Source organism: Ischnura elegans (assembly GCF_921293095.1).
Source record: "Ischnura elegans chromosome 13 unlocalized genomic scaffold, ioIscEleg1.1 SUPER_13_unloc_1, whole genome shotgun sequence".
Lineage (NCBI taxonomy): Eukaryota > Metazoa > Arthropoda > Insecta > Odonata > Coenagrionidae > Ischnura > Ischnura elegans.
The window spans coordinates 16,954,228-17,026,316 of NW_025791657.1; the positions used below are offsets into that span (position 1 = coordinate 16,954,228).

The 72,089-nt window shown below is 37.9% G+C and overlaps 2 protein-coding genes across 3 annotated transcripts; one reads left to right on the forward strand and one right to left on the reverse strand.

Moving 5' to 3' along the window:
• Positions 1–347: 347 nt before the first annotated feature.
• On the reverse strand, positions 348–20,707 carry LOC124172201 (zinc finger protein 271-like). The gene is made up of 7 exons (XM_046551622.1): positions 20,675–20,707; positions 12,707–12,874; positions 11,859–11,978; positions 11,085–11,216; positions 8,175–8,300; positions 5,793–5,856; positions 348–2,507 (listed from the first exon to the last, which is right to left on the reverse strand). Exons 2-7 carry the CDS (start codon positions 12,761–12,763, stop codon positions 451–453), a joined length of 2,556 nt encoding a protein of 851 aa, XP_046407578.1. The 5' UTR covers positions 12,764–12,874; positions 20,675–20,707; the 3' UTR covers positions 348–450.
• A 1,204-nt stretch (positions 20,708–21,911) lies between these two features.
• LOC124172208 lies at positions 21,912–36,908 on the forward strand. 2 transcript variants are annotated; one of them, XR_006868078.1, is made up of 4 exons: positions 21,912–22,334; positions 22,453–22,590; positions 30,149–30,352; positions 35,971–36,908. XR_006868078.1 is itself a non-coding variant. In XM_046551631.1 (3 exons), the coding sequence occupies exons 1-3, from the start codon at positions 22,146–22,148 to the stop codon at positions 36,067–36,069; spliced, it is 426 nt and encodes a 141-aa protein (XP_046407587.1). In that variant the 5' UTR covers positions 21,912–22,145; the 3' UTR covers positions 36,070–36,908. The 2 variants fall into 2 exon arrangements, 1 of the variants encoding a protein (XP_046407587.1); XM_046551631.1 differs by lacking the exon at positions 30,149–30,352.
• The last annotated feature ends 35,181 nt before the right edge of the window (positions 36,909–72,089 follow it).

Here is a 72,089-nt window from a genome sequence, read left to right on the forward strand (position 1 = left end):
TGCCTCCGGGCAAGCGGTGTGGCGGCGAGGCAGGACGTGCGGCCGCCACAAGTTCAGTCAATTTTATAATTTATTTAACTTGGTGGCTATAAAGTGGTAGTATTATTACTTTTCCGCTGTGTTACTGTACATTTTAAAATGGTTTGTGCGAGCTCATTTCCCTTAATATGCATTACAACGTAAATTATTTAATCGAGGTGATCAGCAGACGATATTTGGCCGCCATGTTTTTGTAGGGCGTAGGGTTGGTTCGGGTACCCTACATCAAGTAGGGCCCGTTTAGTTCCAAAAACGGCCATATGTAGGGCTTGATGTGGCGTATGTAGGGTGAGATCGGTTTATGTAGGGGCTGATGACGTATCCAGGGTCGGTTGGCCCTACAGTGTCGACTAAGAATACGGCCCTAAGTGCTTCTTATTCGAGAAAGACCTTTCACACTCGTGTCATGATTTAAGGCCCCTCTTCCGCATGCAAACGCATGTGACTATCGAGAGAACATCGCTTTGTGAAATGCTTGCAGCAAATGCTACAAGAATAAGGTTTCTCTCCCGCGTGTCTTTGAGTGTGTGAGGTGAGCTGACTTTTCCTAGCGAAGGACTTGCTGCACAGGTTGCAGATATACGGCTTCGTGCCGGTATGTGTCCGCAGGTGATTGTCGAGAGTACTCTTGTGAGTGAAACACTTGCCGCAAATGCTACAAGAATACGGTTTATCCCCCGTGTGCGTACGTACATGTCTAACTAAGCTACTCTTATCCGAGAAAGACTTTTCACACTCGTTGCATATAAAAGGCTCCTCTCCCGAGTGCTGTCGCATGTGACTGTTGAGATGACCCCTCCGAGTGAAACACTTGCGGCAAATGCTACAAGAATACGGTTTATCCCCCGTGTGCGTACGATAATGTCCAATTAAGTTGCTCTTTTTTGAGAAACACTTTTCACACTCGTTGCATGAAAAAGGCTTCTCTCCCGAGTGCGCACGTACATGTCTAACTAAGCAGCTCTTAATCGAGAAAGACTTTTCACACTGGTTGCATGTAAAAGGCTTCTCACCCGAGTGTTTTCGCGTGTGACTCTTGAGAGTACTCTTCCGAGTGAAAGATTTCTTGCAGATTCTGCACGAGTGGGGTTTTTCTCCCGTGTGAGTACGTACATGTCTTACTAAGTCGCTCTTATTCGAGAAAGACTTTTCACACTCGTAACAAGAAAACGGTTTCACTCCCGCGTGCGTGTATGCATGTCGAACTAAGTCGCTCTTATTCCAGAAAGACTTTTCACACTCGTTGCAAGAAAACGGTTTCTCTCCCGTGTGCCTACGTACATGGTTATTTAAGTCGTTCTTCTTCAAGAAAGACTTTTCACACTCGTTGCATGAAAAAGGTCTTTCTCCTGTGTGTCTACGTACGTGAGCGTCGAGATTTTCTTTTCTAGAGAAGGACTTGCTGCACACCTTACATATAAAAGGCTTCTCTCCCGTGTGTATTCGCGAGTGAATATTGAGATGACCTCTATGATTGAAAGACTTGCTGCAAGTGCTACAGGAATACGTTTTCCCTCCTGCGTGAGTAAGTTTGTGTGCGGTGAGGTCCCTTTTCTGAGTGAAGGACTCAGTGCACTCGCTGCATGAATACAGTCTCTCTTTCTTTCTCGGACCCACGTGATGGCGTTGATTTCTAATGCTAGATGACTTTGAAGATAAACTTTGTGAAGTTGATTTCTCTTCCAGAGTGAAACTTTTCGTCAATCGTCTTGTATTTGTCTCATCCCCTTTTCCTCCACTGGTTTCCTTGATGAGCACATTTCCTTTTGGCATAGGCTCTAGTCTTTTCCTCTCCCGCCCTCTTAAAGCCTTTGAGGTGGTAGGCTCGCAAGAACCGCTCTGTCCGCTTGATGGATGTGCTTCCGGAGACACATCTACGATTGATGATTCTGCTGCGGCATCAAAATTATGAGCAACAAAATGAATTTTCATGTGTTTCATTAGCTCCTTTTTATTGTTGAACACATGTCTGCAGTTGAAGCAATTATATGAATCTTCGTTTGAACTGTAATTGTTCCATGGATTTTCGATCAAGCAATTAAGTACCTCGCTGTTGCCTCCCATGATGGTCTCACAGCCACTTCTGTCATTTCTACTTATTCTGATAAACCTAAGGTTATGCGAGGTATTTGATGCATCACAACCACTTTTCTCCCCAACAACAGCCATTGCGGCTCCACCTCTGCTGCTTTTAAGTGATTCTATGTCTTTGGTATTACATTGTCTGTCATCAGGAATTGAGCAACTTGATATTCCATAAGGTTCAGAAGCACCACATTTTTCCAAGTTTTCATCTATCAGATTTTTCTCTATCTCTTCATGGGATGTTCCAGCCTTGGAATCAATCTGTGTCACCAAAGGTGTGGGACCAATGCATTCATCAATTGAATGATTCCTTAGATTTCCTTCTGCAAGCAGATATGAAGTTGATGTAGTTAGCTCGGGCATTTCTTCAGCAGCCGGGACCCCTAGAAGAAAATTTCAAATAGCAACTAACACAGTCAAACATAAAATTTAAGACTACAGCATCTTCTACTTAAAATCCATTGAATGGAGGGAAAAATGCACAAGTCGGGTGGAACAATAGCTGCCCAAGTTGGACTTGAACTTAGAGACTCGATATAAATGAATGGAGGGGAAAAGAACACAGCATAAAAATGACGAGGGCAACAGGGGTGTAGTAGAACAAAAAGACGAAATCATGGGTTAAAATGCAACGTATACAAATAATTAAGCACACACATACGCAACACACATATGACTTCCAATTGCAGAAAAAGAATAAAATTATACCCCTTTCAGAATTGGTCCTTTAAAAAGGAAAAAATATTTTTCTTTTAAATCGAATATTTAATGATTGGTGAATATGTTCTAAATTAAAAAGGTTCCTAACAATGCCAATCACAATAAATTTTGAGGTACTACAGATGAGTATCTAGAAAAATTTTGAATTTTTCCTGGATTTGTTTTCATAGAGGTAATTAAAAATTAAAAGATAAAAGCAATGAACAAACTGCCGAAAGAAACTCCCTTGAGTGAAATATACCCAACTGTCATGAGATGAGCAATCGTTTGGAGGGGCACTGGGGGCAGATATTCCAAGTATGGCACGCAAGCCTGAGCTCTTATTTGTGTTGGGATAGTAGCATTTCCACTCTTTTTCATTATATGCAGTTTAATCATTTCCCAAGCTATCTTCTGCAGAAAACCACTCCTGATAACTTGAGAAGATATTTAATGAACCTTTAAAATGCCAAGGGTAATGGAAGCAGAAATTTTCAATAATTAGTAAAAAAATGACCGACGGCTGCCATCTTGTATTAAGTACTGCAGTATAGTTTTTGCACAGAATTGGACGTCCACTACATCAACGTCAATTTTAGTTGTTATAGGATGTAAGCGTATCAGATTTATTTTGGCTTTCAGCATCAATGGCATAATCATAAGCCATTTTATAAAGAATAAGGAGTAATTTATTATTTTGGGTCAGTATGACATTATCGTCAATTCTTCTGGGAACTAAAGACAGATCAATTCCCTGCTTTGCTTTTGCAAGGGAAAATTTCTCTCCGAATTCATCTCTTATTTCTTTTTTTTGCACCAACGTAGGCCTATTCAGCAATTATTTTGCTAAGGGAACAATAGATTTTTCTTCCCTGCTGTTCATAATATACATTGATGAAAACTGCTCCCGCATTAGCAGTAAAATACGTTTATTTTCTGACGACCCTGTCATCTATTGCGAAATTAGTGATCACTCAGACTATGAAATTCTATCATTGTACTGAAACAACGTTCATTTCTGGAGCCTAGAGAGGGGACTCGAACTTAATCTGAGCAAATGCATGACGGTACATTTCTTGCTGAATTCGTACATCTATAACCATGTTTATGCAGTCAATGGTATTAACATAGAGGCAACATACGAAGTGAAGTACGTGGGAGTAACGATAACCTTGAGCCTGTTGTGGGGAACACACATAAGAAATATTTGTGGCATAGCCCTGAAGAGATTAGGATTTGTCAAGCGTATTGTGGGAAGATTTTCAGATGAGAAAGTAAAAGAAAGGTGCTATTTTGCACTCGTCCGACAGCACCTCGATAATCCAATGAGCGTATGGCAAAGACCCGGCAAAGAAAGTCTTAATCAGCGAACTGAAAAAAAATACCCACGAAGGCTGTGTGGTTCATCAAAAACCGCTACCTTTGTACAGAAAGCATTACCCAGATGTTATGTGAATTGGACTGGGAGCCACTGGAGACTCGAAGGCCACACGCTAGGCTTAGATTTCTTGAACAGTTGAGAATGGATTTCTTTAAAAGCGACACGAAGGACAAAATACTAGAGCCCCACTATATTTTCAGGTCATATAGAAGCGATAAATTAAAAGAGTTGTTTTGCGGAACGGGTAGATATTGGAATTCATTTTTCCCCCGAGCCATTAAGGACTTTAATAAATGATGGTCCTAATTCCCATAGAGCATATCCATTTTATGTAAGAACAGCGAAAGGCCTAACACCCCCTACCACACGCCTTTCAGGGAATTATGCAGATTGAATGTAGAATTATTTGATTGATATCAAGAATTCGGCTGTTTCTTAGCCATACTGATTTCGTTTCTGGAGCATACCTATAAATTTAATATTATGTCAACCATATTTTCTCCTCCAAGGAAGCTTCATGCCTAGTTGTCAGTAAAACCTAACAAAGCACTATTGCTAATCCCAAGGAAAAAAGGGTGAAATTGCTAATTTTCCCATGAATTCAAAATGGTCCAAAAGCAGAGCTAATTTTTGCCCTCATTTTACCAGTTCCATGTTTACATGTTCAATAAACCCTGAAATTTACTTTTCATACTCATTTCTAGCCATTTTTCATACCAAGTTCCATATATAATTTTCAGGATTCGCACCGCTATTCACCGGCATTTCTGGAAAAAAGGTGTGTGGTTACTACCAGTAAATTTTTTTTCTTTCAATAAACTAGTCTCCAAGCTTGGTTGAAGCAAGGCAGTATTCTTTTTATTAATTTGATATGACCCTTTAACTGTCAAAAATGCCAAATAGAGAAAATGAAGAAAAAATTCTTAGCCATTGGTCAGTTACATACCCAACAATTTAAGTGAAGCAAAAATATTTTGTTAGGGGAGACCATTAAAAACGATTCAGATGACTACGAAAAAGTAAGTAAATATAATAATTCTCCCCTATCCCATTACCACTTAAAATAAAGACAACAGGAAATATGTATGGATGACTAATTCAGGTTCTTCATCCTTCAGAATCAGTCACAATAAGGCCGATTTCAGAAGAGACCACTTTCCACATTCCTACATTCTCCGCATGGCACAAAGAAATCCAGAGTTTTCTCATCTGAAAGCGGTCTGAGTTTCACGACCAGTTGATGCTGTTGATGGTGCAGTGCCTGGCCGGATAGAAATGGGTGCAGCGGAAAACACGGTGTGATTTGACACATTTGAAGGCATCCCTACATACATTAGGTTTTATGAAAGCATGGCACTGCCCCATCTGAAAGTAGCCTAAGCCTTATCTGTATACAGCTACTTGTAGCCCTTGAAAGCACTCACCCCCTGCTTCCATTGCAGACTCATGGGCTACTGTCAAATTCTCAATAATTGCTCTAGTCACAGTAAAAGTTGGCTAAATAAAAGCATAAATAGTATATATATCCTCCACATTAACATCAATCCCCCCAAGTATAGAGTTATTTGCAACCCGTAAGAGTACTCACCAAATGCAGACTCATGGGCAGTAGTTGAACTCTCAAATGGGTCCTCATCCTCACTTAAAGTAGGCTGGAAGTAATCATCAAGATATTAATCATGCACAAAAAGAGATTCAGGTCTTTTTTTGAAAGGATTGATTTAAACTTTTTTATAAACCACATTACAACAAAATTTGGAATTCCTCACAAATTTTTCCTTACAAAGTAAAAATATTTTCAACACTTCAGGAAATTAAATATTATTCCATTTTTTTCAACATGTAAACGGTCTTTGATTTATGTTCCGCCTGCATTGTAATATTATCTTCATTAGATAACTCTGCAATGGATGTAATTTAGCTCATGAGATACCATATGATAATTAAGGTTTCTTTCGCAACGCATGAACCGAATGAACGTAATGCAAACTAGGCATCTGTGTGAAAAAATGGGATAAAATCTGATGCTGCTATATTGCAGAAAAAGATTTCCACACAGAAAACTAAATTCTTCAGTGAAAATCATGGAAATAATGATGAAGAGCAGGCTTTTGTACAACTTTATAAAGTGAAAAGTAGAAACAAATTATTAAAAAAGTGCTGCATGCTAATGTGGAACCTAGGACCTCCAGATAGTAGCCAAACACCATAACCACCACACTACCACTGCTACTTGAAAGGAGACCATTTCTAGGGGAACATATTAGGTAAATAAATATTGAACTGCATTCCACTTTTAAAACCATTGATTATATAACCCAATATGGGAGGATATTTGTGGACAGCTCCCTATGAACTACAACACTACAGAGTTTGATTGAAATGTGAGACCTGATTTTCTTAATGAGCTATGAATTATCAGTCCTAGGATTTCATGTTGTAAAAAAAGTCTTCATGAGGCATGATTTATTGGTAGCAGCATATTTTATTGTAAAATAAATATCATATTGATACTTGCATTATCGGTACCAAGATTTATAAATAAAAAATAAATAAAAAAAGATATGAGGCAAGAAATCTACAACAATTAAACACAAAATAAAGAGGAAAAAATGACTTACTTTGAGATAAGAATATGTACTCTTTTCAGTTATAAGTAACTTTGAATCAAGTAGGTAAGACTGCCTGTAAATACTCGTATGTAAGCCGAACTAACAAGGGGAGACCACGAACCTTGCTACGACTTTTTCAATGCCGTATTTTTTATGGCCTTCGGAATGGTAAACACATCTCTGAAATTGCAGTGGTTCTGTTGTATGGGCCTTAGTTTGGCTGCAATTAATTAATTTTCATGCAGTTCACAAGCTGCCTATAGTTCCATGATATCGCAATACTCAGCAGACAGGTCAGGTGGGGTAGTGGTAGTGTTTCAGGCTACCACACAGGGGACCTGGGCTTCATCATGGCTATGTATTTTGTTGTCTCCATTGTGATCATACATCGCCACCTTTTTCAATAATTTTAATAGGGGTGTTAACCTCAAACGAAATTATCCATTTAAGTAGATGCTAACGGTGAGCTTTGGTTGATAATAGGGTGGTTTCCTATTATTTTTTTATTGCCTATATCAGAAGATTATTACTCCTGGAGTACGTATTTCACGCTTTTAGATTTTTAAATGACGATATCTATTTTTCGCGATTAAATGAAAAGTGAAAATTTTCAAGCGCGCAAAAACGCGACGGGTAAGGAAATCTCTCCGTGTGACGTATTTCTAGTTCCCCCTCCCGTCTTGTGAGGTGACCTTGATCGAGGCTCTGAGCGCTGATACGACGCAGGCTGCTACAGGGTAGCTGAGTGCCATTCTGACTGGTAGCGCTTGGCTTAAAAAAGGTTTATTAATACCTTATTAAACGGAGAAAACTTTCCGACCTTAGCCAGTTTTAATAGGTGATTATTAAGACATGTTTCCCTGAGCTCTGCGCCTCATGCATGCATTGGTAATCTCAGACGATGTATAACTCCTATCTTCTCCTATAGAAACTAGGTCCCTGTGACGTCACGTGGAGTGGCATCGCATGGGCGCCAAATTGGCCCTTTTCAAATGAGGATAAAAATGGACCATTGCCATTCGTCTAAACCGGTATTTCTAAAACGAAATAATTTGTATATTATGAATACAGTAATGGTGGGTAACAAATCGCAATCAATGCCTTTTGGTTTCTTTGATGAAGGAAACTACCCTATTCATATTGGTGAAAAAATTTCTGCAATAGGTGCTTCACATTTTCTTTTGTACTCCGTTGAAATTTGTACGCTTTTGAAACGGTACTTATTTGAGTAATTGGTAACTTTGAATCAAATGGGTTACCTTTAAAGCTGTGTAAAAATCAAAATGTTCTGGCATTTTCCATGACTAACATTTTTTACCCACTATCTCCTTCAACAATTAATTAAATTCCATACATACCTGGGCATTCTCCTCAGGAGATGGTTCCTCCTTTGCCCCGACCAGCATCCAGTCCCGGTCTGCCACCATGGCTCCTGTGCCCTGAGCTTCCACCTTTTCACCTTGGGAGGCAGTTAAGGCATTGGGCTGCAACATAAACCCCATTCATCATCATTAATGCTTGAGATACAGAAAGATAAAAAAACTTTTGAGAATTCCTCACACCAATAAAATTAAAGTTAGTTTCAAATGGATATATTCTTCATACTTCCCTGCAAGCTGCCTCAAGGTAATCAATGTTAGGAATTCATAATATTTATAATTATTTTGTTTAAATTACCACTTTTACCATTTGTCAACTTTCCCGGTTCCACCACTGAGGTAATTGTCTGCAGTCATAACACAGCTACAAGGGAAGTGTCACATAACCGAGATATATTTGGTTAAACTATGGTACTGACCCTTTTCTAGGTTATGAAATAAAAACCAATGTAAGTATATATTTTAACTTGCAGTTTTCAAGAAAACACCATGTCTATTTGAAAGAACCAAATTTCCAATTTCAAAGTACAGCTTTTCTCCCTCTCAAACCACCGAAAAATTCCTATCCCTACTCTTAAGTGGTGTTTTCTTGAGGAATTTTTACATCCAGGGACTACATAAATTGGGAATGCAATTTTAGTAGAACATCATTAAATTCCAGGAAATAACTGAACCATTTGCAACTTATTTTCTCAAAAGGTATAAGACAGTGCTTTCAAACACGTGAAGTTGTTTCAGGTGGAAAAGGAAAATATCTATGATAAAATATAAAAAACAAATGATAACTTCACCACTTTAAATTATAAATACACTACTTACCATGGCTTCAATACTATGCAATTTTCATGTTTCATAACCTTACAAACAAACTTATATGCTAAGCTACACAAAGCAGAGTAACCAGTTCATTGATAAGCCACAGAAAGTCTAGCAACCAGTGATGGATGAAGCAAGAAAGAAATAGACCTTGGAATAGTAAGGGCACAGGGATCATTCTACAAAAAAGCATCTACTCTACATCTGATCTACTCACAGCTGAGAATTCAAATACAGAGGTAAGGAAACAATGCATCAGATTCTAAGTATGGAACATATTTATAAATGGTGGCTTCAAAATTTACAGCTACAGAACAGTAAAGAGATAATAATGAGTTTAAACTTCCACGCAATATTGCTTTGATGATCTCCATTTTCAAAGCTATTGACCTGTTTTGATTTCTCTTCTAGGTTAATGGTTTTTCTTGATAAATTCTTGATTTTTCTACCTGCATTCCTATTTTTTACCATTGTTCTCTTGGTTTTCCCTCTGTACGGCTCTATCAAAATCACCTACTGCAGCACTGTATTCCTGTGACAAAGAGGGCATACGACTGCAGGAAGGGAATGAAGCCATTGTGTTTGAGACTCTAAAGCAGACCCTTTATGTGTTCGTATGCCACCACACCATTTCTCCCGTGTGAAAACTGATGACCTCAAAGGCTTTAGCATAGACCCTCTACCTGGAAGTCAATCGCCTGAAAACCTATGATGGCAAAAATTACGTCTCATACCATATTGCTTAAAAAAACTCATTTCCACTATCTCCACACATAATTAATGATCCAAATTAACTATTGTCATTCTGTTAAGGAGACGAGATAAATTACTTCGGTAGGCCGACTATCTAGACCCAATGTCAAGTAATGCTTTTGGCCATTGCACAGCAATGGATTTCGATTAATATGTAAACAAAGAAGATTTGAGGAAAGCAATAAAATGCGTAAAATGATAGCACTTTTGTGTGTACTGAGCGCAAGTTCATGTGTTGTCATGAGAGCGATTAAGTTTTATGATTAGGCTAGACTGCATTACCATGTTTCCCCGACGAACGAATTTGCGCAACATCGAAATCGCACTATACGAGGCATGAGTGTATGACCATCAAAACCAAAAATTTCCTATGGCAGTGGCAAAATACCAATTGCAGTACCAGTAGAACATGAAAAATTCATTTCCCTCATACTTTTTTGGACACATGACGCACAAAAAAATTGAAAGAAAATGGTGGCGTGGGGAAAAAGCAGACTTTGTGCAACCTGCATCGTGTGTCTATCCCATTGTGCAGTTGACGGGAAGGAAAAAAAACGGAAGCTGCACAGGGTGATTTTGAGTTTTACATGGTCAGCATTGAAAGTGTTAACATCACAAACAATTGATATCTTTTGGCAGTCGACTAGCATTGCCTATGCCCAACACTCAATTCAAAAATGGTAAAGAAGGTCTAAAATATCCATCATCCCCACAGTAAATTCCTCTTCACTTTCATCACAAAATCCAAATCTGAAACAATTTGATCCCTGTGAACATCAATGTCTCATAAGGAATGCGAGTTATTTAGTTGAATCTAGCTAGCAGCTACATCATGATGTCACGGTCAATCTGTTTCACTGTACCCAAGTCAATATTACTCAGTTTAACTCTCAATTCCTAACATCCCCCTTCCACTCCATGGTAAACGGAAGTGAAACTGTGTTTGTATGATCACATAACAAATGACTGCTTAGTGCCGAGATGACAGAGAGATTACTTGCTCAGTGAGCAAAGTTGAGCGGTCAATTTGGTAAAATACACCAAATCTGTTCATTACATTTAACTTTAATTATTCAAACATGAAAGCTCTTCTGTAGTAGTTCATGATTGAACAGGCGAGGCAAAATGCAGTATGTTTCTGCTGAGAGGTGTAAATAAATGATGCATAAAGGAATGACATTGTGTCGTGTAAAAGAAGACCATATGCATGAAAAGATAAGCAGATGTTAGACCATAATTGTGGGCTGTATAAAACCAATTTTAGTTTTGTTAAATTATGATGGTGATACAGTACAAAATAAAGTTCACTAACAGTATTACCTGATCAGAAGAGTCTTGATGTACCAGTTTGCTTGAGACACCATCAGAGCAATCATTCAGTACATGTCCTTCCTCATCATCACTAATCTGATCTTCTTTAAAAGAAGAGCACTTGTACGTTACTGGATCACTCTATTGGAAAGAGGGACAACGATGGATACCCATTTTAATCAATTTGTATACAAATAAAAAGTGATCATTAACAAAGCTTGAATTACATGGTCTCTGTAGAAAGTAAATTATTCCTGATGAATGATTCTGGTCTCTTTGTAGAAAACAGATTGACTTAATGAACCATTGTGATTCCACGAATAAAGTCCTTATTGCTTCCCATATTATCTAATGAAATCATTAGTAGGATGAAGGAACGGGAACATTTTAAGAATAAATAGCTCTTAAAATTATTGACTTCCCGCATCATTACAATTAATTTCTAAAAAAGAAGCTAAGCTAAGAGCACTGCTTTCTAAAAATATTGATAAAAATCTGTGAATAAGCAAATTGTTAATATTACATCAATAGTGGAAAGATTTCAAGACTATGAACAACAGCAGCAGAAAATTGAGTCAGAGAAAATATAAATCAAAGAAACAACTTGAGTGAGGCATGACCTGATATCAGGTCATGCCGCACGGTTTCAGCCCTCTAAGGGACGGCCGATAAGGGATGCGAGGCAAAATGCAGTTTCTGCTGAGAGGTGTAAATAAATAATCCATTAAGGAATGACATTGTGCTGTAGAAAAAGAGAAGAACACAAGGCAAGAGTATACTCACCAGGTATTCAGTGGCCAATGCGTCTGAGGCATCACTTGAAATTCCAGCTGGCTGTGAGGTGTTGATAACAGGAGAGTTCCCTTCACTGAGAGGGTCTTCACTCTCATCTTTCACACAAAACTAGGAGGGAACAATGAGCGTCACTCAATAAAAGCAAAACAACAATTACCTCATTCGATAATTAAAACTCCTCTTTTGATTGAGACCACTCCAGCTGGCCAAAATACACATGAGATTCTTGCGACTCACAGATCAAACTCCAGCATATAAACGCTCAACTAGGGAGGGGAGAGCTACGCCACCAACATCAAATGGTTAGAATGAGAGTATTGGCCACTTACAGTAAGGGCACCACAGTGGGAACGATACATCGAGGTTCCACTGTACATTGAATTGTCTTCATCATTTCTTCACCCAGGCTTACAAAAAGGATCCACAATAGTTTATGCTGGTTCCTCAGTTGAAGCAATGGAGGATGATGGCTTGAACAAATAGAGGGCAATCATGAGACACAGCCTTGTAATAGCCACCACTAATGGCTTGAACAGAGATTTGACAAGGGTATCCAAAATTACACTCCACGGGATAAGAGACATTTCTGTCAACAGATTATCAATGCTGTATAACTGCTATTGACTACCATGAAAAAATATTTGTGTGGTTCCACTTCCTGCCTCATGTGTCACTACTAGAAAGAACAACATCCGAAGGTTCCTTTATGCCAGTGACTTCCCACAAAAATACTAAAATTTATAACACATAAACCCCCATTCCTCATACAACCGAGAAATTTGTAAAACTGAAGGTGATTAGACTCAGTTTTCACAGTGAATGAGATTATAACTTACCAACTTATCCTCCCTGGGCGATAAGCAGTCTGGCACAGGAATGTATACTTCAGTCATTTGGGCTGAGCATGCGAACTCTGAAGTGTTTTCAATGACATCTTGAATGCAGTCCTTAGTCTCCAAACCCGGCTCCGACTCCTCATCATCTGCCCCTCCTCCTTCAAAACTCTGCAGAAAAAATAATGGATAAACCTTTATCTCTTTAAAAACACATATATGGAATACTCAAAGCATTACGGAAAAAAATGTTACACGTATTGCCTCTGCTATTGTATAAAAATGGCATGGTCTCTGCATGCCTGTTAATCAAATACTGAAAAGCTACAGCGCAAACTAAAAAAAATTACCAGGAAGATCCCTGATATTCCAGGTTCACACAGTGTCTTTCCTAAATATTTTAGGGACAATGGAAGCTGCCCCTTCACAGCAAAATACACAACAGAGAATGGAGATTATTCAGATGTATCATTTTTCCGTTTTTTTTCAAATCATGAGAAATCAAAAGAGAGACTGAAAATTCAATATTTTGCAGTTAAGAAAATGAATTGATCAAGTTTCTTATTCTTGCACTCACTTTACTTCTGCAATTATCATTTTTGTAGTAGTAGCCGTTAAAAGGCCAAAATCACTATTCAACCTTTTCTCAACAGTAGAATCATGGAAAAAATAAGTGGAGTATGTTTTCAATGTATTTGTCATGCTCTCTTACCTCTTGCTAATACTTAAATATAAACTCTGGAAGAGAATACAGGGTGTAATATTTATGCAGAAAGAAAACAGGCCTCAAAATCATCTACTCTTCCAAAACTATTTCATGAAACGGTTTTTTTAAATTACCCTGTTATTATATCCTTAAAAAATGGGAGACCATTCACACAGCAATTATGTATTATGCTCGAAACAAAGTTTCTACTGCCTGTTAATAGATGGCTATAGCACTGACTGTTGGTCAATTTTGAACTACCAGAATAATCATGACTCAACCTTAGACATTAGGTAAACAAACTGCTCAACAACCATGATGAATGCGTCATGGCATTAGATACTTAGTGTTGAGAGAAGAGCACCATAAAGTTAACTGAGATGCTGCTATAACAGAAACACTGTTACACAATTGGTATCATTGCTTCAAAGACAATCTTTTCAATGATGACAACTGTCTATACGAAGAAAGGCCAAAAACCTCCAGAGAAAATCAATTGGAGGCATTTCTCTATGAGGATCAATGCCATACTCAAGAAGAGACTGCTTTGTATTTGGAGTTGCTCACAAAGCCATTTCCAAGTGATTGTGTGCATTGGGAATTTAGTGTCGAGCAAGGAAATTGTGTTTCCAACGATTCAACAGTAATTCCACAGCATGAAATGCTCAACCTCACATTACAAGCCAAGAACAATGTACTATCGTTTTCAAAAGTATGTAGACACCCACGAGCCCCACTTAACTGATGTGGTAGGGTCGGTAAAAACTTGGAAGGTTGGCACATGAGGTAGCCTGTATCTCTCACCAGTACGCCAGCAATAGCCGACGAGGACGGACGCGGGGGCGACCGGGCTAGCGAGACAGGAGTCAAACTACTGGCTCAATTGCCCTAGCGGATAGAATGCACTGAGGAAACTCTCGTCCACGCACAGGTTCGGTTGTAGGATTGTTTTCTTGCGGGCACCGTGGCGAGGATTTCCTCTCTTCAGATTCATATTTGGACTCACCGTGAACACGGAATGCGTATGTGGCTCCGTAGTGAGTAGGATTACTTTACGCGCATTTGTTGCACTGAAACTATGGGGGTGGGATTCTAATCTGAGCAAATTGTAACATTTTTTTTCATTTTGTGAATGATCAATTGATAACATAAACATAATAGATTTAGTTGACTCGAGAAAAAAATTAACACCGAATTTTTTTAGTGACTAATTTTTTAAAATTAACGACCCAATCTGCGTTAACGCTTTCATTTCTGAGAAGATTTATTCAAACAATGAAAATAAGCAGGGGAAGTGGCTAAGGTTTTATTTTATCCTTGCGACTGTCAAATATCCGTTGAGGAAATGGATGATATCCAGTCGGTCATAAATATATAATTATTTATTGTTGTCCGATCGTTGTGGTCTGGTCAGGTTGTTTGGTCGGCTATCTCCGAGGCCTCCGAGGTTATAGGGCCCCCACAACGCTCGCGTCTATCTCGAAGTGTATATGAAAGGTGTAATAAAAAACTCAGATTTCTTTAAATTATTTATAACAGTTATTGAATTCTACACTCTGATTATTTGCTTTACTTAAAGCATAATCAGCTTACAAAGTTTGCACAAAGAATTACTTAAATGAAGATTTTAGAAGATAAAAGAGAACCTTATGCTTTTTGAAAGGGTTATTTGAAAGTTATCTCGGAGGGTTTCTAGATTTCAGTTCGGTTTAAAGGTAGAAATATACTAAATAGATAATAGAACCATCATACCTAGCTAAGTTTTTAATTTATTTAATTCTCATTTTTCTTAGTATTTTTATTTATGAAATCGCTACCTTTTATTAACTTTAATCTAAATTTTAAGAGCCAAAATAGCGCCAAAATATATTTCTGGGCATGCGATTTCCCAAAATTTTCCGTTGGAGAACCCCCGAATCATGGGCACCAGCCGAGGTCACACAATCACCCCAGACCGATCCTTCGTCCGATTATTTAGGGTGAAAGATTTCATGTACCAATTTACTTCCACATAATCCTTGGAGATATTTGTAGTTCGCACTCCCATTGGAAGCAAAGGGTTGGTGCTTTTAATTACACAACTTCCCACACAGTTGAACAAAGATTTTGTCTTGGAGACGTCACGACGTCTCCAGGCCGTTGGATGATCCGAGACGTATTTTTGTGCTGATTCGGAATCAGGGCTTAGATTATTTCCATCACGTCTAGTTTCATTAGGACAGCTGAATGTATGTTTTTACTTTTACAAAAGTAGTAATTTCTTTTATTTATATATTATAATAGCAATAACAGGTAAAAATCAAAATTTCCTGTCATAGCGTATTGTCCTACGATGACATGCCTTCCTATCCCAACAAAACATCTAATTAAACTTGCAATAACCTATCGTTTTTTTCGATGCAATGCAATATCAGCTTCCAAAAAAGTATGTGACTGTCGTCACGTAAAGACGTGTATTCATCTGCAGACGGTTTGAGAATCTTGTTGCTCACAGGAAATGTCAGCTTATTACATTGTAATCGTTGTGAAGTGTCTCAGCTTTCATCGTGGGGTCAATCCATTTCAAATCACCGAGGCAATGTTGGTCAACATTTTTAAATATCCTGATTTTTTATCATTGGTTCACTACAAGTAGACAATCACAAAACACCATTTGAAAAAAATTTACAAGCCATTTGGAGTCTTCTGTGATATGTAGCAGATATGTAAGGCTTCTCACTGGTTGGACTGATGGAAAATGTCATATGAATTTTTCGGTCCTCATGATTCGGCGCGAAGATAAGGATCATATTTCTGACTACTATTTTTGTGAAACAGAAACTAAGGGAATAGCACCGAAGTCAAAACACACAGTAAAATATCCAAACAACCTAGGGTCAGCCCCACACGTGAAAAATTTACCAGTGGTGGAACCACACAAAATTATAATGATAGCGAATATTCAGAAAGTATGTGAGAATGATGGATTCGAAAACTCGAAAGACCCAATTCTCTGGCCAGTATATCTGATAGACCTCATTTTATGACGCAAGAGGATTTAAGTGATCTATTGCGCAAATTAAATTTGTATAAAAAGCACAGTGAAATCTTAAGATCACAATTAAAGGGTTGGAATATGCTGGATCCAAATACAAAAATTTCTATGAATCGATCTCTCAATGACGAATTTAAATAATTTTTTCTCATGAAAACAATCTTAACTTCTGCAATGATGTTCTCTCTGAAACTTGCTGAAATTTATACTCTTAGTTTTGAATACAATACAGATGATTAGGATTTGTTCATTGATTCTTTTAACGTCAGTTAAAAAGGCTGTTTTTTTAACATAATGGAATTGAACTCCCCTCGAAAGCATTAGCTCATGGAACTGACATGAAATAACCTTATAAAAACAGTGATTTAAAGTGAACAAAATTACATGAAATAAATTTTTCACTACGCAAAATTTGTGGAAAAATGAAAGGAGCTGCATTTTTACTAGGCTTACAGCTTGACTACACGAAATATTATTGCTTCTTCTGCGATTGGGAAGGCAGAGACAGAAAAAATCATTACTTGAAAACAGATTGGCTGTAACGTAAGCACTCGTTCCTGGCTTCAAAAATGTTCTTTTTCAACTTATTTACGATCCAAAAAATGTCATTTTGCCACGTCTAAGTATTAAATTAGGGCTTTTTAAAAACTGTATAAAAGATATCTGCAAATATTGTGAAGGTTTTACTTATTTGAAACAAATCAAATCAATGAAAAACAAAAAAAGGATTTTTTTTATTGGCCACACGTTTTTTAAAGAAGCACTGAAGGATTAGGAATTTTGACAGCGAGAGTTCAACAAAAACAGCTCTTAGAAGGCATTAAAAATGCAGTTGAAGGTTTACTAGGAAATAGAATGGCTAAATAATATCGCGATCTGGTGGTTTATGTAATAAAACTGCACAAAAAATGGGCTGCTCTACGTATTCAAAACAAATCACTTCATTGGCACACACCTGGACTTTTTTCCTACAAACCATGGCACCGTTAGTGATCAACAAGATAAGTATTTCCACCACAATATTTTACTGATGCACAAACGACACCAAGAAAAGTCCAGCAACATGTAATCTGATTACTGGTGGACACTGAAAAGGGATTCGTCAGAAGCTAAATATGGGAGAAAATTCCGAGTAAGTGCCTATTTTTCACATTATTTAAATTCACAATTTATTTACTTAAACGGACTTGAAAGACCGAATCAGTTGTCGTAAAAAAAACCTTGACATGATATAAAACATCTGCGCCCAGATTCGGAATCAGCCCGAAAAATACCAGGGGATCAGCCAAAAACATAGATAGGACAGAAAAAATTATTTCTTGGTTGATCAGTGTTATCGATTGAGTTGCAAACACCATGATCTAGGGCTATTATTTTGATTTTCACAACTAGTGTATCTGGCTACTAATTGAGTATTGTCGATTATATGAATAGAGATTTTTATCAATGGATATTTGACAGTCGCAAGGATAAAATAAAACCTTAGCCACTTCCCCTGCTTATTTCCATTGTTTGAATAAATCTTCTCAGAAATGAAAGCGTTAACGCAGATTGGGTCGTTAATTTTAAAAAATTAGTCGCTAAAAAAATTCGGTGTTAATTTTTTTCTCGAGTCAACTAAATCTATTATGTTTATGTTATCAATTGATCATTCACAAAATGAAAAAAAATGTTACAATTTGCTCAGATTAGAATCCCACCCCCATAGTTTCAGTGCAACAAATGCACGTAAAGTAATCCTACTCACTACGGAGCCACATACGCATTCCGTGTTCACGGTGAGTCCAAATATGAATCTGAAGAGAGGAAATCCTCGCCATGGTGCCCGCAAGAAAACAATCCTACAACCGAACCTGTGCGTGGATGAGAGTTTCCTCAGTGCATTCTATCCGCTAGGGCAATTGAGCCAGTAGTTTGACTCCTGTCTCGCTAGCCCGGTCGCCCCCGCGTCCGTCCTCGTCGGCTATTGCTGGCGTACTGGTGAGAGATACAGGCTACCTCATGTGCCAACCTTCCAAGTTTTTACCGACCCTACCACATCAGTTAAGTGGGGCTCGTGGGTGTCTACATACTTTTGAAAACGATAGTACATTAAAACCTAGCTGGAAACAGTGCAAAGGCTGAATGCACCCACCAAATTCCCCAGACATTGAATCATCTAATTATTATTTGTTGCATTCAATAATACATGGTCTGGCAGATCAGCAGTTGCACTCATATGAATACATTGAAAAATGGCTTCATTCATGCATAACCTCAAAAGATGAACACTTAAACCATTCCCGTGTTCAAGCTCTGCCACAATGATGGGGAAAAACTCAAGATAGCAATGGACAACAATCTTCCTTTCACACCTCTCCCATAAGATATTCTAATAGCTACATTTCCATCATAGGGTGGGCAGAGCCTTATTAATTAACCACAATTATAAATTATTAATCACATCATCCATTAAAATACAAAATAAATACACATCACGAAGTAAATCTTTAACTCTACAGTTAGGTGAAAAAGTTTATCACCACAGTTACCTGCATAAACTCAAAGGTACTCCAAAAAAATCAGCCAAAAACATTAATTACTCCTTATGAACTAAGATACTATTTCTGTCAACACACTCCACACTCATTGAGCAAAATTGATCCACAAATTAAAACAGCATCCCATTCCAAATATCACACAATTAATACACAAAACGTTATCAAAACAAATACAAAAAAAGGTTTCAAGAGAAAAGACCTCAAAATAGATTGTACGAATTAAGCTACTCTGAGGATGAATTAATAGTCTTTATTTACGTCGATAGCCCCAAAAAAATAAGAATGCAATAACCTTGCCAGGCATGCATATCATAAAAAGAATTATCACAGATTTTCCCTGCACATAAAATCATTAAAGGTTACATGGGAATTCCACTGGGTCAGGTTCTCCAACTCTATTTTACAATCAGCCGAAGTTTCGATGTACGAGCTGTCCCTCGTCATCAGTGCACCAGGACAACTCATCGAAATAGAAAAGTCGGCCATGATGGAGTAGGAGAATCTGGCCTGGCGTAACTCCTGACTAAGCTTCTACATGCCATATCCTTTTCAAATATTTTGAAGACTGTTATGAAGGATAAACATCTCAGTACCTAAAAAATATATATCCTAACACAGGTAACCTTTGAACTTATTTATGCTAAGGTCATATTTAAACTTGCTAACCACAAAATTTGTAGAAAACTTTCAAATTTTACAATGTATTTTTAGAAAGAAAATAGTTTATCTAATTGATTGTGTAAAAACCTGTTTTTATAAGTACAAAAGCAAATAATTTTAATTAAGGCATTAACAGAAATGGTTCTAGTCAAATATGCTGTGATTTAAATAATCAAAGTTGATGCAAATATAAAAATTATATTCCAATATTGGAAAAAAGTTAACTAAATAAAAATAAACTTAACAAATACAGAAAAGATATACCACATCCATGTTCCTAATTTGCTTTCTAATTTTACATTTTTGATGAAAATGTTTTCTGTGTTAATTTTTCCGCACTTAAATTAATTTCTAATACTTTGCCAGCCTTGTCTTCATTGTAACCACCATCTATTCATACAAGAAGACTTGAAAATAAACAATCAATTTCCGAAACTTCGCAAAGATATTTTTAGTTATACATAACCATAGCCTCATGAGGTCATAGTTAAAGGTAAGGAAGAGGCTCCGAGCTAAAGAAAGATAATACGTTTGCGTGCACATGTGACTTTATTTGACAACGCATTGACAAACCAATTTCTGGGTCTCTGACACTTCAATCTTTAGCAGCAATTCGTCAGGGATTTTTTGTTCACTTTAACATGCTCCGATTACCTAATCAAATACTTAAAAAGGTAGCGTGGTATAGCACGGTGGGTAGACTGCCTTTTTGAGTTCATAAATATTGAATTTGAATGCCATACCTTCCTAGTAGTTTAGCACACACTTAATTTTACCAGAAGACAAAATGTCTTCAATCGTCGCAATTGTAACACCAACTGCAACATTAATAGGACCTTCCCAAGGATTGACGGATAGGGAAAAACCATTTACGAGAAATTGGACTTGTTACACTTTTTCGTAAACCGTTTCGCAAAATGCATCTTTGTTGATTCCTACTGCTGTCGACATAAACCAAAGAGTTTCACCTCTAACTCTGCAATACTTTTACTACACCAGTCTTCAAATAAGAAATTACGATAAGTACTCACCCTGAAGCAACTACTCGGCAAACTTTTTCTCAGAATGGCGTTTGATTCTAAACAAATATTTTTGAAAACACTGAATTCCGTAAGTTTCTTCAAACACAGTGAACACATGGTAGTGGGCAGGCCATCTCCCACAGCAACCTGAGATGTTAATAAACAAGTTACATATCAATAGAGTTTGGAATTAAAACATAAAATGTAGTAAGCACCATTGTAAAGAAAATCGATAAAATTTAATGTGCCACTTACTTGTAAACCAACTAAATCATGTAGGGCATCCTTCACAGTTATTTTGCATGCTACATTCGAAGAGAATATGCTGTAATAACAATCATGCTTCTCCCTACAAAGTCTGCAAAGGTCTATTTCTGGATTCCTATCTGAAGATTCCGTGAAAATCCCGATGGTGCGACTCATGTTTTCGATTCAAAATCTCATTCACTCTTTGAATCAGGTTTATCATTAAAGAAATCATCTACTCAGCATTGACATAGATCACAAAATCTAACAAGGAAACTACATTCACTAAGATGATGAGTTAAATGAAATACATTACAATTCTCAAAGAAAGGAACACAAAATCCAACACATGATGAATCGATGGAAAGATATATGACGACTCAATAGCATGGATTGAGAAAATTTTCAACAATTTATGACACGACTGTAAATTCTTCGGACAAACATCCACGATAAGATTAATCCATAACTTTTACTTGTTATTATATGACTATAGAATCAACCTCAGTATAGAACCCAAGTTTTCTAGTTGCCATTTTATCCGCCAACAGCACACCTATAGAGCAGGCCAAACATCGGTGTGTGTGAAGAGTAATTTATTTCTATTTAAAAAAAAATAAAGGACCATTTCATTTAAATTTCATCAAATTTTCGATTGATTTTAGTGCAAAAATGTTTGGTTAAAAGTTATTCAATCACCTGGCAATAAACGAAATTTAAAGCCCAACTTCGTCGTCCACAAGGTCACGTTACATCTACAGTCTTTAAAGAAATGAGAATTTATGAGAAAGAGTTCCAAATTCTCTAATGCAGCATTACAAATTTTTAAAATATGTATTATTCAAATAATGCAATAAACCATAATGATTCATCACATATTGTTGGAAATATTTGATTTTTCGATTTTAGGCCTTTTGCATGCGCAATCCTCTAGCGGTGACACACGCAAATGAAGTCCGGTATGTAAACTAAACCTTGTTACCTTGGTCAGTTAGGAGTTAGGGCGTCAATGAGCGTTGAGTCCGTGTAAAATATTTGCTGTCTTTTCTGTCGAAATGCGATTTATTTTTGAGGCACAATGTAAATGTGAGCTTTTTATGCACCTTTCCTTGATTATTTTGAAGTTTTTGCGTTGGCGTAAGTCATAGAAATGAACATAATGTATTAGAAATTTGTAAATAACTGAGTGCTGTGTGCATCGTTTGTTTGAGGAGTGAACTGGTTTAGAGATAGAATGAGTTATTGCTGTGAAAATATGAGTATTACCACTGGGAATTTCTCTGAGTCTTCAGAAAGGAATTTCGAGGGTACTCTGTGCAGACTTTGCATGAAGGAAAATGATTATTATAACAACATATTCTTTTCAATTGCTGGAAGCCAGATAACTGTAAAGGGTGCCTTAGGCGATTTTGTTGACTTACAAGTAAGTGAGGGTTTACATTTTACTGATCTCCTTAGTTATTGTTTTATTCCGTTTTATGGGCATGTTTTCTACAGCAAGTCTGAAATCTCTCGCGGATATGTTTTCATTCCTTTCGTAGGTTGCTGTTGGAGATGGCCTGCATGCCACTATATGTACACTGTGCTTGAAAAAGCTCGTCGAAGTCAACGATTTCAGAAATATTTGTCATGAATCGGACGCAGAACTGACTAAATTTTCGTGTAGAAATTACCTGAGGGTGAGTGCATCTTATTTTATTTCATTGGAAGCCTCGTGTAACTTTCAAATAATGTGAAATCATTCACGTAACCAGATATTAACTTGTTCGTGTTAACTTAACGTGTAGCCCGGCCTTAATAGTTAAAAGTTCATATGGACTGGAATGAAATTTTTGTCAAATGTTTGTACTGGTGGTATCAACAGATTATAGCAATAACTTGAAAATGTAATTAATCGTGTATTTGATGAATCACTTGCCAAGGCGGGCGATGTATTTGTTTGCACGGTACACGTACGGGTTAATGTCTAAATGTATGAACGCGAGAGTGAACGCCATAATGCACTGTGTGACCACCCAACTTGTGCGAATGCATGCACAGAAAATAGAACTTATTCTAATTCGGTTCGTGCATTCGCACATATACCGTTCCGGTCCACAAAAATCATTCAAGAAAACGTACATCAACTCATACCTTTTAATGCATCGTGGAAACAGGCCTAAATGCTTAGTGACTGCATCAATGTATTACATGAAAAATCAACTGAAAAGCACTAATTATTAGAGATCAAAACTTAATGAAGCATTAAATTTGTTAGTTAACAATATTGAATGTTATGAAAGGACCCCGCCAATGATCGACGGAGCAGTGAGAAAAGTCCAATTTCCCACATTGTGTTTCCGAATCCTGACGAGGCATTAATTAACTCGCACTTGCTACCTCAATGGTGACGACCGAAGTCGCTTTTTATTTTGGTATAACAAGTGTTTACGATTCATTCAGTCATAAAAGTGAATAATTTGAATTTACCAATGACCAACTCATAACACATATCAATGAACGTGATGAATTTTGTGGAATATGTTTTCCATGTATTTCTTTTGCTTTTTACCTCCTCTTTGTTTTACAACAGAATAATTCAGCTGCAAAAAATATCCAATGAGGCATTTCAACAAATCCATATAAGTATTTTAAAACAAGTTTAGATAGTTGATTTGTGGCTATTTACTTAGTGCACTATTCATTACCATGTTACAATATTATATACGTATGCATTTTTTATATTTGTTTCGTAATTGATTGATTTGATAACTTTATTATTTGTTTAAATTACATCTGTCAGATGTTAGTAAAAAAATATATGCGCTCGCATAAAAAAATGTTTGTTCACATAATTTTTTGTTTAATAGTATTTCGTGTACATAATATTGGTGCTGTCAAAAATGAAAGTGTGGTATACATTTATTGCTAGGGAAAATGGGCTCATTCCCATAGGTGTGTTATTTCTAAGAGATATTTTGCTGTGAAATACTATTTTTTATGTATTTAGATGTTTTTCCCATGCAGGAGTCCTCATAATTCTCGCAGAGGATATTAAACTCTGTAGTGCTTTTTAAATCAGTAGAGGTCGTTTCCTTACCGTTCTTGCTTAAAGGTCTGTTTACTCCATGCATTTACCTGTATCAGTTATTATCTAAATATGTGAACCCATGAATGTAAACAAAAATGCACCGTGTAACCACACAACTTGTGTGAATGCATGAATAGACAATAGATCCTGTTCTGATATGGTCAACGCATATGTACACATTCCATCCTGGTCTGCTAAAGTCGTTCATGCATTCACTCAATAACTTGTGTATGTTAATGTATGGTGTAAACAGGTGTTAATAATATGAGGTGATGATCTTGATTCTCGTGATATATTTTTTTGTCTTCTTTTATGGAAACGCTTATTATTTGTACATATAAGTTTTTTTTTGTAATTAGACTCATGGATTAGAGAATGGGATGTGTTTAATTTTATTGATCCATTTTGTTTAATTAATTTTGAGTACATGGAAAATTGTTAGCTTTTTTATTTGGTTTACACTCAAAGTTAAGGTTATTTCTAGAATCATATTTGCGCCCATTTTTAAAGTTTATTTACTGATGGGATGTTTTTTTTTTTATAGATCAATTTTATTTAATGAAAAAAATAGTTGTTGGTGTACAGATTGCAATGAACTACTTGAACAGGATAGTCTTCTTTTCTAGTATATTTTGCAATTTTATTTTAATGGCTGTCTTCGTGGGCAGTTTTTAGTATAAGTGGTGAACGACTTTGCTGAAGGAACAATTTGTGATAGTTTATGTAGCAATCACTAAGTCCAAGAGGTACTTCATGGCTTGCACTTGGCCACATTTCATATATGGTCTTTTAGTATGAAAAACAGTAAAAAATCTCATTAATGTCGAATGAAAAAAGTTTTAAAATATCCATGTTTAAAATAATGCAATGAACCTCAATAATATTTCACTCATCGTTAGATATACCTCATTTTTTTAAGGTAAGCCTGTTGCATGCGTAAACCTCTAGTGGTGCAATACGCAAATGAAGTCTGGTATCTAAACTAATTCTTGCTAGCCTGGTCAGTTATGAGCTAGGCCGTCAATGAGCATGGAGTTCGTGCAAAATATTTGCTGTCTTTTCTGTTGATATTCGATTTATTTTTGAGGTCATATGTTAATGTGAAATTTTTATGTCTGTTTTCTTAATTATTCTCAATTTTTTTGCGTTGGTGTACGTCATAGAAATGAACGTAATGTATTAGAAATTTGTAAATCACTGAGTGCTTTGAGATTTGTTTGTGGAGTGAGCTGGTTTACAGGTTGAATGAGTTATTGCAGTGAAAAACATAAGTATTACCATTGGGAATTTCTCCTAGTCTTTACAAAGGAATTGGGTGCTCTCCTAAAATTAAAAAGCTAATTTTTTTTCAAGTTTAGATGAGTTAGCTAAAGTTATTCATGTATGCAAAATAATAATATATTTGCTTATAAAATGTATATGCAATATAAATAATTCATGATTCTCAATATTCTTGTTGCTGGAGATCTTCTAAGTTCCCAACAATTACCAAATTCTTTCATGCTACAAAAATGCCCTGTGACATCAGCGAGTAAGCAGACTCACTCCATGACAATAACAAAACATTAACAATGATAACAAAGACCTACGACGATAATGATACATAACTTGAAGGGTGTGTCAAAAACAGTGGTTAATAGTTTAAAGTTTTTACGGTGCTTGTATTGTGCAATGGTTGACTCCGACTTTGTAAATACGCATCCTGGGAACATTCTGATGGTAGATTAATTCATGGCCACTTATTTCTTCTCCAGTAATGAAGTTTTCTTTGTGTGGAGTTGAGAAGCTGCGAAATTGAAATGCAACATAAACTAAATCAATAATCTCATTCACTAGTAATCTAAAGCTTGGTTTGTGTCTCATGTAACTACTGTCATTTACTCATTGTTTTTAATGTGTACTTGGTGCAATTTGAAATATGTGATGTTAACGTTTGAATGTTTGCACTGTTGAGGCTAAGGTGACACCAGAACATTAAGTGAGAGCAATAAGCTTATACTGTGTAAATCTCCGTGGATGAGGAGGATGAGGAAGTAATAAGTGCTATTTGTCAAGATGGTGCTGCATCTTCCAGTTTGCATACATTCTTTAAACCTGTCAATTATTCAGGATAAATATTTCACATGACTGATGTTGGAATTAAGATATTAAAAAATAAATTGTATTGAGAGATGCATAGGTTTTACTAAAACTGGGACAAATAGTCTACTGGCACCACATAAACCTATTGTTTACTGGCCTCTGATGTCACGCTCAGCCAACCCGGCGTTACTCGCGGGAGATTCTGAATTGAGGTTACTCGAGTGGGGTGCTCCTGACACCACATAGAACATTAAAAAAATGGGTTAGACAATAATTTATTTGAAAAAATTCCTAGGATTAATGTATTTTTAAGTAAAGCATCATTGAATCTACAATGGGTCATCCCATAAAAGAATAAACAATTTAATTATTGTTATTATCATTGCCCAAATGCAGTACAATAAATATGAACAAATGGAATTAGATTTTATAGTGATGGAATCTAATTACTTATTATGATTTAAATCAATTTTTACTTGCAGTTTTAATGTGAAGGGAGAGCGTCATCCTCACGGCAGAGGTGACTCACAATTGCCCAGAAAAAAGATGCTCGATTATAGTGTTGACATGTCTGAAACAATGACCATTGTGACTCGGTGTTCCATCTGAGAAATTTTGTTCACACTTCTAATACGTACCTGATAATGCTTGAATTATCCTGAGACTATACTTGGGGGTGGTGTTCTCCCCTAAATTTATAGCCTAATCCTCATCTGTCTCCTACAAAAATTACTTCCTCAGAATCTTCAATATGCACTGTGAATAATGTTATCATGGCATTAGCACGGTAGTCCTTTTCTACTGCGTGCTCACTCATATTTCCGTAACTTGTCAAAGTTTCGTAATCTAGGTTCCTAATGAAGATAAACACATATTGATATTTTTACACTTTATTTTCCTCATCACTGATCCTTAGAATTTTTCTTACAGTCCTTGGAAATACAAATCATATTACTCATGCACATCCAGTTATTGCACGAGCAACACAACAATTTTGTTTTAATGTCTTTATTCTGCAGACAAATGATACATCTACCACTTATTTCTTTTCTTTTCTCCATAGCACTTTCACGTGTTGATAAATCAGCAAATAAGCTGTCTTTCTTTTCAGCTCATTTGAGATCATTTTATTTCTGATCTTCTCCTTATAAGTGACTACCAACTCCCTCAAAATTTTTCGCAGTAATTTTGATCTATACATCTTGCTTCCTAGATTTATGTTATTGTACAGACTGTCCCAACGGTGGTGCGTCATTTTTGACCTCTAATTTTAGTAACTCCCACTCCAGCAAATATTTGTGAAAATTGGCATACTTGTGGGGAAAGGTCCTATGTTTTGCGGAATGCAAGCAAAATTTTAGAATTTTGACCTTACAATGTGGGCCAAAACCAAAATTATGAATTTGCCTTATGGGGTTTAAATGTTTAAAATAATCTAGATAGGAAATAGTCTAAATTTCATTGATCTGAATGTCAATTCTTAGGTTTTCAGGCACGAGGAAACCGAAAATAACACTTTCGTTCATGAAAATTCAACTGTTGACCCGGTAAGGTCACAGTCAAGGACATAAGGGTGCTTTAGTCATTTTTGCAGTTCATTTATCAGTATTGTTGATATTTTGGCCTTAGGAGGTCACAATGGGGGTCAAGGGTCTTAGAGGTAAACGTCGGGCCATCGTGACAACCAGCATGTCGAACCATGGGTTTTTAAGGATTCTTACGACAGTTTTGGAGTTCATTTATCAGTATTGTTAATTTTTTGACCTCCATAGGTCATAATGGGAGTCAAAGATCATGAAGCCATGCTTTGATATATCAACGAAACTAATGTCCCCACCCAAAGGGTGACCTAGTGAGTGAATAGTGCCCATTTTGTTAAGTCGTTACCCTCCTGAGGTCATAAGGTGGCCAACATTCGCTGAGGTTTGCACAAAAATATCCAGGGAATTAATCCGCTAGCCGGAAGGTTTTCAAGGATGCCCCAAGACAATGGAGCGGTGAACACCATGCTAAATTAAAGGTTTAAAATGTGTTCTAAAGGGTGGTGCCGTTCCCATTTCAATGTTACTAAATTAGTGATTAAGAAAGGGATGTTGGGTTGAGTTGAGCCAATTTCAAACTTAACTGTGCATTAAATTGAAAGTAAAAATTTGGTTTATATTAATGAGAAAGTCAGTCATATTTATAAATAATAATATAAATAAATATAGAGTACCCATTATTCAATTTGCCCTCCCTCCCGTGCCAGGCACAATGTAATTCACTTGACAAATGATCCAGTAAAAACGTCCTCGAGCATAATTGGGGTAATAAACTCTGCACATCTTATTATCTCTTTTTCTGTTCTACAACATTATTAAATGTTTTTTATACCCTAGCTGCTTTAAAAATCCCCATAGAAAGAAATCGCATGGAGTGAGGTTGGGGTTTCTTTCACTCAACTTCTGTCCCCATGGACACCAGCCGATTTCCAAACTTCTCTTACAGCCCATTGAGGACGTGACTGCCTTAGACCTGTGTGCAGGAGCTCCATCCTGCTGCAACCACACTTCCTCAGCATTTCCAAAGTTTTCATGCTCCATATCCCGGGAAAGGCTTTCCTCCAGCATAGCCTGATAGGTGTGTCCTCACATTCCTTTCGAAAAAGTATGGCCTAAAAGGATGGCTAGCTGTAATGGCCGTGAACAACATTACACCATTTTTGTTTAACCACCGCTCACGCCATGCCTCGGGATTACTTGTCGCTCAATATCGTGCATGGGTGAAGACACAGCACCATTTTAAAAAGATATTGCTTTGTCCGAAAGAATGAGCTGAAACATAAAAGCAGTGAATGAATTTCATTTTTAATTTGGATATATCATACTAGTTGATATAATATTATCAAAAGACAGTAAGAGCAAAGAAAAATAACATAAAACAACAGAATGAATAAGAGACTAACCTGAAATGTGATCAAAGGGTTTTCATTAAGCTTGTCAATCATCCAGTTGCTGAAATGGTTTCGATAGCCATTCCTTCACGAAGCTCCTGCACCATTTTCATTTTACAAGGCCTCTAGTTTAGAATTTTAAAGGGTGTTGTAACACAGATCTGGAAATGTGCAATGAAAGTGCACGATGGTGGATGGATCTTGATGGCTGAAGACTGAAGCCACAGCTGTGTTTCTGTGCTTTGATAACATTGTTGGGTGTCCTTTACAATTCCTCATCTTAAGATGTTCCATGATGAAGCAATTTCCCTTCCTGAATTCGTTGTATAACCTGTTGTCCTCTGTTCTTATAAGGCAAACGCCAATGCTCAAAGAAAATTTTACGAATCGTTTTGATAACTGACTTTCCGTTTAATATGTAAGTCTCGATTATATCCACCCTGATTGCGGGAGTAGGGGTCTTCATGGTGGTTCTTTCCACTATGACTAACGACGAACTAATGCCAAAGAAACATGCAGCTGAAGAGTTTCCCAAATGGGTAACATCGTTGCTGAGGTAAGGGTGCCTGCATGAAAATACTTGAAAAATTCATCAAACAGTTTTTGAGACACAATAAGGTCAATGTGTAACTTCGTAATTTATGTAGGGTAACCTTATGATATGTGGACTGCAACATACCTTGGAACAACTTTTAAAGTCTTTTCTCTGTCATGGAAGTTTTCCTGATATTCCTGTGAAAGATTCTGTGACATTTGACCCCTACCTATTCATCAGAGGTCAAAAACTAACAAGAGGGATATGTTTATTGCTCCACTGTCTTGGGCATCCTTAAAAAACTTCTCGAGTGATATCTGACTTATTTCAAATTGAAGTGAGTTGTGTCCTTGTTTATTTCTATAATGCATTTAGAATCATGGTAATTGTTGAGGTGTAATTGTTAGACAGAATGAGAGATATTGTCGCTGTGGGGCCCTAAACTTAAAGGAATTTTTTCTTGTACTTCAGCCCTAATCAAGCCATACTTTGACTATCGATTGATTTTCATGACTCGGCATTGTTGTTCAACGATCGCAATTTCGACTGAGGAGAATTTGAAGAAATGATTTCATTGGAGCTATTATTAGTATGAAAAATTTCCCTCTTGATTTGTAGGTTGTGCAGTCAGATGGCTTCCCGAGATGCGTCTGTTCTGTCTGTCTGGACATGCTGAGGTGAAACAGTATCTATGAGGACTACTGTGTTTTCAGAATCCCCAGTGTCCTGAGTAACGCTGCACCTTCCAGCTATAGTTATGATTGGAGGGTAAAGGCCACAGAAAAACAGCTGCTTGATGCTGGAGTTGAGCAAGATCCTCTGGTCAGTGAGTTATTGATTAAGGCAAACTCCATGTTGAAGGTGGCTTACTTAACTCTTTGCCAAAGAAAAATGTTTTCCATTCTACACATAGCATTAGAATATTTTTAATCTCTCTCTACTGAGGTGTAATTTAGAGAGAAGTGCACTTCTCTTGTGTTTGCTTCCCTCTGATTTGGGACTCAACTCAATGGGGTGCCGGGCTATTACCCCAGGCACTGTAGTAGACCCTCTAGGCCATGAGTCCACCATCAAATTATTACTTGGCACTATTTTTAATAGAAATATTATTTACGACTCACAATAATTTATACTTATGTTAAAATAACTTACATGTTCTATTCCCTGTAGAATTTGAAAGATTGGGTTAGGGAAATTTGGTTACTGTGCGATAATAACAAAGTGCGCAAAAAACAATCTCTTGCCAAGGAATTGAAAAAGGACTTCCAGTGTCCAGACGGAAGAAGGTCCTAAGGGTATTAGCATATTAAAAGTGGCTTTGGTATTCAGTGTCCGGGCAAGAGCACAGTTGGGGTGGGCCTTCCGGAATTTTGCAAACCATAGGTGATGTCATAACAGATATCACTTTTCATTGCTGCGTTTACATTCATGGCATCTGTTGCATATGTTAATTTTTAGTTGATATATGGCCGGTGATTGTTTTATTGTTGGCTTATTAACACTGAATTTGACGACATTGAGACCGCGAAAACCTGAAAAAAAACATGAAAACCTGGAAAAAACTGTGAATTTCATTATGTAGCCAGAGTGGCAACCCTATAATCTCCTTTAAATCACAGGTCGAAAGTCATAGTTTTTGCATTTAATTTGTCTAAAGTATGCATTCATTGATGCGAATCAATCCAGAAAATAAAGTAATATTAAAGAAAGAAAAAAAACTGTATTCAAAATGAAATAAAGGAAAGGTGTTATTGAATCAACAAAAGAAAGATAATTACTGTATATTTTTGTAATGTTTGATTCTCCATTTTGACAAAAGTTGTTATTCAATTAATTTTATAAGTTTCATTCCCATGCAAACTACACTACAGACATCAACAGCATATATGCGCAAAGTCACTTTTATGTTAACTTTTAGTCTGACTGGTTTAGGTGAGAATGGACTCGCCACTACAGTTTTTATGTCATGCCTGCCTGCAGCGTGGTCATTTAGTGAGATGGGAAGACTTGTTACCTTTGACCTGAAGACAAATGCAGGATGGGCGTTGAAATTTTGGTCAATTAAAAATGAGAAACACGCTGGTGAACCCAGAATTAGGCAGTCATCACAAAAATTATTTTCACCACTTTGGGCAAAATATAACGTGTTAGCACATGTAAGAGGCACAACTTTTTTCCCAGAAATTTCATCCAAAAATGGGAGTGCGTCTCTTGCACAAACTTCCTACCTTCCCCCTCCCCTTCACCGGTCGCAAGCCCAAGGGGAACTGAGTGGCCTTGGTTTTCAATGTGTATCGGTCACCTGAAACCCTAGTTCAAAAACAAGCGGCAGGCAGGGGAGTTTCTCCCTTAGTGACATATTTTTAAAATGCTCCTGTTTGCTTTTCTTACTCCTTAGCATAGCACCATCATGTCCGTACCTCAGAGGTATGCATGGAAAAGTTTGCACTGGGTTTTTTTCTCTGGAGGGCACACTTAATTTACTGCCACCAGTGGGCATCCTGCAGCATTTTTACTGCAAATGGTAATCACATATCAAACGCAACGAGAAACATGGGGAAACACATAGTTTTGAAGGACAATACCTGGTTAATAGTCAACATCTGCCTTGCCAAGTAATGTCCATTATGCTAAAGCCCGTATGACACTTCCCAATTTATTGGCCAATCCATTGGATATTGGATTGTGGACCCACTGACACACACCAATTTCTAGCCCAATCTCCGTTTCACAATATTGGGCACAATTTCTTGGCCAATCTAGATTTTAGAACGGGTTCTATTTTCTCGAGGCCAATCTCCAATCAGAACTCAGTCTTGTCGACTCCTAGTGGCCAAATCTAGAAGCTCGTTGCAAAACATTTCACCTCGGAATTTTAATATCATATATAAAAACTTTAGAAGCATAGCAATTCATGGAATAGCTCAAATAATTAAAATGTTCTTTGAGAGAACATAAATTCACAAACATCAACTGTCTAAAGTGGGTAATTCGGAAATAACATTTCGGATATTTAATGAATAAAAACGTCGTGATTCTCCTCGATTGCGTCTATGTTTTGTTTAAATTACAATTATTAAACTATTTTTCATGATTTGAGCGCTAAAGTTTCGGGTGAAAGTCCCAATTGATGACACAATCTCTGTTTATTCGATGAACATATTCCAGCCAAAACGAGCCGCTGCATTATCTTGGCCCACCCATGAGATCACAATATTTCCTATCTCTCATCATTCAAGGAACTCACCCGAATGAAATTTCGAGCAATTCGAAAATATCTTTGCAGCCCCTCGAAATAGTTATTAAATTTACAATTATTATGCCATCTCCCATTCTGTAGCTCATTGGCAATCAATCTGCGTCTTGAGATGCTCTTTCGTCATTTTGAGTTATGTGGCGTTCTCTAGTGGGGTATTAGAACACTATAACGGCCAATATTGGTGTAAATATTGGTACGTGTCATACGATGCCTAAAGCCCAATATTTTAACCAATATTGCGCGCCGATATATTGGCCAATAAATTGGCAAGTGTCATACGGGCTTAAGGCCCTGATTTTTCAAAAATCATCGTCAGGTGCTATTATGAGGATGATTACAACTGAAAATTATATTGGTGTAAACAGCTGCAGTTTAAAATATTTGAGCTAGTGTGTACATTGTTGGACTAAATGGTGGATAGAAGAAATCAGAAATGCTTTTAAGTGAAGAGCACTGAAGGAGGTGTTGAGGGGAAGGAGCACGCTCTGTCTTTCAAGCAATGAGGCTACGAGCAAAGGAGCAACAAGTCCGATCTTGCATGTTACATGGTTGCCTTCAAAGTCAAGGGGCAAAAGATGTGATATAAGCAGTTTGCGTTACCTGAAGTTTCCAGTCTGTATTGTCTTGTTTGAATGCACTCATGCTACGCTTGTTTCTTCTGAAATGGTTCTGTTTAGACTAAGTTGAATATTAGTAGCCTTGTTGTAACTATAAATCTTGGGGTCAATAGATTAGAGAAAACTTAAATGATGTCAAATATGTGTCACGTTAGGTCTCATTCTTTTTTGATCCACATGCATGTCATACAATCATAAAATTGCTGAAAGCTAGGGAGTTATCTTCGAGCTAAGTAAGTGAGTCACATAGGATTTGGCCTCCAGAAACTGGGTGAATTGAACCTGGTAGACCAAAAGAGGTCAGTTGGTGAGTTGGTGTAGGGATGACACACGTTTCCATTGCCCCCTGTAACTTGATCTTTTCCTTTGAGGCAAGTGATTTATGGTCTCTGGGGTCTCGGAAAGGAAAAAAACTACAGAGGCATTGGCTGATGGAGGGGTGGGAGTGGATTTGTGAAATCTACGATGTGGTTATTGTACTATGGTGCTTAGATTCCCCTCATTGTTGTTCAATCTCTTGGAAAGGTTCATGCTATGTGCCTGTCGTGTTTTGCCTTAAAATTTTCCGTGGCTGTAATTCTATTGCAATACTCCTACGACAGCTTTTAATCAGTATTGTTCATGAGTAGGTTAGCGAGCGAGGACTCGCAAAAGCTGAATTAATATGATGATAGCAGATATTCCATACATAAATATATGGGATTTCTGCTATCAAATGTAAGAGTTAATTCTTCTGCTTACTTAAAAGCTCGGTAGTTTTTGTGTTTTAAGTCATGTGTGTGCACGAAACATGAGTATTACATGATCGTGTGTTTATTTGTATAGGAACAGATATTTAAAAAATTGATCATCGTTACAAAATAGATTTATTTTTAGTTAAAGTGGCAATTCATATGCCTTTATGAGAGAAACCATGCATGATATATTAATGCATGAGCTCCAAAAAGGAGCTTCTTTGGGGTACGCTATTGCACAATTTATTCACATCATATCAACTTACCCTGATCCCCTGTATGAGTTATTTGATATGATTTTGGCATTAATTGAAATACGTGGCAGTTCTGCATGTCTGGTGGGGAATGTTTTGTTCAGAACTATGTATGTAATGTATGCATGCATGTATGCATGCTAAGTATGTATGCATGTAATAAAAAAATTAAAAATTTTAAAAGTGAGAAATAATATTTTTTTAATTTTAGCACAGCAAATATATCGTTGAATGATATGCTGATAGTGAGTGCTATCATAAGAAGCATGTTGCATCATATATCAATGCATGGGCTCTCTAAGGAGGTTCATTGGAGAACACTTATATAGCCTACCTACCCATTTCAGCAATTTTTTACTCAGAAATGTGGAGTTCTGTTGTCATGTGGAGGAGTGGAGGATTTTCCTTCAATCTTTGATTTCAGGTTTCTATGTTATCATGAATGTTAATGGGAAAAGTATTTTTTAGGGGAATGGGGCCTTTTTAGAAAGGGTCTTGAGTTATGGTGACATTAGAGCATCCATGCTTGGGGATCCTGCCAGTTGGTGAAACTGAAGGGATCGGCAAGCATGGGTTCATTCAAATTGGATTTTTAAATATAATGCACTCATGTTCAAAAGCCTCAAGTGGTAAATCCACGTCCTTATTTTCAACGTTAATGTTTACGTGTTGTGTGTGTAAGCTACTAAAAAATTTTATCAAATGTATTACATTTTTGTTGAATTTTATGCATTTGTTTGTTCATGACTGGTTGATGATTCATAGTATTGTTTCTCACTGAAGTGAGGATAGTCTCTTTTTATATTTCTGTTTTAACTCATCAATAATGTATGCATGGTAGTACCGTACTACATAAAAATTGAATTTCTGTGAATGTCAGCACTTTTCATTCTCCATCCTGCAGCTACCGTAATTCCACCAACCATCTTGTAGATGCAATGATTCTCTCAGCAATGGTTTCTTATTCTAAGAGGGTCTTTTTTTGCAAGTCAGCGTTTTTATCTGTTAATTTGATGCATATCCTTCAGCACTACACGGTGCTTTAGAGATTTACTTTGGTTTATAGCTTTTTGGCAGCTGCGTTGGTGTACCAGGGCTTTGGTCATATGTAGTTAGTTCTCGTTTGCTGAAATGCTTCGCAGATGTACTCGTGTTAGTACATATATGGTATATACTGAAGTGGTGTTGTTGCATTGGAATTTGACCTATGTAACCTCTGGTATAATCTCTACCCTCAGTGGGCCTGAACATTCTCTTGTTCATCCTCTTCCCTTCCTACTGCTCCCATTAATAAGAGGCTGCAAAATGCTGTAACATCTCTAGGCAATGGCTAGAAGTGGTTAGTGGTGATGTAGTCTCATCAGCGCCAACTGTGGAATTACCTCTAGGGTCTTAACTTCTTAGAACTGTGGTATACCCACATTATAAGAATATTAAATTTCCTAAAATGCCTAATTGGTATTATTATCTTAATCATTATTTCCAATACATATAATTTTATGAGACAGTTTTTAAGTTTATCCAGATTGTTTGTCCAATTATTGTCATGTAGGTATTCTTTACTTGACTGTTCCAGATGGATTTCTTAAGATATGTAAAAGACAGAGCAGAGGCGAACTTGGAACACAGGAAATCTCTTCCCTCTGTCTATCCAAACAACATATGGAAACACTGAAGAGAGCCATGCCTTCCAGAGGCTCAACTCAAGGCTTTGAAGTGATGTATGGATGTTAACCCAGAAGTACTAAAGCATGAGGCATTCATCTTAATCCAGGCACAGCAGAGGCTGGATTTAATGGCAAGAATGCAGTCCTGATCTGCCTGCATACAACTAAGCATCAAGAGGTGTGAAACCCATGGTGTCCACCTATGTATTTCACTGTTTAAGTATCTTACTTCACAAATCTCACCTCAAATAGGAATAGGAATAAGAAAGCAATAATGAAATAGCTGTTGAAGGAAATAAAGCGGCCAGAATTTGAACTATTTTACCCAAATCACTAAAAAAATGTGAAACAACCATTTGTAAATGTTGCTGACAAAATTTCGATTGATTGTGACAAATAAATATTAATCTCTCCTTTGTTTCTGCTCATGCAAAAGAATCTTATTAGCCTTAAATTGCTTGTACCTTATATGCAATACTTATATGTATGTCAACTATTTAATTGTACTGGATTACTTCAACCAAAGTAACTGTCTGTAAGTATTACCACAGACATTTCCAGGTATACAGTTAAGAATTTTATTGATTTGTAAAATCACATTTAAATTAGGTTGTTAATGTCATCATTTCATCATCTTCGATTGTGAAAGTGTATATTCTCTATACTTGCACCACAGTGGGCCATCGAATCAGTTTCCTTAAAACGTTAATTTTTGTTCAATCTACATATACTGGAATACCTTTACTTATACATTGCAGTCACACTTCTTCTCCTAACTTTGGAAGAAAATATATGCATTTCATGTGCAACATTGCTTTCAGTTGTAATATAAATTTTGGTGGTGAATTAGCAACTTGATTTTATTCTTTTTTTTCGGAGTTTCACAATCAGATGTAGGCTGCTTGTACATTATTCGGGAAAAAACATCAGAATTACTCTTCAGGGTAACAAGAATTTTATGGTAGCTGTTTAGGAAAGCATTCCCTGCGGAGAGGGGATTCGAGAATACCTCCGCAGTATCCCTGCTTGTCGTAAGAGGCGACTAAAAGGGTTGGAATCACAATAACTATGAAAGTTATTGTTCCTTAGTAATAAAAATTGGAATTAATAATAATTTATTCCATCCTGGAGTCGTAACAAGGATATGATTGACAGGTCATATTAAAACTACCAGAAGTTATTCTCCACACTGTGAAAATACTTAGACTATAGGAATGACCTTAGCTGGCATTTAAATTCAGACATTGTTGGAGTGGTTTTAGATGCACTGAAAGGGCATTGCAGAATTTAATACACAACTCTGGGACCCTCCTAGAAGAGATTTCACCATTTTGTGGGAGATATAGATCAGTTACCTGTCTAGTATTATGTTCATGGTAGCACATGCTTTTCACAAACAAAGATAAATTTTCCCTTGTAAAAACCCATGCACATAAAATGTAAATACATGGTACAGTAAGCAATTCTAACTTTTTAAAAAGGGGTCGCCTATGGCTCCTGAACTTATCATTATGCATAGATCTTAATGTCTCCTTTTGAATTTTAAAAGTAAAAAAATTTGAAACGGATCATAGGCAAGAAAACAGGAAATACAAAAAAAAACAGTCAACTATTCAACTCACTGCTAACACATGCAGTGTAGAACTGAATTACAATATGAAGATATAGATAGTATACACTTGAGTAAGCCAGGTCCTCCCGTGTCCTAAGCACCCCACATTTTTTGTGGTGGCTCATGAGGAAGGAAATAAATTTAAAATCCAATTTTTAGCCCTAAATGTTGCATTTTGTCATGGCATGAATGTACAATCTATTATTCAAAATTATTTGCTAAAGTTAAGTGTTCCTGTATGTCTTTCACATGAATTAATTGGCTTACACATCAATATCGCCATCCTGATATCCAACCACAAAAGTTAAGAAATGTCTACAATTTCAATCCATTGTTATTCAATTACAGAAGTCTTTCGGCAAGTTAAATAAAAACAGATTGCTCTCTGTACCTTCTAGGTGCCTGATAGCAGTAGTTTGGTCTGCTTTATGAGATGAAGGTGTGGGCAATTGCAAAACCTGAACATCTTGGTATCACGTGGGAAAGCTCAAGGAAATAGCATTTTTTACATTATGAAATTAAATATCATCACTCTCGAGGAAATAAAACCAAGAATCACAGATGAATATCTATATCGTAACAGTTATTTTAAATTTTTGTTGCTATCGCCTAGATCTGAGAAAAATCACTTTCTCTGTCCCACACCTCACTGTCTTTGCTGCAGTGCAGTTCATTTGTAATGCAACATTTTGAAGCCTTATCAATGCCATCACTGATTCAGAATTCATCGTGGGCAGTAGTAAGATATTATAGTGATGAAGGTGAATATTCTTGGTTCAAGTGGAGTGCTGGTGGTGGTTGAACTTTGTGGAGGAAATATGCATTACTTAGGCGTAGCATTGCGTGACACAAATGAGTTAAATGATTGGATCCAGTGCTTTGAAGATGCGTCTTCTAGGCTGTCTGGTGGATGCTGTAGCAATGTTTGAACTACTATTACAACTTAGTGGCACAGCAACAGAATATACCATGTAATGGTTGAATTACTAATTAAATAGCTATTGGGTTTACACTGCCTCTCCTACCCTCCTATAGGAACATCAGTTTTTTACACTGCTCTAAACTGTGACAAAACATTTTGGTATTCAGTATCCCCCTTTGTGAAAAAAATTTGACATTTGATTGCGAATAAGCAAACATGATGAGAGCACAATAGACTTAGTTGTGATTGTGGCAAGTTCTTGGCCATTCAATTAGGGAAGCATTCCCTGGAAATGGGGGACTAGAAAGTCCAACAAGTATCCCTGCTTGTCGTAGAAGGCGACTAAAAGGGTGACGGTGAAACAAAGAGATGGCCAGCTTGATGTCTTTCTCTGAGGCATCTTTATACAGTTGGTTACTATGTATAGCCTCTGCAATGAATGTACTGTAATGTTAGCAATCACCCTTATTTTTTGTGTATCATACACTTAAAACTGGTGTTTATGCTAAATATACTTTAAAAATTTTCATAAAGACAGGCAAGAGGCTGTTTAAAATTATATAAATACATGAAAAGAAGACTATTGACACTTAGGCTTACTCAGCTACAAAATAAAAAATGCAGGGAAGTAGGCAGTATTACTGACTGACTGAATAGAACGCATTGTTTTTCATGTAGCGCATTGGTGCCACCATGGTTACAATATTGTGATTTGGAACGCGGTTTACAGAAAAAATTCTTGACCGTGGCCTTAAGATGGGAATGCCTAATGATTTATTAATATGAAATGTGAAAAATAAGTCCCGAAAATAATAAATAACAGTCAAGATGCTTTTTGGCCTGTTCAAGAGTGAGAAATACGCACATTACGTACCAACAGAAGGGCTTAACAAAAAAGTAAAAAATGTTACCTTACCACCACTAAGGTAGAGTTTCACTCTTACATGCAAACTCCACACACAGGGCGATATAATAAACCGTGTTAACATTCTTTTTGTTACATCTGCAAGATGATTTCCCCCAACACGACTAAAATAAGTTACCTGTGTTGGGTTCGTTTTTGTAAAAAGCAACAAGAGCTAGAGAAAACATTTAATTCTCCATTACCAAGTTATAACGACCGCTCACGCCACACGTCTGCTCACCATGACGGCCAGTACACGAGAAAGTGCTAGAGCTCCTTCAAATCTCACAGTCCACTGGAAACAAAAGACTATCGAAAAAAACCATCATGGCGGACAGCGTATGGGTGGCAATACAAATCAAAACAACACAAATTATACATAACATCTTGCAAAGCCATAAATCAACAATTACACATGTACTCATTCTGATGATCAAATGATTGATCACCTTTACTCTTCCTACTATCACCTTTCTCAGCCGCAGTTTTGGCATCTGAAAGTAAAAATCCTCATGAAAAGGGCTTTCATGCTGGAAACAGATACTATCTAACATCAAAGAATCACTCACAACATATTGACCCTGAAATAGATTGATACAAATCAGTGTGCTCATTATCGTTAGTTTTCCCCTGTCCAGGTCTTTCCTCAGGGCAGTCATCTGAAAATTTAAGAGACTGTTTTAGCAAGAAAACAGTCAACCTGACACGAAGAGAGAATTTAACAGGCTTCATATTAGTAATATGAATTTCCTTATGGAACCTAAAACCTCCAGTGATTTCCTTGATTAGCCAGGTAAAATATTTGTTATGTAACTGAGCTGGAACAGGGGTGGAGCTAAAGGTCTGTAGCTGGTCTGGAACTGGGAAGAAATGAAACATTGCTCCAGACCAGTTTGGTCTGCAATTGGTCTGGACAACGGGTGGGTAAACTGGTCTGGACCCAGGTCTGTAACTGGTCTGTACTGCTCTGCAACTGGTCTGTTCTCAGGGGTGGTCTGGAACTAATCTGTTCTAGAGACTAGTTGGTTTATACTACTTAACCTGAGACTCAGGATAACTATAAGATCAGTTAATCTCTTTGATCTGACTGGTTCAGTTCAGCTAGTAATGAAAAGGGAACAGCCTAAACTAATAAATCTGAGAAGCATACCGAAGGTATTTCCCAGCTAGCCAAATATGACAGAGATAAAGGCATACTGGATAGCAGTAATCTTCAATTGTTACAATAGCAATCGTACATAACCAATTTAATACATTGTACATTTTGAAAAGCGAAGATACATCTCTATGGATGTCTTCAGCAGTAAGGGGCAAGAAAGTTGAGTAAAATCTCCCAGTCACCCAATCGTCCAGGAAATTCAAAATAGACTACTTTCCCTTGCTCGGAAAAAAGTGAAAATCCGTTTTCTGTGGGTTCCTGGACATGTGGGTATTGCTGGAATTGAGAAGGCCGACTCGGCCGCGAAGGCAGCCAGCGAGGACGACGTTGCTGATTCTGTGCTGGTACCATATGAAGATTTGAAGGCGACCACAAAAAAGATAGCCTTAGAAAAGTGGAAAGAGACTTGGCGCTCTCTTACCGGAAATAAACTGCGCGCAATCAAGCCGGTAATTTCAGCGTGGCCCACGTCTGTCAGGAGGAATCGCAGGGAGGAGGTCGCAATCGCACGATTGAGAATTGGGCACTGCGCTCTGACCCACTCGTACCTCTTCACCGAAGAGAGAATTCCACCCCTATGTGATGTTTGCGACTCTCCTATTACTGTGAGACATCTCCTGACTGAATGTGAGAAATACCGCTCTGTGCGCCATCGGCTGAACATCGGAGGAGACCTAGGGCACATCCTAGGAGACGACCCTGATAGTGTCAGCCGAGCGATAAAGTTTTTAATAGAGACCGGGCTAATTAACAGTGTTTAAATTCCAATCTTTTTATAATTTGATAACCCCTTTTATTTCAAAACTTTTATGAATGTTTAAATGTTTTTTTAATGCATCTTTAAAAATTTTTGTTTTTATAGATTGTCTGTAGTGCAAATGACCTTAGTTGTCGAGGCACCCTAAACACAAATACTACCCTACTAAAGTTGACTAATTCTTACTACAATCAAAAGCTCAGTGTTGATGTATCTCCAGATTATACCAGTATTAGTGCAAATGGAATTCAGAATTTAACAAATGTCAACTCGATCGTAAGATATTCATTGTACTCACACATGGCAACTGCATTTCAGCTGTGAACTCCCATCTAAGTTCTAAGTTGATAAAACATGTTAGCATATGACTTTTGACAAACAATCAATAACATATCCCCTGCAATGGGAATATTTTGGATTCGTATGGAGGTGGATGATTTTAATGCAATAAAATAAATCCATACAGGCTATTTAACATTTATTGATGTACTCAAAACATTCTCTAGTGCTAGTAACACAGTTATCATGTATTGTAGTAGAGAAAACGTCTAATGTACATCGCCATCAATCCTGGAAAATGAGAATTGTAACATTTAATAACCAGCTAAGTAATAAGTATGTACTTATAGAAACTTAAAATTGTTCCACATATTCTCTAATATGGCTATTCAATTTCAAGAAAAACACTTCATGCACGAATGAATTTATAGTGAGACTAATACTTTAATGCCATGAAAAACTGTTAACAATGTGGTTTGTAACGCGAGAACACTAACTTGAAATATTTCAACTTAATCGATCTGAATTAATTGTATTTTAAATATATAAGTTAAGCCAAAGATCAACCTAAATTGTAATCACAGTGAGAACGTAGTAATAAATAATCTTATATAGTAGAAGAAGTAGTTCATTAATTGCATTAGTCCTAAAAATTGTTGATACTCAAGTTCGGTGATTTACTATCGATCGTAAAAATATGTTCCATGTACTTACATTGAAATAGTCAGCGCAGCAGAGATGGGTTGATGCTGACAAGGCATCTTCTTTAAATCTCTACGTGCTGCAAGGAGCCACTTTTTCCGCAAACCCGGTGAATAAAAACTTTATCCGGCGTTGATTTCATTGTAATAGTATGCACTTGGCATGAATCAGTACTTTTTTCGATTCCTTTTTGGAGGTTTTAACTTTGAAAAACGTTATATTTTCCTCATCCATACGTTCTTAAACATACAGTTGCTTGTAAAATACTGTTATAAGGCACAGATTAATTCACAAAGTCGGAAACAACTGTATCTACCAGTGTTAACATAATTCCAGTGCCAATGGCTGTTAAGTCACGTGGTATAGAAGATGGCCGCCAGTTGTTTTGGCGCAAGTTTCAAAATACGATTTTTAATACATTATAAGTACGTTATATAATGGGAAAAAATTGTAACTCAAATTTTTAATTCGCAAAATATGTATTTACCGCAGTTACTGCATTCTTTTACAGAACTAAATTTCTCTGGAGCAGGTGCACCTGCTTCTTATAGGTGCGAGGTGTACCTTCACGAAGGCACCTGGGGGACTTTACAGATATTTTCCTCTTCAAAAAATGCTTTAATTTTAATGGGTTACTGAAATGATGCATTACGTTCACCTTATTACCATTTTATACACGGTGTTCTGAATTGAGATCCATTTGCATTTGAGGGGGCAAATACATACTTAAGTATATTATTTTATGCTTCCATAGCACAAATAAAGTGTTTAAGCGCTACTAGCTGGAAGATATTAAATTTTTCTTAAAATCAGCTCATTAACTGCACCCCTTCCCTTCAGAAATGCAATGCAATTTTTTTAAAGATGTAGGTATGATAGTATGTAAGTGTAGATGTTTGGTGAGTGAAGGAGATCTGAGGAAAAGTAGTGCCATGGGTGGAAGTTGCGGACAAAAAGTTTTGCCTGAAATTGGTAAATACACTGGAATTAGAATAAACCATTACAAATTATTTTATTGACTGCAAACTACTTTGAAAAACCCTATTTGATATTTCAACTTTCATTGCTTATGCAATCATTTAGAAGTAATATTTATTTTTACCTCTCATATTCATTTTTTACTATCTTACCAAGCTTGCTTAAAGTTTGTATCATAAATTGAGAGTAATATCAGAAGTACTTTCAATTTATGATGCAGCCCTTTCTAATGCCATCCAAATAACGCAACTCTCTACAAGCCATGATTGTTGGCAGTGGGTACCTTTGAACCCATGTGAAATTCATCTATGAAATAAAAAATATAAAATTGTAACCCTTCTTGAAAAAAATTAATGGCCATTAAAAATTGACCATTCCTTAGCCCAGGATTCCAAATTCCATTAAGTTTGAATGCCTGATATACATTATAATAATTTCACTGTTACAAATAAATTTAAGAAAAATTGCAGATTACCAAATAAAATATCAGATCTCATGTCACATCAGAATCACACCTGTTGACTCACTTGGAATTTTTCCAGAATAGTTCCAGAACAGTTGAAACTCAAAGAATAGTTCAGCATAGTTACAGAATAGATCCAGACTAGATGCAGACCATCGAATATTACAGCACAGTTACAGACCAGAATTCCAGACTAGATACAGACCATTTTCCTTTGCCTCTCTAAAATCCAGACCAGTCCAGTTCTGTTACAGACCAGTTACAGAAAAAAATCTAGCCTTTCAGACCAGATCCAGATTAGTTACAGACCAAATATTTTTACCTGGGTACCTTCCTTTTCCCCAAGCTCCTTTCATTATCTGAAAAAAAAATTTGCACATCAAATTCAGGGGTTCAAACTTGGTTACAAATATAAACTTCAAGGCTCTAAATCTATCTGCATATCTATAACAGCTACCATTCTCCGAAGACCTCTTCTTTGCTACCTGTGCATCCGGCACAAACTTTAGTGGAGGAGGCAACAATTTCTTTCTTTCCTTCTGCATTGGAGAAGAAGCGGAAGCAGTGGTCTTCTTCCAAGGTTTTTTCCTCTGAAGTCGACTCGAAACCATACCTAGATGACGATGGCATATGCCTTCTCCAAGTTTTGGCCGACTTCTCCAACTCCTCTGCCTTCTGTAAACTCTTCGTTCTCAATGCCAACTTTTTCATTCTGACAGCATCCCCATAAATTCCTAAAATTTCAAAAACCTCAAGATATTATCAATTAAATCATACTTTCTTACACCACATACAAACTAGCAGCAAACCATAGTAACTCAATATGTTTATGTACATATATACATAAGGATAACTGATATAGTAAAAAAGTGCTACATACCAATGGGTTTTGAGGCTTTCAGTACATTGTACTCTCTCCAAGTACTCCGGTCAGGTTCCGCAAAAGACTTTATTAGGGAAAGCTCATTTCCACTGGCCTGAGGTGGCCAGAGGAGGGTTTTCTTGCCCTGAACGTGGCATATCCAATTCATTGGCACCACTGAAATAACAGTCCTGCTGTCCTCCAAAATCTCCACAACCACAAACTCCTTGGTGAGGGACATCTAGGAAAATATTTTCAGCCATTAATATATAAATATTCAAATTTATTAATGCATCACCACACCTATTTCAGCGAGTGACACTCAATCATGTCATTCAAATGTTGAGATTTCTTGTTCATCCATAGCTAGAAGTCATACCTCCACTGCAGCATTTCCCTTTAACAGTGAAGTATTTCAGCCACGTAGAAATTCCCAGACTCCATGGTCAGCTGAATTGCCTTGCACTTTATATCCTCTGACAAAACTTCAGCCAGGTAAATTCCTACTTTCTCTGAACACACAGGCTCAGAGTAGAAGTCCTTGATTTTTTTAGCGTTTTTCCTTTGAAAGATATTTTGGAATCTTTTTTCCTCTATAAAGTCTATGGACATTATTGATCCACAATGCAGAACAGCACAGTTATTTGGAGAGCAAGTAGAAAGCACGTTATTGCTTACACGCACTTTCCTAAATCAATGGCCACTGAAACCATCCGGAATAGGAAGGTTGCTTGGAGTTGGCTCTTGATGCGTCTGATCGGAGTTTTCTTTCATTCCCAAAGCATAACTCCTTTCAGCCAACCTTCTCACTATCTGCTACAAAGGTCTTTCGCTTTTCATAACTAATTCCTTGAGGCTTTGCAGGAAATTCTCAAATTTATATGCACTGAAGTCATCCAGAGGGCCATAACGTCTCGCATCTCCCACAATGTGTTTGAGATTATGGACACTGTGGGAGACACTCTCTCTCCCATACAATTTAGAGAAGCAGGAAACAAAATACTTCATTAGGCCATGGGCAAAGTCCAGGTTCTTGCCCATTAGCCTTGCTGAGAGTAAAACTCTCACTGCAGCATGCAAACAGCAGAAATGCATGAAGACATCCTCACTCAACACATTTTTGAAAGCGTATGGGCCCACATAGACCAAAATAAGCCTAAGTTCGGTGGCTTTAAATCGTGGAAGGTCTCTTAATGATCTCGTCTTCCCTGCAAAATCTGAGGGAATAAAATTCTTCACATGCTCCAGTCTACTATTTATTTGTCCCATATGGACTGGTGACAACCTCACAGTCAGCTTGCCTTTTGAGAGAGCTGCAAGCATTTTCCTCATCACCCCCTAGCAAATGAGGTGCATATAGTCAAGGGGAAAACGACTAACTAGTTTTGTGCCAGGTTTCTGCAGAAGTGGAGACAAACCATTGTGGTGCTTTGCATCTTCACACTTTGCAAAGCTCTCATCAGTCCTCAATGGACAATCAATTTCCAAAAATGAAGCTCTGTTGTTCACATACGATAGACTCCATAAACGGTACATTTGGTACAAGATGCATATCCAGTATGCCCAACAGTTTGACGAATAAAACTTTTTGCTGGAGCATCACAAATGTACGCATCAATGGCGACTTCAAAGCGCTTCGAATTTAGAAACAAGCCTGATTCCTTCAGAGCTTTCAGCTCCTCCACAAACTCAAACAAATACTCATCACATGACTGCGGCTTCTCGCTTCCATGATAAATGGCCACAGCAAAAGGTGATATCTGTGTATAATCCACCAAAGACATAATTATGGGCCAAATTTGGCTACTTGTTGATTTGGACATTGGAAGGCCATCAATATTGCAATTGAGTCTAATGGTATCCTTGTCCATAACTTCAGGATTAACCTGAGAAATCCTTTCGATATTGGTAGCAATACCCAAGTGGCGATAGAGACCATGAGCCATTGATTTCACCACAGTTGACCGAGGCGTTTTTAGCTGAGTCCTGCAATCAAGTGGTAGTGACCTAAGGGCTGGAATTTTGCGTAGAAGCCTCAATAGTGAGTTAAATTTGCTGTGAGGCATGTCCTCTGAAGCCCAGATTGCAAGTCCCATTACGAAATCAGAAACTACAAATTCATCTTCCTCTGTGATGCAATCGTCAGAGCTGCCTGTTGTGGCTCCTTCTGTCTCATCACAAGAATTCATGCTAGAAAAGCCTTATTGCTCCATTGGGTCCACCTCAACACCCTCAACGATGAGAGACGTTTCCCTTGCTTCATCTTCAATATGAACACTGGCAGGATTCACTTTGGATGAGCTAGCATGCTTCTCCCTAGCTACTAGTCTACGTTTGTGACGTGCAGCCATTTCACACATCAAGTTATTTCTACCCCTTAAGTTTTCAGACGTATTTAAGGAAAAGAACCAAAAAATATTAAAAAAATGAGTACAAATGAATTCCGGCTGAAGTTTGTCATCTAGTGCAACAGGAGTTAACATTGCAATAATGCAATGAAGACAAAATATTTTAGCAAATGTGATTACTTCATTATATCCAACTCATCATACAGCTAGCAAATTAATTTCTACGGTCAATAATAATAAAACCAATAAAGGAAGAATCAGAATATCCCCTCAGGTCTTTCCACCCCAAAGTGTGAACACTGAAGTGAAAATTAGAGCTATAGCATCAATTGGCATGGATTTGAGAGCAAATTAAGTATCCAATTGAAAACTGACTCGATAATCGTTGGAAAATGTGTTTACAAGCAATTTGAAACGAATACTGGAGTAATAAGCAGAAATATTTAATCAATGTGAATATTTAAAAAGTATAAGCCAACAGATCTACTTTCAGGGCCAAAATTTGAGAAAGATCTGACAAATATGGATCTATCCCAGACCAGTGGTCAGCAATGTGCCACCAGCAAAATTGATGTAAATTTTGTTAATCAAATTAAGGCTGAGATATGAAGTGAAACACTTTGCACTTTCCACATAAAATATTTTACTACACTAGAGTCAACATGTTTCGCTGCACTGCAGCATTTTCAAGACTAAACCAAGAAATTAACCATACCAATATATATACACAATTTGCACACTCGCAACATTTGAGAAATGGGGGTGGATGGTGGGGTGGAAAGGAGGGTATTTAAACTGACCGTTGGTCTGGGTTGAGGTAGGGTAGACCCAGACCAAAGCCGTTCCGGCTGAAATGAAGCACCGATGCCGGTATCATATTTTAACTGCACAAGCCAAATAATGTAGAGATATACAAAACCAATACAAACCAAAACAATTAAGCGGTGAATGAAATGCACCTGTAGTAAGGGAGAGAACAATAACACGATATTTATCACAAAGCGTGCTCAGTTATGACCACGTGAGTACTTCATAAAAAGTTAATAACGTATAAATTAAGTTACCTTCGAGAATCCTCTTCAAGCGGCAATTGTATTTGAAGAAATATTCTTCAAATGAGGTGAGATGGCGACGGACTCTCACCGATTAGCTTCTCACTTCTCAGCGTTGGGCACGCACACGCACCGGATATGTACAATAAGTACTTTGCGGTGAGTTTGCGAAATTAATGAAGTGACGGTAATAAAAAATGAATGAAGATGATTTGAAGATGAAACGAGAAATATGTGAATGATGATGGACGAGAAAAACACGTTGAGGTCTGTGCAAAGCACGAAAGACACAATCGAGGTAAAGCAGGAGACTGCAAGTCAAACACCAGGTTTAACACGAAGTCACCGTAGATGGGCGAAGTTAGGGAATATATAGAACCTTCAGATTCCTAAGTGCAGATTTTATCCAACAGATGGACTTCAAAGATGCCAAATATTGTGGCGGATGAACGCAAGAGACCACATGCAAGGTCATGGCGCAACTTAAAAACGCTAAGAATCATAAATAACGATGAAATGTTCTTAACAACGTAATAATATACATACTATGTAAATATTATTAATAGTTTACGGCGGCACAATATTTAAATATAATGTGCATATGATTCGCACATTATGTGCATAATCGACGGAATATTATTTGCATTTTATGTGTATCCATTTATGCAACTTTTGTACTGAATAGATTTTGATTTTGCTGGATGGCCGTTAATTTATGATTCTTGTAAAAATCATAATTAACGATGAAATGTTACTAACAACGTAATGATTTACATATTATGTAAATATTAATCACAGTTTTCGACGGCATGATATTTCAATATAACGTGCATATTATTCGAATTTTATGAACAAAATCGACGGAATATATTTCTGCATTTTATGCGTATCCATTTATGCAAATTCTATACTGAATAGATTTTTTGAGTTTACTGGGTAGCCGCTGATTTATGATTCTTATATGAATCATAATGAACGATGAGATGTTACAGACAACGTAATAAAATGCATCTTTTGTCAATATTATTAATAGGTTACGGCGGCATAATATTTAAATATAATATGCATATTATTCGCATGTTATGTGCATAATCGACGGAATATTGTTTGCATATAACGCCTATCCATTTATGCAACTTTTACACGGCATTTTGAGTGTGCTGTGTGGGAAGTGATCCCTTTTTTGTTCGCTCGCGTGACCTTTTTTCTGAATCACGAAGTCCCTCCTGCTGTCACTTTTCGCATCATCTCCTATGTCAGAGCTCTATGTCGTTCCCATGATTGTCAAACATTGCACTGCCATGGCTCCATAGGGGCATGCATTCCGATTGGCTGATACGAGGTGTCAGTGACGGTTACAACAACGGACAAAAGCACCGTACGAGTGATGAAAAAAGTGATGGCAATCCTCATCACTGGAGTGATATCAAAAAACAATTGCTCACGATGCTCACCACAGAGTCATCACTCGATTCGACACAAAGTGATTGCTGAAGTGATCACTCGCAATTAACGAAAAATCATCGTGTGATCCATGATTTAATGATATTGGAATAATCCACGGAGGACTGAATTTGTGTCGTAGCAAAACTGCACAAAAGAAAGCAGAAGTACCTACACTCACCAATTCATCCTTTGCCAATGGGTCTGAGACATCAGTTGAAATTCCGGCTGGATCTGACGTGTAGAGCACAGGAGAGTTCCCTTCACTGAGAGGGTCATCATTCTCCTCTTTCAGAGTAAGCTAGAAGGTAATGCTGAGTTCCAATCAAAAAAGGTCATATAATAATAAAACATAATAATAATAATAATGAAAATGCTTATAAATAATTACAATAAAACCTCCTCTTTCACATTTGATTTATTTCTTTTACCTGGCCCATGTGAGGCCACAATCCAGTCCCCTCTTGCTCTGGACCAGGACACGTGTGAGCCAAAAGCATATTGGCACAAGATTTTAGTGACCAACTACTATAAAATGGTTGACACGACCAGTTTATTCGGCACACCTTGGTGTGTAATGCTTCTCCATTTGCTTGCCACAGCGGAAGTGGGTAAAGTCTTCACCTTCCAATCTAGAGATTACATGATCGCATCAAACTTGGTGGTTTTCCCCATCCAGGTCTTGGAATACATACCTGTATGGCATTTTTAGTGTAACCCCCCCAAAATTTCTGGTACCCCCCCAGAAATTCTTCCAAACTTATCCGCAGAACTTTGCGCAAAAAGTCCTTATCGGTCCAAAGGTTTTTCGCGCAAAGGCCCTTCGACACAAAGGCTCGGAGACTCTAAATCTGCCCGAAATCTGCCAACCGAATCAGCCAAACGAACCAGCCATACCTGGAGATCAAGACTTATATAGTTAGTACGGCGGAGGAATACTTACTCCTTGGCAATGAAGGGAAAATGGCTGCTGAGGCACAAGTATGCAGTTTGGAGTGAGAAGTACTACCGTTGTCCTATCACAATTCTCTCTCCCTCAAACACCCCACCCCACTATGTCTCTCCCCTCCATAAATTCCAATAAATGACCTCTATTAGCCGTCACCCGACTTGGTGATGTCTCCAACCCAGAAGATTGAGGGGAAAACGCGGCCTGTACGCGGTTCCCCCCTCCTACCCGGCTGGGATGACGGACGTTTTGCAGTGGTGCCAGTCAACAGGGTCGCCTTCAGTGCAGATTCGCAGCTGATTGAACATCGCCCTATTACCCCTCCACTCCTTGGCAAAATCTTTCCCCTCCACCCTGACACGTCTCGGAGTACGCAAGCCCTCTCTTTTGCTCGGGTGCTTGTGGTGGACGGATGGTGGGACTGACATGGGTGATTTTAGCAAAATTATACAGCTTGTACTTAGTTTGGTAATGTTTCCTATTGGATCATTAGTTATCATCGTTGTTTTCTGTAATAATTCTGGTTTTGAATATTTCTACTTCTAATGGATATTGATTTAAAATAGCTCGTAAATATTTTGACAATTGTTTCTTGAGTGCTGATTTCTTGTTTGTGAAGTCTTTCCCTGAACCAGCTTGTGACCGACGATTGAAGTTCCCTAAACAATCTCCAAGATTTAACAACGTAACGCCACAAGGTATATGAATACCTCGCAAACGGTGAAAGTGGAGGCACTTAGTTTTCTCGGCCGAGAACCGGAATCCATTTCGCTGAGACCATGAGTACATCCTGTTAATGGTCATTTGCAATTGACTTCCTGCAATGGTGACTTTAGACGATCGGCAAAATATCGCCAGATCGTCTACAAATAATGATCCCATTACCGGTTCTTTAATACATTCCACTACATCATCAATTGCGATGGCGAATATACATACGATACTACATACGATGAGTTGAGCATAGCGCTGCACTGGGACAAGCGAGATGACAAGAGCGTTTTCTGCCCCAGAATTAATTGGTTGCCAAACAATTTGCAAGGGTTTTCAGGGAAATACAAATATTCCCTGAGTTCCTCAGGACTTAAACCTTCCTTAAGAATTCTTTGTTTTCCAGGTTGCTGGATACCCTATTAAACTAAGTTAGGATCACATTCGCCAGCAACAGGCCTGCCAAAGCTCTTTTCTTCTCTGCCCCATCCCAGCTGAGTTGAGGTGCAACATTGTCAGTCATAAACCGTGTTAACATTCTTTTTGTTACAACTGAAAGATGAATTCCCCCTACACGACTCTAATAAGTTACCTGTAAAATAAATAAACTACATGATAAAGAGTAATCCATAAATGAGTTAGACATAACTACTTTCATACAAACAAGCCTACAATATTAATTTCATGATTTTTTGGCCACGTTCAGCCCAAACTTGATGCCACGAAATGATATTCATGAAGTTTATGGTAAACTAACAAGTCAAAAAGACATCTCAAGCATAGATATCAAATGAAACTTAATAAAGTAGGACTTAAAAACAGGCCTACTATATCACTCTTCACCGACTCATTGCCAAGAGATCCAACCAATTGCTCCATATATTCCATCGTCCACTGTGGAAATTTTTATGGTATTGCTCGACGTTTTTGTGTTGCAAACCGCATCAAGTATTGCTTGAATTGATTCACTATTCCGAGCTGTAGTTGCTAGAACACAGCTAATTCTCTCAATAACTGTTTCCTGTAATGTAGGAAAAAATAAATTGTAAATTTCACAATTTAAATAGATGATTTCAGGCTTTAATACAAGGTAGGCTCAAATCAATTGAAGAATCCGATTAACTAGCAACAAAATAAGCACCTAGTAACATTCAAATAAGTGATACAATTTCCGAGGGGGAGGGGGGCCTCTTCGCGGCTGGAGCGATGTTTGTTGCGATCGGCCTCTGTTAATGATAGCTGCTGGGCTATGTCCGCCACCGTCTCTTCATTGTCGGCATGTGCAGAGACAGCCGAGGCCGCCACATCCGCGAAACGTCTGCCGATTTCGTTTCTCGGACTTTCCGGATGCGACTCTCTTCATGGCAGCGGGCACATGATCTTCTTTTATCCTTCATATTAAATAAGAGAACCGTGACCGTTAATATTCAGATGTGAAGGAATGTTGGTTTTTATCACTAGTTTTGCAAAGAAGGTTCCAGTTCTCGTGCCCGCAAGACGTTAAGATGCGCACCTTTCTAGGTAAAAACTTCGACGGAAAAGTGTGATTCATTCTCCTTAGGGTGTGGAAAAAAATGAATATGTAATACCAACAGCACCCGGTGTTCCCAGGCGGTCACCCATCCAAGTACTATCCGGGCGCGACGTTGCTTAACTTCGGTGGTCGGACGAGAACCGGTGTATTTTTTTTAGATAATATCTCTTTATTTTTTTCAAATCATAGTTTGTACAATATTTTTACAATTAATATTTGTTTGGATTTTTATACCCATTAGTTTAAAACAAAATTTTCATTGTTCTTGTTGTTGAGTTTATATAAATTCAAATTCTCATTCTGAAAAAAAAGAACACATTATAACATACAAATAATTTTTTCTTAGTTCAAAAGGTACATTTTGAATACAATCTTAATTATATAAAAATACAGTTTTAGTCTTTTAAAATATTTGTTACAGAAGTCTTATTTAAATTTGGCATTTTTATTTTATTACATTCGAGGATAAAATTTTCCATGCTTAGTTTCTCGCCAATTATCAGTGATACATAATTGGTAATCATTTTAATTAAAATAACCTTGTTAACAGTGGAGAATATATTAAAATTTAAAAAAAACAGATCTTTGTCTGAGGCGACACCACCTCCAATTACGTCCCAGGATTTGTATATGAATCGTAGCTTCCTCCATATTTCTCTGTCATTTTTACAATTTAAAAATCTATGTTCAACCGTATCTATTTTTTGGCACTTTTCACAAATTCTTGACCCGGTGATTTTTAATTTGTTTTTCATTTCATTCGTTATTAAAATTTTACTCGATATCTCAAACATGTTGCTTTTTTTTCTACCCCAATTTTTAATTCTTTAAAATTTTTCCATGAAATCTTCCCTGGTGGAGGAAAGGGGATGTTTTTTTCCATGTCATCGATGTATTTTTCGTACATTTTTTCACAGTGGTGACTCTATAGCATGTCTTTCTCCGGTATTGAATGATTTTGCTTTTCGTATTTTTCAGGTATGCAGTTTTTTCGCCTTTTTTTAACGCAGCTTCCAGTAGCTCCACTCTTTCTTTTTCCTTGTTACAATATATTTTATGAAAATTATTCATATAAATAAAGTTAGCCTTTTCTTCCACATTTTCGAGCCTTAGCCCCCCTTTGCCTTGTTTAAAATACAATCTTTTTCTATCTAATTTTATTAGGAACACTTTCCATATGAAGTTATTTGTGGCTCTTATTACATTGGCATTTATCCTTTTGGGCAGCGGCCAAACATGTGCCGTGTACCACAAACTTGGGTATATTAAAACATTTGTTATTTTTGTTCTTGCTATGAAAGGTATGTTTACTTGTCCAAACCTTGAGGAGTGGTTCCTCACCGTTTGTAATATGTTTTCCCAGTTAGTATTTACCATATTTGTTACCTTTCTTTCCCAAATCAGGCCTAAGATATTAACCTTTTGAACCTCTTCCCATGGGATATCCCCTGTTAGTTTTTTTGATGTGTCTAGGTTCAGTATTTTTGATTTGATTTGATTCATTTTTATCCCGGCTTTTTCGCATTTTTCTGTTATTTCTTTGGTTTTTAATATCTCTGTTTCGTTTTTGGTAAATATTGTTATGTCGTCCGCATAAGCTATTGCTGAGTATTGTTGCCCCCTTCTGTATGTTCCGACTCCATTTCCTTCTAAATCCCTCAATATTGGGTCTAAAGCTATTGCAAACAAGAGCATGGATAGGGGACAGCCCTGTCTTACTGAGTTTGTGATGCTAAAATTATTTGATGTCATGTTTCTAAATTTTATCTTCCCTTCTATCTTTTATTAGGCTTTCTGGTATATTCATATGTTTCATTATTTTTACTATCCATTCTATCCTTATCAGGTCAAAGGCCTTCTCCAGATCAATTGCAATTAAAAGAGGGAAGGTGTATTGATTCAAATATTTTTTATTTGATTCTTTTTTCTAACTTAATTTACAATAGTATGTACAAAAAGTATGATTTCCATCATTGGTTTAAATAGAGGTTGGTTTTACATTGTGAAACAGCCAATACATAAGAGAAAAATGGTATGTGTTATAACATCGATATTTAAACGTTATAAATGGAGTACATTTTTCTATCAGTGAAAATTGTTATTTTTATGAGGTACAGACAAATTCAAATAAACAAGTGAGAACCATGCAATTGAACCAGTGAAAATCAACTAGAGTTTTAAAATAGAGAGAGAAAAGAAAACCCGAATAAATAGTCTCTGCATGCGGGGATCGAACACTCGATCTTCCCTTCAGTAGCCGCATGCGGAAGCCACTAGGCTGTTGTGATTCAAAATATTTATTATTTCAAGTTTTCACAATACATTCATCATTGAAAATAATATTTCGAACATAGGAAAAAAGGAAAAGTCACATAACAAGATGATTTCAATGCTGAAGACGTTGAATACTGATTTTCCCTTGTTTTTATAATGCCCTGAAGTAGCATAATTAAGAAAAGAAAAACAATTAATTAACAAGAGATAAAATGAAAATAATCTTTCACATGTGATTAAGTCCAACAAAATCAGTTTAAGAAAAATTCTTCTTCTTTTTTTTCAAATTCAAGCACTTATTAAGAGAGTGACCTTTTCACTAGAAATGTTTTTCCATTTTTTTCACCATCTGGGTGTTACATTACCCAGGATCAAAGTCGACAATGTCGACAACGCCCAGCCAAACACAGCACTCCGCTCACCAGCCGGACGTCGATCCACCAGGCCACCGCTGCTTTGCACTCGAGATAGAAAAAAACAAACAATAATAGCTTCAAAATTCACTTTCGATCTGGTTACAAAATTTTCTTTTTTTCTTCCCTAAATGAAACAAATTAACAATTATTTTTAAATTAGAATGAAACATTTATATCTTATTCGTAAAGATTTCTCCTTATTCACATCTGCAAAGGACTGTATTTCCACAAAAAAATAGACAAGGGAGCCTGGGGATTCGAACACTCGGACCAGGAACTTCATCTTCTACTTACTGGCCGGGCGCCAGGCCACCGTAGCTTTCTGAACTCACATAGCATAAATGCGCTCTAAGAGCTTTTCATCTGACCTTTCCCTAAGTTTATTCCGTCGTCCCATTTTTCATTCTCTTCATTTCTCATCATTTTTTTTTCATCTGGACGTTACACTACCCAGGGTCAAAGTCCACAATCTCAATGAACACATTTTTCAAGAAGGAACGAAAGTTCGGCGGTGCGCCGGGTAGTGGAGCACACAACACGGAACTTAAGAGTCCTTCTCCCACTGGCTTTTTTTGTAATGTTAAGAAGACGAATTTGGAAATGATGGCCGAAAGTGCATTGTTTTTAAAAGAGGGAAAAAGTTTGAAATTCAAAGTCAGGAGTTTATGATCGTCAAGGCGAGGACAACTACAAAGGGAATCTAGATGAAAAAAAAGTCTCTAATAGCCCTCCATGCCCTCGGACTGTCCCCACAGCCAAGGACATGGTGAGGCAGTTCATCCATGTGGTTACACACAGGGCAGAGGGGCGCGTCAGCCATTCCCATCCTATGTAAATTTACTCTCGTGAGCTGAAGGCCCGCAATCACGTCAAACATAACACTAGCGACACACTCCTCCACCCTGCATGCCGCCCAGTTCCTCCACGAGTTGGCGGAGGGGGGCGCAGAACCCCCCTCCCCTCCCCTTAAATCCGTTCGTACAAGCGCTTGACCGTGAATGCCTCGTCAGGGCGAGTAAGATCGGCGATCGCCCGCGCTGATGCGAGCGATCTTTTTAACTCGTGAGAGGAGGCGCTGCCGGCGGCCCACGACGCCTTGAGCAGCGCACTCCTCTCCGGCGAGTCCCCTCCCAAAATCCTAAATGCGATCTTACAATGGATCACTCGCGCTTTTATTTCAGCATTAATGAGGTCAAGACCCCCCTTACCTTGACTCAAATACAACTGTTGCCGTTTTACCTTGCGCGGCATCTTGTGCCACACCATGCTGTTTGTAAGTGTGACAAGTTGTGCATGGTGTTTGCGTGTTAGTGGCCATGTGTGCGCCACGAACCAAATCTTCGGGTAAATCAAACTATTTATTAATTTAACCCTAGCCGTCAGGGGCAGGAAGATGCAAGTGTATTTACGAATGTTGAATGTTATTGTCTGAAGATCCTCATCCCAATTATGCTCGAGCATGGCGTGGATTGGCTTCTCACACCATATACCGAGAATCTTAACTGGATCCTGCGTCACCTTCCAGCAGGGATTAGAAGGGGGTGTCCCTTGTAAGACAATTGCCTTACTTTTTGCGTGGTTAATTTCCACTCCCCCCCGCCGTGTATGCCTCGATTACTTCACGAGCAGTTTCCATCTGCTCATGGTCGTCGATGAAAAGAGTAATGTCATTGGCGTACACAATCCCTATATACTTTGAGCCGAAGCGCTCAATGCCAACCCCCGCCAGCTGTAATCCTCTAATTAGAGGGTCCATGGCTACCGCGAAGAGACCCATGGACAGGGGGCACCCCTGACGGACTGAGTTCTTAATTGAAAAGGGCCCAGAAAACCCTCCCCCAACCCGAAGACGCCGTGGCGTCTGTGTATAATAATTTAATTACATTAATAAAAGCGTCAGGAAAAGCCATTCGTTTTAAAACAGTTAAAACTTACTCGATCCTAATAAAATCAAAGGCTTTGCTGAGATCTATAGCTAAGACACAATAAAAAGGATTTTCGTTTGGCGTGATAAAAAGATCTCACAGCAAAGCCGAAGCATCCAGGATGCTACCTTCTTTAGAGACTGAATACTGGGATTTATCTAAAATCAAATCGGCAACGGCCGAGAATCTGTTTTTTTAAATTTGAGTAAAAATTTTAATATCACAGTTAAGTAAAGCGATCGGCCGTAAACCGTTAAAAAAACATTAAAAATCCGCGTCAACATGGGAGTTAAAATATCCCAGCATGCAGCATAAAACTCGTAGGGGAGCCCATCCGAGCCGGGTGACTTACCCTTGGGGAGGGAGCGGAGAAATAGCTCCACCTCCTCCCCTCGGATCGCGCTTTCTAGCTCGAGAGATTCATCATTCCGGAGTGTAGGTAGGACGGGGAGTGGGGGGCAGTGCGCATAACTCCAAACAGGGTAGCGGTCATAGATACTTTTAAAATGTCTTTCGGCCTCGCTTAAGAGGCGATCCATATTGGCAGTGGAGTGTCTGTTTTTGATTTTTATAACTCGCATGAGTTCGGAGAGGGACAGCGGGCCCCACCCCTCCTTGTCTATCTCCCGCTGCCATGTGCGAGTAGAATAGCGAGCGATATTATGCGAGAGAATAATATCTTTTAACTCTCGCACCACAGAGTAAAAGTTATCAGGCCGGCGGGGCAAAGTGATAATCTCCTCCAATGCCGACCTGTAAAAGTTTATTATTGCCTCTTTTTGTTTCCTCCACTGCCTTGACATTTTTTGAGTAGGAGAGTAGCCTTGAGTTTAAAATAATTCTCCCACCATGTGACAACATTCTTGTTTGGGTCGAAGGAGTCAGCCAGCTGAGCTACCTTCGCCCTAATCCTCTCTGTACACTCAGGCATTTCTAGGAGGCGTGTCTAACCGCCAGAGCGAAGTAGTAGTAGGAGTGACCGGGGTGGGGGAGGGTAGGGATAGGGAAAGGTCTAGGATTATGGCACAGTGATCGGAGAGGGACATTGGCAATAAACAAGGGGTTCGAGGAAGGGATTTAAGGGCTCTGGATAAAAAGATGAAATCCATTCTCGAGCGCAATGTTGGGCCCGTGCGCGTAAATGGCACGGTGTTGGAGTTATAATTTAAAAAACTATCTGTTAAATACACAGATCTATTAAAATTTTAAAAGCCCGTCTTGGAGGTTCGACACGAGCGCGGGAAGATTGACGATCTTCACCGCGATATGTAGAGTTAAAATCCCCCGCGAGAATGGCTTTCCCTGTAAAAACATGTAAGTACGGCAATAGTGTTTCATTTAAAAACAAATCTCTGTCCGCCCTCCGCTCAACATGTGCAGGAGCGTAGACCACATGGATATCATGATCGGAGAGGGACATTGGCAATAAACAAGGGGTTCGAGGAAGGGATTTAAGGGCTCTGGATAAAAAGATGAAATCCATTCTCGAGCGCAATGTTGGGCCCGTGCGCGTAAATGGCACGGTGTTGGAGTTATAATTTAAAAAACTATCTGTTAACACTAGAACTACCGATGGAGTCATTTTGACTCCTCGCCATTTTTATTTCTCTGCCCTGTCTAAAATTTTCCGTATTCCGGCCTGAAATTCCGTGACTTTTATTCATTTTTGACACAAAATAAGGCTTTGCGGTTAAAATAATTCTAGAAAATAAAATAGTGCACGTTTTTCAAAATTTACCTTTGACTACCAAAGGGAGTCATTTTGACTCCCTAATGTATTTTGCTTGTCTTTTCACCAAATAGTAATATTTATTCAAGTGTTTATCTCCTTTTATGTTAATAATAATTAACTGAAATCAATCAATGGCTTGAATATACAATTATTTTCCTTTTGGCCCATATTTGCGAGACTTTGAAAGCATTTCTTATTTTACGGGTCTGTGCTTGGATCTACAAACTATGTGAATGTCCTGATATTATTTTACCTTGCGATAAAGTGGTGAATATGCAATTCGTAGCATTTTCAAATTCATGTGTTTAGAATCCGTCGTTTGTGCCCCTTTTCCCTTACACTTTCCTTCTCGCCGCCCACCTTTGCCGCCGCCCGCTAATACTGTGTATTACGCTGCAGCACCATTATTTCAGCCTTGACTGCGTGGAAGTTGATTTTCAAATATGAAAAAGTACCTTTGATATACTGATTCCCCAGAAAAATAGATACACTGATGAACCAGGAAAGTAAATCAGTAGAATGAAATAAAGTTGCCGTCCTAGCACGTTCTGACAGCGCTGGCTGCCGGGTGCCGCACAGGAAAACCGTGCGTGTCCTTTGCATTAGTCAATCCAGTGAACTCTCGAGTGGACTGCAAAACTCCTATGAAGCAAGGACTTCATTCTTCCTGACTGGCAGTATGGCTAGAAGAAGTAGTCGAAGGCGTGAAGAAGTCCTATCTATGTTGCATTCTATACCGGAAGGTGAATCGGAACGCGAAACAACAGATCATTTCGGCTGTGACGAAGTCGAGGATTTTATTCCTCAAAACGTTTCTAGCGAGTCTAAAGATTCAGACAAAACATGTGCAAAATATAAGCTGTAATTTACATTTACTTCCCCTTTCATAGGTAGTTACAAAAAAAGGTATTATCTACGATTATTTATCGATTCGTTTATACTGACTCACATAAAGCGATGTACAATTGTGGAACCAAGCAGGCAAAATTACGAAGATGTTACTCTTTCCGATGTGGAGCTAGTTGCATGTATAGCCATGTTTTATTCCCGTGGAATATCAGCTACAAATGATCACTCTACTGAGAGTATTTGGTCAAACGACTGGGGAATACCATTTTCTACAACGAACGACTAGGTTTGTTAACATTTTGTAATGTCTAAGATTTTATGAGAACTCTAATCGATTCCAGCGGCTCAAAACTGTCAATTTTGCTCTCTTTTCAAGAGTGTACGATAGTTTCAAAGAGAATTACATTGCTTGTTACAAACCTGGTCCGTACATTATAGTTGATGAACAACTTTTTCCCAGTATAATTAGGTATATTTAACTCTGTACATTCCTTATAATTCGGACAAATACGCCCATGAATATTGGCTACCTGTTGACAAGGATAGCAAATATCTTGCAAACGCCTTCCCTTATGTTGGAAAAGGTAATTGAAGATTCACTTCATGAAGATTGCCGCTTAGCAGTACTGAAGCTATTGCAACCCTTTCTGAAAAAGGGCGAAATGTTACGGTATATAATTACTTTACCTCAGTCAAACTCGCTGAACAGCAAAAAATCCAGGGTACTAGCATTGTGGGAAAGGTAAATAAAAGAGAACAGAAGAACCAAAAGAGATGAAATCACAAATATACCACAAGAACGTCTACTCAGTGACAGCCTATCCACTCGTTGGAAAATACTCCCGACTTAGCAGGTATTCATAGATAGTGTGCAATGAGACTACCTAAAACATTTCGCCCAAGACGTTTTAGAAAAAGCTCGTTACAGAGTTGGCTCCTCATGTTAGATGTAGATAAAGGCGTTGCGTGACCAATGCCGCAGATTCTTCTGACGGGTTTCTGCAAAATAAGTATTTCCAGGCAAAACCAAAGTGCAAAAATAATCGATCAGTTGGGAATTGTATGACCTGCCAAAAGTCTTTGTGTGGGCAACGAAAATGAACGACAATGCTTGAACTCTAAAGCACCTTAGACAAATACGTGGCGTTATTAACAGCAATTTTTTTGCTTTATTTAATTATCTTCCCAACTTCCATGTAGCCTAAGTAATATTTTTGATCATTCAAACAATATCATAAAATGCGTTGAAAAGTCTACGTTTGCTGTTTTTATCCGATTCCTTTATTAATATTCTGTTAAAACAACATAACATGTAAGAAAAAAGAATTTCAAAGCAACACTGTCGAATTTCGCATTTTTTTAATTATATTTTTTTTGTTAAAACGACGTCTGAAATATTGCAATAATCAACAAAAATGATAAACTAATACAATGTATCAATAAAAACAGACATAAAATGCAAAAATAAACAATTATAAGGTAGGAGTCAAAATGACTCCATTCGGTATTTCTAGGGGGGGTGTCAAGTCCGGTATTCCTAGTGTTAAATACACAGAATCTATTAAAATTTTAAAAGCCCGTCTTGGAAGTTCGACACGAGCGCGGGAAGATTGACGATCTTCACCGCGATATGTAGAGTTAAAATCCCCCGCGAGAATGGCTTTCCCTGTAAAAACATGTAAGTACGGCAATAGTGTTTCATTTAAAAACAAATCTCTGTCCGCCCTCCGCTCAACATGTGCAGGAGCGTAGACCACATGGATATCATATACCGTTAGGGAGGTTATTCTCCCTGAGGGGTGGAATCTTATGCTACTTACCGGAAGCCCGGATTTAATTAGAACAGTTGTACCTCGGCCCGGCCCATCGCAATTGGTGAAGGACCGGTAGAGGGGGTCAGGCCAAACGATCCCCTCTATTGACCCTTGTAAGCATGCAATGTCAATGTTTTTTGTTTTAATAAAATTCAAAATTAAATTAAGTTTTAGGGGATTGTGAATCCCCTCAATATTTAATGATAATATTCGCATTAAAGGCCAGTGGGTAGAAGGACTTGCGTGGGCAGCGATCTTTGCTGTGAGCGCACGTCGATGTTCCTTTTTTTCTAGTCATTTTTTTCCCTCGCTTCGCCGACCCAGTGCGGGATCGGCTGCGTTGCCGGTGGCCACCCGTCGGCTCCTCCTCGCTCCTTTCAACCTCGTTCACGGCCCGCTCCGGCTCGCTGTCGCCGCCACTTATGCTCCCGCTGGGAGGGACGGCCTCTCAGGACGGCGAGTGGTAGAGGGAAGTCATCACCTGCCGGTCGCCTGGCTCCTCCGTTGTAAGGGTGAGGGATGGGGAAGGGGCACTCTCGCTGACATGCGAGAGGTCAGAGAGGGAGTTGTGCGGAGAAAGGGAAGCAGGGGTGGTGGAAGGGGAAGTGACGAGGCTAATGGTGATTGTCTCGTCTGGGGTGGGAGGGTGTTCAATTGTTTATATATCACGAAGTCGAGGTTGAACCCTCATTAGCGCGAATGACCGTCGGTCGTCCCCACGAGAGCGACATTGACCCCAAATTCTCCCACTTCTTCTTCAATGACAGATGCCCACCGGGATACCCTATGTCTTTGGCCACTTTCCTGAAATATTAATAACCATTACAAATTTCACCAGGTAAATGGATGAAATATGTTTTCCAGACAATGAATGATGTAAGCACTTTCAACATACCCATAAGCAGTAGCTGCAGAACCTTTTCTGCCCGTGAAGAGAGTGGCATTGCTTTGCCTCGCAGCTATGAAAAGCAGTGTCCTCTCTTCTGTCCCTGCAGGAGATGATAGAGTTACATGTAAATGGTGATGAACATAACAGAATAATGAGAAATAAGAAATGAAATTTCAGTTGGTAGCCATCATGTAAATGTACTTTATAAAAAGGAATTAACTTAATTTTAGAGAAATGCCATTGAATTTGAATGAGTTACCATCAATTGCCTTCTTCAACACTTTTCATTTGAAGGGCCTTCTTAGTGGAATTTTATATATATTTGTACAACCTGATAGCACGTCACTTTAATCGTTCGATAGACATGGTAAGCCCATAACTATAGTTCTATAGAATTCTATGGAATCACCTCAGCGAAAAACGTGAGACACATAGTGGAGGAAAACTCACCGTCGCTCGTAACCAGCATTTACCCATAAACCATACACTATCTATGGTACTATGGTGAACTACACGATCTATGGTACAAAATAAAGCACATGACACCATTGTTTTTATTAGCATCCCCGAAGCGAAACTAAATCGTCTCGCCGGATATTTTATTTTATTCTTATGTATTAATGACTCGCTCCAGGTCGAGATGGTTGGAGCTTCGCAGTGGAAGTACGCAAGCTCGTACGCCAAGGAGTTTCCTGGAGTGGATTTGCGTGTCATATCACGATCAGGTATGACTGTTATGCCTCGTTCACATTACGATCGTCCGAGCCGTCGTCGGAACTATTGTGCATTCACACAACGATGGTTAAAACCTGTGCTGCCCTCTAGTGCTGAATCTAAAGTGAACGGGAAATTGACGGTTAGCAAAGCTGTTGAGGTATGCATGAACAAGATATTACTGTTTTCAACGTGTATTTACCGAATAATTTTTCTTTCGCCCAAATTCTTCCTTCCTGGGATAAATTCTTGAAAAAATAGAGCTTCACGAGCTTTTCGTCTTTCTCTTGTCGCTTCCGTTTCCGGTCTCCCAGCGCCTAACCATCGTAAAGTGGCAACGTTCGGAACTACGTCAACTATAGTCAGGACTTGCATTCACACGGCTAGTTCGGTCAACTATCGTTAGGACGACGGCTCGGACGATCGTAATGTGAACGGGGCATTAACGAGGTGGATGAGTGGATGATTAAGGCCACAGAATCGTGCAGTCGTGTCGTTCTTCATCTGGGGACGAACAACCTCATAGTTGGTAAATGTAGGTTTTTATATTTTTTTATTATTTGTGGTGGAAAACTCTTCAAGTGTTGATATTCAATAATAGGAAGGTGTTAATATTTTTAATTGTATTGATGTTTTAATATTTAAATTTGTGAATTGTTAGCACTTCGTATTTTAACACTACCCCATGTACTACCTATTGTTCATTGTAGGTCATGTACCCTATGTCTTTGTCCACTTTCCTGAAATATTAATAACCATTACAAATTTCACCAGGTAAATGGATGAAATATGTTTTCCAGACAATGAATGATGTAAGCACTTTCAACATACCCATAAGCAGTAGCTGCAGAACCTTTTCTGCCCGTGAAGAGAGTGGCATTGCTTTGCCTCGCAGCTATGAAAAGCAGTGTCCTCTCTTCTGTCCCTGCAGGAGATGATAGAGTTACATGTAAATGGTGATGAACATAACAGAATAATGAGAAATAAGAAATGAAATTTCAGTTGGTAGCCATCATGTAAATGTACTTTATAAAAAGGAATTAACTTAATTTTAGAGAAATGCCATTGAATTTGAATGAGTTACCATCAATTGCCTTCTTCAACACTTTTCATTTGAAGGGCCTTCTTAGTGGAATTTTATATATATTTGTACAACCTGATAGCACGTCACTTTAATCGTTCGATAGACATGGTAAGCCCATAACTATAGTTCTATAGAATTCTATGGAATCACCTCAGCGAAAAACGTGAGACACATAGTGGAGGAAAACTCACCGTCGCTCGTAACCAGCATTTACCCATAAACCATACACTATCTATGGTACTATGGTGAACTACACGATCTATGGTACAAAATAAAGCACATGACACCATTGTTTTTATTAGCATCCCCGAAGCGAAACTAAATCGTCTCGCCGGATATTTTATTTTATTCTTATGTATTAATGACTCGCTCCAGGTCGAGATGGTTGGAGCTTCGCAGTGGAAGTACGCAAGCTCGTACGCCAAGGAGTTTCCTGGAGTGGATTTGCGTGTCATATCACGATCAGGTATGACTGTTATGCCTCGTTCACATTACGATCGTCCGAGCCGTCGTCGGAACTATTGTGCATTCACACAACGATGGTTAAAACCTGTGCTGCCCTCTAGTGCTGAATCTAAAGTGAACGGGAAATTGACGGTTAGCAAAGCTGTTGAGGTATGCATGAACAAGATATTACTGTTTTCAACGTGTATTTACCGAATAATTTTTCTTTCGCCCAAATTCTTCCTTCCTGGGATAAATTCTTGAAAAAATAGAGCTTCACGAGCTTTTCGTCTTTCTCTTGTCGCTTCCGTTTCCGGTCTCCCAGCGCCTAACCATCGTAAAGTGGCAACGTTCGGAACTACGTCAACTATAGTCAGGACTTGCATTCACACGGCTAGTTCGGTCAACTATCGTTAGGACGACGGCTCGGACGATCGTAATGTGAACGGGGCATTAACGAGGTGGATGAGTGGATGATTAAGGCCACAGAATCGTGCAGTCGTGTCGTTCTTCATCTGGGGACGAACAACCTCATAGTTGGTAAATGTAGGTTTTTATATTTTTTTATTATTTGTGGTGGAAAACTCTTCAAGTGTTGATATTCAATAATAGGAAGGTGTTAATATTTTTAATTGTATTGATGTTTTAATATTTAAATTTGTGAATTGTTAGCACTTCGTATTTTAACACTACCCCATGTACTACCTATTGTTCATTGTAGGTCATTCACCTCAGAAAACCGTGGCTTACTATGAAAGTCTCGTCACCAATATCCTCCGAAGGAACCCAAGAGTTCATTTATATATTCCAAGTGTGTTGTTGCGCAGCCGCAATAGGTTCAAAGAGTATACCCCCTTGGAAGGTCGGCGGTTGGAGGTGCTTAATGCAGGAACAAAAGAGCTGAATACCCTACTGAAAAATCTAAGTGTGAGGTAAGTGCAAGATTTTTTATTATAATTGTGATGACTGTTTTATGAAATGATATATTTTCACTCTAGTTTTATCTAATTGTAGGCATGGGGCCTTCTTCATTGACAACTGGAGGAGATTTCACGACGCATCATCCAGACCTGGGGAGGAGCTGCTTTCTAAGGATGGGCTGCATTTGAGTCCTAAAGTGATACGGTGCTTAATGGGTAATGGCATAGGCGGATCCAGGGGGGGGGGGGCACGGGGGCACGTGCCCCCCCCCAGACCCTTAAAAATATGCTAGATTTTTAATACGGTCCCATTGTCATTTCGTTCGTTTTGTATAACAAGGTATCCTTGTGCCCCCCCTGAACAAAATCCTGGATGCGGCCTTGCTTGTGCCCCTCCCAGAAAGAAATCCTGGATCCGCCCCTGGGTAATGTTATTGGCTTTTGTCGCTCTATCACTCCTCAAAAGAGGCTAAATTTACCTTTGACTCCCAAGGTACCTTCTCGTGAAAGGGCTTTTTCATCTGCCTTGAAACGTTCAGCATTGCCTGTCATACGGAAGCCTACGTATGCCCAGGTTTTTGCTTCCCATGCACCGTTGCTTATGGCATATAATGAAATCAATTTTCCTTCTCTTGCTCCTCCTCGAAGGGCTAAGTCATCTGCCTTCACACCTCAGACCGCAGCTTTGCCAGCCACTCAGAAGCTTACCTATGCCCAGGTTTGTGCTTCGCCTTCAACCTTGCTTAAGCAGTATAAGTAGGTAAATTTTCGAGTGGTGGCCTCTCCTCTAAGAATTGTGTAGAATCTGAGGCTAAGCTGCCCAGCCAATCAATGTCTTGTCTACCTCGTAATTTTATGTCTTCCTCTCCTTCAATAAGCTCTAAACTTTCTCTCACTTCATCACTTTCCTTTCCAAATACTGAGACTGAGAAAAAATCGCCTATCAATGCTAAGTTGACTCCCTCTTCACATTCACCTCTAATGTGTAGAGTTTCTTCCCATAATCATTTCAAAGGGCTTTCACAGAAGTTAAAAGTATCTTCTAAATCCATTCTTTCTCAGGAGCCATCAGGTCCAAGGGTGGGCAACTTCCGTGATCACACATCCTTTTCCACCTCACAGATCTTTCCCTGTATTTCATTCCCAACATCTAATCCTTGGGCCGCACTCAGTTCATTACAACCTCCTTCAAGTGATCATATTTCAGTGCTGAGTAGGCCAGGTCGTTCTTGTGAATATCAGTCTGTTAATGTACGGCATTATCCTTCTTCCATTCAGAGGCCTGCTTCAAAATCTGACATACTGTTCAATCAGCCATTTCCAAATTCCTCTATCTTTGTGCCTATTACTGCTCCATATTATGGTGACTAATAAATTTCTTTGTAGGAGAAATGGTGGCTCCACCGAAATATTGTCTAAGTGTTCATATCCACGTTTGTGCCCTGACTGTGATAAAATTTACTCCAGTAAATCCTCTTTTTATAGGCATAAAAGCATTTGTGGTAAAACTAACGACAAAATCCTTTATCCAAGGGTATGCTCTTCTTGTCATGTTTCGTATTCCAGTAAGTCTTCTTTCTCAAGACATATCAAATGTTGTACAGCAAAGTCATCCTACATTACTTTTCTAAAATCTAATTGCGAGGTTAAGTTTCAAAGCCATTCTGTCCTGATGGATCACTTGCAAATCGAGCACCAGGAAAATATTGCCATAGAGGAGTATAATTTCAAAGATTTGATTGAATTTCAAACCTGGAAAAAGCAGCATTGTGATAAGAATCATATTTCACTGGTAAAACATTCAGAAAGCTTCACATGTGGTGAAATGAAGTCCTCTTATTACATTTGTAAATTCAATAATCCCCATAAAGATACTGCTTTATCTAATAAAACTAGTAGAAAGAGGAAGTTCGGAAAAATGCCTAACTCTGATTGCTTGGCAAGAATGATAGTTAAAGAGTCAGACTCCAGTATTTTTGTGAAATACTATAATTCACATGATCATGACTTAAAATTTAAAAATGTGAAGTTTTTTAAGGTGAGATAAAACCACAAAGAAGCAAATTAATTTTTTCCTTGAGCAGGATGTCCCATCGCATACCATTCAAGAGTATTTTCAGCCTGTTGATAACTCATCTTAAGATTTATCTCCAATTAAGGAACACTTCATTACATCAACCCAAATTTGTAAAATGAAGTATGAGCTTGAACAGAATAAAAGGCTTAGCAAAGATGATGCTGAGGCTGTTCATCTCCTTGTTACTCCTTGTCTGGTTCAGTTAAAAAATCTGTTTTCATTTATAAGCCTCAGGGAAAGCCTACTGAAATAGGGAATTGCAAACTTGATAGTTTACCTCATAGCACAGATCTATTTGCCCTTGGAATTCAACTTGAAAATCAACAAAATGAAATGTTGCTAGGTTGCACACGTATCTTGTGCATAGACTCAACTCATGGAACTAATCAATATAGATTTCATTTACTTAATTTTATAGTTCCGGATGAGTATGGCGTGGGATATTCTGTAGCTCATTTTATCACCAATTACTTAGATGAAGACACTCTAGTTATTTTCCTGCGGAGTATTAGGGATAGAAGCCCTGATTTGCAAGTGAATGCTTTCATGACAGATGGTGATGAGGCTCTTGGTAATGCATTGAAAACAGTTTTTGGGGACAACATTGGACACCTTCTTTGCACCTGGCATGTCAAGAGAAACTGGCAGAAAAATCTTCATAGAAAAGTTAAAGACGTTGAATTATTAACAGAAATAAATGAAAATTTAGAAGCAATAACAGAAGAGAAAAATGAGCACAAATTTAACATCATGTTAGAATCATTTCTCCTAAAATATTCTCAAACTGCCAGTGAATTCATTTCCTATTTTCAGAATAATTATAAACGTAAAAGTAGAAGTGGGCTATGTGCTATCGAAATTTCCCACATGCAACCACAGAGACAAATATGTATGCCGAAAGTTTCCACAATAAACTTAAAACTAATTAATTGAAACGGAAAGTCAACAGAATATTGGATGATTAGGTTCACACCCTTTTCAAAATTAATAAAACCATCAATTTAGCATTAACATTTAAGAGAAAGACTGAAGAACCCCCTTTGGGTTTCCTTGACCTCAAAGGTAGTTGACATGCACGGGCTATGCATGTTCCAGATGCTGACATTTTACAGATTGATGCATTAACATGGAAAATAAAAAGCCAGTCTGACCCAAAACTTTCCTTTGAGATTACTTTAGTGAATAAAGTTTGCCACATACCAGACCTGTGCTTCGTCAAGTGCAATGAGCATTCTTGTTTTAGCCTGTGTTCTCATATGTACAAATGCACTTGCCTGGATGGACACTTACTATGTAAACACATTCATAAATTGCACTCACTTATAGTACGAAATAACCCAGTTCCTCTTTCCTCTGGAGAGAACAATAGTGCATACACCCTCAGTAATTTGTTTCAATCAAATCTGAAGAATGAACCAGCTGTCAAAGCTATTCCTAAAAGCTGTAATGAAGATTTGGTTAAGTCAATCGGTGACCTTACTTCTAAATTGAATCACTTAATATCTCATCCTGCAACTGAACCTTTACTCCATCACATAAATAATACTCTCAAGTTACTGGTTGACAGAAGTGAGGGATTAATTCAGACCCAGGATCACTTAGAAAAACCTCCTTCGTTACCGCATGAACCCCTTCCCCCGAATTCTAAAATGCCTTCTCAGCAAGGCCTCTTTCAAACCGTGAAAATCCGTAGACCAGCTATCCATCGCTTTCGCAGGCCCAGTCCTAGGAGAAGATCAGAAATTCGAACTTTTCTTCTTCAGTTAAAGGATGATAAAACGGATTCGTCATATTGTTTCACTGAACCTATTACATCAAAAACCAATATTTTAAAAACGTTGTTCCAAGTTGGTCCATTTTCAATCAACGAACTCCATATAAAATCTCTTAAAACTCGTGTTAATCGAGAAGAAAGAGAAATGTTGCTCTCTGTCACTCCAGATTTTCATCCAGGTTGGCTCTATGACACCATAATTGCAGCTTTCTTTCATAAAATCTGTGCTCTGAGAACAGAAGTGTCATTTGTGGATCCAGCTATATCTCAGTTTGTTTTAGGAGATATTTCACTTGATAGACTATTAATTCTATTTACTGAATTAGTCTGGAATGGTTTCTCTAAAATAGATATACCAATTAATCCAAATGGCAACCACTGGATGTTGTTAGTAGTATGCCCAGAGGAGAAAATTGTATCATTCTATGATCCTGCTTCCTGATAAGGTTGACTCTTTCTGTCAATTAGTTTTGATTACATACTGAGGAATTGATGAAATATAGTAGTCTACCAAAAAGGTTGACTCTTTCTGTCGATTTGTTTTGATCACCTAAGAAGTAATTAATGAAATATAGTAGTCTACCAAAAACGTTGACTCTTTCTGTGGATTTGTTATGATTAGAAACTGAGGAATTGATGAAATTAAGTAGTCTACCAAAAAGGTTGGCTCTTTCTGTCAATTTGTTATGATTACATACTGAGGAATACCAAAAAGGTTGACTCTTTCTGTCGATTTATCTTCATTGCATTAATGAGGAATAACCTAATTGTTTATAGTTGAGCGAATCTAAAAATTTATCTCTTTCACTCACATTGTAATAGAAATGCACTTCGTTTCCCTACACACAATGTCTTCATTAACATGTTTCATTCAACGAAACGGCTTCTTGTTCCTCTATAACCTTTCGTCCGTTCCCCGCCATTGCTTTATTATTGTTTGTGTGGTGTCCCTGCGTATGTATGCGTAGTTCTTTAACCATCCGTTTTGGCGCTGCTGTCGGGTATACCGGACGGTTGACTCTATCTCCATTCGGAACGACTCCGAAGGGTGCATGAACGTGAATTGGGACACGGCCTTTGTCTTCTCCGCTCACTTTTCCACTGGCCGGACGCCGATCCACCAGGCTACCATCGTCGTTGTCTAGGAGCTCCAAATTTTGCCACTATAAATTTTTTCTGTCCATGTGGTCTACATTTCACTGAAACGCGTAAATCCTTCGTGCATACATTTAGCACTGAAAACATTGTAAAAGTAAGCAATTATTTTTAGGCTTTCAGTGAAATTTTACATACATTGGTAAAACAAAAACGTAAATACACTATTTTTTAAAGAAAAAACCGGAGGACAAATAACTCTTTTCAATTTGAGCAGACAAGAACTGTAAATCAAAAATCAATTTGCATTAAAAGTACCTTTAGACTCTTTAGTAGAAAATCTTTGGATATTGTTTAAATCATATGCAAGGTGACATAGGATATTGTTACAGAAATACAATAAATAATTACATTGTTATCAAATTATATTGAAATTGTTCTCTAAGTCTTAAGACTACTCTTTGAAAAAGTTTACAATAAATTTTTTTTGAATTCATGATTTACGTTTATTTGTTCACATTCATTAATAAAGTTTTTTTTCAATCAGGGTATTTTCTTTCACCATCATTACATAATTTACAATTAAATGTAACAACACATTTTCCTTATACGATGGGAAGGTATTAAAGTTAAAATTTAAAAGTTCGTTGTCCTATCTTGTACCACCCCCGAAGGTGTCCCAGAAATTGTAATAATTCTTTATCTTTTTCCAAATTTGAACATTTGGGGGGACATTTTAAAAGTTTGTGTTCTATCGTTTCTGTTACGTTGCAAATTTCACAATTTAGGGTGGAAAACATTTTACAGCGAAATTTCATTTCATTAGTTATTATTTATTTTCTCGTTTAATCGAACAACTTTTTTTTACTACCTTGGTTTTTAAATTTTCAAAATTTTTCCAAGCTCTGGCGCTAGGTGATGGGTACTCATTTTTTTTCTTTATCCTCCAGGTATTATCATAATAGTTTTGACTTTTATGACCTTGTTGTTCGTTTGTCTTTGAAAATCTCTTATTTTTTCTTTTAAGTTCTTTAAGAATGGCACCTTTTTCCCATGCTCAAGGGCTAATTCACATAGATCTATCCTTTCTTTACTTAGAGAGTAGAAGATTTTACAAAAGTTATTCATGTATATGAAATTCGATTTGTTTTATACGTCTTCCTACCTCAGGCCACCTTTCCTACCATTTAAATACAGTTTTTTCGTTCGCATTTAAAGATATAACCATTCCATATTAAGCTGTTAGTAAATCTTACTATGTTTGCGTTTATTTTTTTTGTAGTGGCCATACATGTGCAACGTACCAGAGCGTGTTCATAATTCTTACTCTGGCTATAATTGGTATG

Coding starts and splice junctions, on each gene's coding strand:
- LOC124172201 (XM_046551622.1), bottom strand. CDS start 12,763: ATGACTGAAGTATACATTCCTGTGCCAGACTGCTTATCGCCCAGGGAG. Junction 11,979..12,706: donor CGCCCAGGGAGGATAAGTTG/GTAAGTTATAAT, acceptor GTTCCCTCCTAG/TTTTGTGTGAAAGATGAGAG. Junction 2,508..5,792: donor TGCCCATGAGTCTGCATTTG/GTGAGTACTCTT, acceptor ATTTTCTTCTAG/GGGTCCCGGCTGCTGAAGAA.
- LOC124172208 (XM_046551631.1), top strand. CDS start 22,146: ATGAGTTATTGCTGTGAAAATATGAGTATTACCACTGGGAATTTCTCT. Junction 22,335..22,452: donor GCGATTTTGTTGACTTACAA/GTAAGTGAGGGT, acceptor TTCCTTTCGTAG/GTTGCTGTTGGAGATGGCCT. Junction 22,591..35,970: donor CGTGTAGAAATTACCTGAGG/GTGAGTGCATCT, acceptor TGACTGTTCCAG/ATGGATTTCTTAAGATATGT.